The sequence below is a fragment of the Taurulus bubalis genome (assembly GCF_910589615.1).
Source record: "Taurulus bubalis genome assembly, chromosome: 13".
NCBI lineage: Eukaryota > Metazoa > Chordata > Actinopteri > Perciformes > Cottidae > Taurulus > Taurulus bubalis.
This window is the reverse complement of record NC_136601.1, coordinates 14,915,461-14,985,022: the sequence shown is the minus strand read 5'-3', so window position 1 is coordinate 14,985,022 and position 69,562 is coordinate 14,915,461. Positions and strand designations below refer to the sequence as shown.

The window sequence follows — 69,562 nt, the reverse complement described above, 5'->3', positions numbered from 1 at the left end:
GCTGCTCTTTACGCAGAGCGTAGAGTGTCCAGCATCAGCAGCTCATATAGTTCTCAATCTCACTTTGTAATTAAAACTTTAAAAATAACATATGATGCAAAATGCCCAACTTGTGTGTACAACAAGGCGTGTGGATGATTTAACTCACTGGAGAGGTGGAGATGGATGGGAGCCTATGCAGGGTCAACAGAGCCATTGCAGAGTACAGGACTGTCTCCACTAAAGCGGTTGTTGAAGGCAGGCTCAGACGGGCGCTGCAGGTTTCCTCACTCAAAAATGTGCCGTGAGTGTGGCGAATATTGGTATGTTTTTATCTGAAATGAAATGTGGATATTGCGGTTTGATTACTACATATAAATAGGCTTTATATCAGAGACTCCTAAAGAGGAGTCTGAGGAAATTAATTGTCTGCTTCAGGTGAAATAGAAGGAATAGTTTAATAATAGATTCACTGTTGTTAAACCCAGTAGAGCTAGTGTTGGGCAATGTGAGGATATATAGCATGTGATATATGACTTAGTCACATCTCTAGTTGTATAAGGCCACCCTTGTTCAATGACCTTATTGGATTTAAAGCATATGTTTGCATCAATGTGGCATGCTGTGCCTTGATATTTTGGTAATTCACCTGTCTAGATCAGCAGAATTCAGATATTCTTTTATCTGGTTATTTAATCTATCAAATTGTTACTCAATTGAGATTAAAGAAAATGTCATAATAATAACATACAAGGTATACAATTGCATAATACAGTGATGGACAATTTGATCAATCATCAAAAACGCAGTGTAATAACAACCTTTATCCTGGAAAGAAACTGCATTCCTTTAGTGCCACACACATGTATTGTGTACTCAATACAAACAAACAGAATATAAAAATAGCTCAACAAGTTCATTCTTGCCCTTATTAGACAGAGTGTTATCATTGCTGGTTGGACACGTCCTACATATAAGGATGTGCCTCGAGTCATTATACATCTTAATTAAGTTGTAGTATATATGTATCTTCTCCTGAGCCTGTGGTCTGCAGCCCGAGTACCACACAGTGCGGTAACGCCCGCGTTATATGACAGCACAAATGTGACACGGCTTCAGCTCGTTACATGCACACAATACACTAATGTAGCTTATATCCTGGCACTGTTGGTGAGTAAACATAAATAAGTGGTGTGATCCGTGTTATCCGTACCGACGAGCTAAAATAACGTGACTGCGACCGCGAACAAGTAGCTCGTCTGTTCCCCGCGAGCTCACAGCTGACGCGAACATCAGCCGTTGCAAACATGAACGTCTAGAAATTCGCCCAAACGAAGACGTTTTGTTGTCTCACCGCTTCCAGACCGGGACCCCACTCGTATTTCCTGCTTTTAAGTCGACTTGTTTGTTCCTCAAGTATCAAGCGCTTTTCATCCCCGCCCTCTGTCGCCTCATGAGGGTGAAGTCTTCACTATTTACAGCTCGGAGGCTCCTCCGCGGGGCCGCGCGCTCGTGGAGGCGTCGCTGGAGCAGCGCGGGGACGAGCCGAGGACAAGACGTTGCAGGAGCGGATAATGACGTCATACGCAAAGACACTTCGGGTGCACGTCGACACTTGCGGTTGTCACCAAAAAAAACAAAAGCTTATTTGAAAATTATTTTAAATCACGTTTCAATTAAAGTTTCTTGGATTTCTAGCTGGCTTATGTAAAACACACACGCGTACGACGTTGTCCGCTCCCTACTTCATTTACACGATCCCAGGAAGCGAAATTACAGAAGAAACGTAAACTAGTATGTTTGGGCAGAATAACAATTTGCTCCAGGATAAATTAATAACAAATATATAAAACAGCTGAACGATCACAGAGCCAAGCGTTAATAGATTGCCAATGTATTTAGTCTATGCGACTATTTAACATCCTAACAGTCAAGACGACTTTTGTTCTTTTAATCTTTGACATTGAATTGGGCAGTTCATTAGTACTAAAATTAAATACGTCTATAAGAGAAGAAGATTATACAACCACCAGGCACCAGACCACGCATGCGCAGTACAATGAAAGCAAGCACTTCCTGGTGTCTTACGGAGGAAAGTGTAGTTTTCTCACAGTGTTAAGCAAACATTCAAGGTTATAACCTGTCTGGTCTGCCTGACTCCCCTCAGAGTCACACGGTCTTTTGTCCGAAGAGGACATCACTTCATTTCGACCGTTCAATGAGATGCAGAGAGTTGGAGAACTCATGAAAGTGTTCGTGACGAGGCGCATCCCGCAGGAGGGGATGAAGATCCTGTCAGCGGGGGGAGTGTATGCATTTTTTATTTACAATTGGCAAGGCAGCATTTACCTTACTTATTGCTGTCTGCCTTCCATATGTGAAGACAGTCCTCCGTTTTACTTGGATTCGTGTCACACGCCTGTGTAGCTTCTGTAGTCTCACAAACATCAGTCAGCTTCGCTACCATGTACCCCTAAATCCGCTCTGCCTGAATGTCGTGCCCTTATGCATGTGGTCCTTCTCGGTCTCCACGTGAACAGATGTGAGGTGTCTCTGTGGGACTCGGATGAACCCGTGCAGAGAGCAGACCTGCTCAAAGGTGTGCAGGGGGCTCATGGTATTCTCTGTCTGCTGTCAGACCGGATCGATGCAGAAGTTCTGGATGCAGCAGGTACTGTGTGTGTGTGTGTGTGTGTGTGTGTGTGTGTGTGTGTGTGTGTGCGTGCGTGTGCGCGTCCCGGGTCCCGGGTTCATAGTTGAATAATAACCACAATAAGTTTTATTTACACAACGCATTCAAACAACCAGAGTTTCTTTGCATAGTAAAATATTATAAAATGATTCTTGATTATCCAAATTGTTAAAGATGAATTGTCTCATGATCAGTTAATGGATCGATCCACTCAGCTCTAATGAAAAGATAGCAAACAGTAGTTCACTAAGTGTCTGGATTTAAGTGTTTCAACTGGTCCGTCTCTGATTCCAGGGCCAAACCTGAAAGTGATCAGCACCCTGTCCGTGGGATTTGACCACTTGGCACTTGACGAAATCAAAAAACGGTAGCTCATGCTTATAAAAATAACCTTCAACTCGGCGGGTGAAGTGTCAAGTGGCTTCTGAGTTCTATTGGTGTCTATTTTCCACAGTGGTATACGTGTTGGATACACTCCAGATGTCCTGACTGACGCCACAGCAGAACTGACTGTAGCTCTACTGCTGGCCGCTGCTCGCAGATTACCAGAAGGAGTGGAGGAGGTCAAAAAGTCAGTCTCACCAAGTTACACATTTACACTAATCAGTGTCTCATTTGATTGTGAGACACACTGGTCATGTAGTCTTTTCCCTTCTCTCTCAGTGGAGGCTGGAGCTCCTGGAAGCCTCTCTGGCTGTGTGGTTACGGTCTGTCTGGCAGCACAGTAGGAGTCATTGGCTTGGGACGCATTGGTATGGCTTGCTGCTGCTGCTTCCTTTACTTTGGCCCTTAACATTCCCGATAATAGGATACAATGTCACATGACTAGATTATTTAGTCAAATCCAGTGCTGTCATACACTGGTGTCTGTCACCATCGTGTGATGTTATCTTCCCAACAAAGTCTAAAACCGGCTTGTCGGTGAAAATCTGGTTGTGCTTGTGTTCAGGCATGGCCATTGCTCGGAGACTTATGCCGTTTGGAGTGAACAGGCTGCTATATTCTGGGAGAACAGCCAAAGCCTACGCTTCTGAGGTGAATGGAGAGTTTGGTAAGAGAAATATACACAGTGAAAGGGGACAGAAGAAGTGAAAATCCAATAAGATTATAAAACTATGATATAAATAAAGGCTTTTGGTGAGAAGGTCTGCACATTTGATCCGTTTCCTCATTGGTTCCTCCTTCTCTCGTCTGTTGAACAGTTCCCCTGGACACACTTCTGTCTGAGAGCGACTTCATAGTTGTTTCCTGCTCCCTGACACCAGAAACCCAGGGGCTGTGTGACAAGGCCTTTTTCAGCAAGATGAAAAACACAGGAGTCTTCGTCAATTCAAGCAGGTAAACTGCCAAAGCAGCGCAAACATGAGTGTGCAGAGCACACTGAGCATTATGGGAGAAGCATTGGTTTGGAAACATGCTCTCTAATGATAGACTTACTTTTTTATGGGTATAAAATAGGTTCTGTATTTCTGGCACGAGCTGTGTGCGGTTAAAATAAGTAAAGATGTGGTGAATTATTGGTTCTAGGGGAACTGTGGTGAACCAGGAGGATCTGTACGAGGCTTTGAGCAGCGGACAGATAGCTGCAGCTGGACTAGATGTCACAACACCTGAGCCACTCCCAACAAACCACCCTCTTCTGACATTAAAAAACTGTGGTGAGTAGACAAGGGGGTTTTTTGGGCCTCTTTTCCCATTTTACCTCCTCAAGATTATCTTTTTAACTGAATTTGCTGTCCCCTCCTTTCTTGTGCAGTGGTGTTGCCACATATCGGCAGTGCCACCTACTCCACGAGAGGCATCATGGGAGCTTTGTCAGCTCAAAACCTGCTGTCCGGTTTACAAGGCACAGACATGCCAAGTGAACTCACCTTCTAGCCTGCTGCCTCCTCTGGTGCTGCTATAACAGATGAAGTAATGTACTGGTCTAGTCATGAGCTCCTGTGTGAGATCAACATGAAGGAAAGTATACTAATGTAGTTTAGATAATGCTCAGATACATGTTTTCATCTTATCAGTGTGAACTTGATAGTTTCATTTCATCCTGTCACATGTGCTGAGTTTTAATATACACTAAGTTTAGTAAGGAAATGCTCGGTGGAAGGTTTTGTCATCTCATACATGTATATGCAAGTTCTCAAAGAAGGCTAATGAATAGACTAGCAGCACTCCTTAATATTAACTCTTATCAGAACTCACTATACATGCTCAGAATTGCAGTTCCACTGCAAAAAACTTTTCTCATTTGCATTTAAAATGTACCGTAAAGATTAGTGTTATACCTCTTGGTCCGCACTTTATTCAGACGCTAATGCTGTCAATGATGCTATTAACGCTCCAGTTTTGTGTAAAATGTGATTTCTCTGAATAATAAAAAGGTATGGACCAGTTTAAATGGTGTGTGTGTGTGTATGGAAATGTATCATGCGCAAAATAGATTGAAGATCAATAACAAATAAATTATAATAATTTATTATTTTATCACTCAATGTCACTCTTAGCACCAGTCAAGGAGGATATTTTCAGTGCATTCACATCAGTTTGACAACAATTGTATTCATTATGGAACATTTATTAAAAACAACATGGTTGAGAACTTAAAAAATACAAGAATGACATTGGCAAACTGTCTTTGAATTCATGTAATATGTAGTACAAAATTAATCGGAAGTGTGTTGGGTAATAAATAATCTAATTTACAGAGTAAATCTTTTCAAAGAATTGTGTTGAGTTGTGCGACTCAACAAACGTCTATAAGGTGCAGGTCACAACAAAGTATCTGCGAAAGAGTGATCATCTTTCCAGTTTAGACAGGTGTTTTTCGAGTGCTTATACAGATGAGAGGACTGGCTGAAGCGCTTGCCACACTTTGGACAGGGATAGGGCTTCTCTCCTGTGTGGACGCGAATGTGTTTCTTGCAGTCAGTCAGGTTCATGAAGGTCTTGCAGCAGATTTTGCAGGCGTACTTCTTGTCCCCTTCCACCAACAGCACATGGTCTTCAGCAGCTGCTTTCTTGCACTTGGACAGAACATCCTCTGAAGCTCTGGTCAGAGGCGGACGTTCAGCAGCGTCCCCTGACAATGCCGAGGAGCAATCTGTGCCGGCTTCTGATTCAGGCAGCACTTTAGGGGCAATGCGACGGAAGGTTGTTGCCCCTGAGCTTTTCCCGGCCCAGGAGGGTTGGATGAGGGAGGTTTCCAGACCGAGGCCTGGTCTGATGCCACTCAGGAACCCTGCTAAGGAGTTCTGCGTGGGCTGGAGGATGAGTGTGTCACTGAAACCAGGGCCCTGAGTTGGGAGAAGCTGCTGCAAGGGGACAGAGGTTACTGGAAAAACTAGCGAGGAATCAGAAGACTGAGCAGAAGAGACTTCTTCTGAGTTTTGATACAGCTCACCAGTATCTCCAGCAGCTGCAGAAGCATCACTGGCAGTAGCAGCAGCAGTAGCAGCAGCAGTGAGGCTAGCTAGGCTGTCTTCTTCCTCCAGCGCTCCCATTACACTTTCACTGCTGGGATTGAGGAAACAGGAAAAGGCAAGTTCCGACAGGCTGTCTAGGCCTTCACCGTCTACTGACCCCTCACCCAAATTTTCAGCCTCTCTCTGTGCATCAGTTTGAAGATCTGCGCACAGCTGAGATTGTAAAGAGCTAACATCACACTCGGTTGGGCAGACGGTGCCCAGTTGGGCTTCAAAATTGTCTGTGCAGTCTTGCGGTGGCGATAGAGGAGAATTGTTTGCTAGACTTGGGGAGTAGGAGCTCAGATTTTCCTTTTTCACCTCAAACGTTGCCATCGTTGGCTCCTCTCCCTCTTCCTCTCCTTCTTCTCCCACCTTTACTTTGACCACAGTGTCTCCCTCTGTATCTCCCTTCTTCCATGCACCGACACCTCCCGTGCTGCAGTCCGATTGGCTCGGCAGCTGGATCTCATCTGACTCTCCCTTAGTTGCTTCATATTTCTCCTCCACCTCCTCTTCCTCGCCTCGGTTCTCCCAGAGTCCGTTGGTCGTCTTTAGGCAGTCCGGGGACAGCAGCTCCTGTCCACCCTCCTCTGCACTGCCGGTGCTTCGAGTTACAGTCTGTGAACACTTTTTATAGTTTCCCTCAGCCAGCCTACAGGACCTCTTTCTGCCACCGAGCTCGTCCTCGTGAGACTTCCTCTTGAAAAATGGCGCGGCACTCTGCTCCCCAATCATTTCCCCCATCACCCTCTGGTCTTCCAACCCACCAGACTGACTAACCTCCACTCCCACTTCATCCTCATCGATGCACTCCTCCATGACAGACGTGGCTTGTAGCAGCAAGGCTGAGGACGAAGACTGCTGCTGCTTCTGCACTGAGCTCCAACCTTTCGGGGGCGATGCAGGGAAGTTTTTCCTGGACAGGTGGAGCTTGCAGGCCTTGACCACAGTATTGAGATGCAGGTGCGATGCCGCCAACAGTACATCCATCACATTGGAGGCCCCTGGAGAGAGGGTGGAGGTGTAAATCATGTCTAGCAAGGTGGAGAAGGCCTCTGGGGTCACCACCTCTGGATCTAGCTCCATCACAATGGGGCCCCCATCTCCACCTAAGTCAGCTCCTGGTCTACCAACCTCATCCCCACTGTCATTGGAGCTCAGAAGAGCCCTGAAGTGGGAGCTGCATGCGGCCAGGATGGAGCGGTGAGCCTGGAAGCTCTGGCCTCCAACCACCACCACACAGTCACACAGCTGAGCATGGAGGCGCTGGTGGTTGAGCTGGTTGAAAATGTGCTGGAAATGACCTGGGAAGTCCATAATTGGCAGTGGAGTGCGTTGTTATTTAATATCACTGCTGCTATTTTTGTAGCATCCGTTACAATAACACAACGAAGGTCAGGAGCAACGCTGTCAAACGCTTCTTTCCATCCTGCGTTTTATCTCCAACTTTCTCAGGGGCCTACCTCCGATGTGATTAGTGATGTATTGTCTGTTGTAGCGGGTTTCCGACCGATGCTCTGGAGTATGGGCGGGCTTGGTCCAACAATAACACGGAAGGATGCGGCTCGGTCTCAAGCTTCGTCTCCGAGAACAGCCGGATATCTGCACAGCGGTTCTTCTCCTGCTAACTCAAATATAATAGACGAAACCTTTTTTATGGTTATTATTCCTGTTACCGTTTCAGAGCGCTCACACTATCAGCCGGTTTAGCCCGACGCCTCCATCGTTTGTCTCCTCGTTCAGCTTCAGAATAAAGCGACACCGCCCCCAGGTGGTGATCTTGTGGAAGGGCAATCTGAATTTAATGTTGGTACACCTTTTGTCACTTATGGCAAAAACTAGCTAATTAGTAGTACATATTACACTTTTATTTATTTTTTATAAAATGTAAATTGTGAAGGGCGCTTATACCAATTAAGATTCCTCTTAACTGATGTTTTGTATGGGTCCATACTGTAAATACAAAGATTTAGAAGCTTAGTAGACCATCTGCATCACTGGAGTAAATGGCATGGGAAAGCTATACACTATTAATACTCTACTCTAAGAAATTTACATTGAAGACAGAAATCGAAAAAACTGTATATTTGAGCACTATGGCCTACAGTATAAATATTAAGTATGACAGGTAAAAAAAACATAAAGGCCAATCCTAAAGTTGCAATGTACAGGTATCAGAACATTGTTGGTGCTGCTGCAGATGTCAGTTTTAACGTATACAAATAAACAGTGAAACACTTACTATCTTGGTCTGTTTTTATTTTCATGATTACATTAAAACTCATTCATGAAAATGTTCACCCTAGAGTCTACATTTGTAATGCAGTTTGACAGTGTACGTTCAATATGTGCAGGACTGAGCAGATCTGCTATGTAAAAACAAACCAACAAAATAAACATGGTTTCCTTTTAATGTGCGAACACGGCAGACATACACACTCACACTTTGTATTTAACAATAATGACAATATGTTTAACAACAAAGGCAGACTAAAGTTTACAAAAAGGAATAAGAGAGGAGAAATGAGAACACAGGTGTTTCCTCAGGTGCCGTGATGGACAGACTGCTGGTCTCCAACACATTTAGCTGTAATGGCCCCAGTTGCCTGCTGCTGATGAGCCAATGTGTCTCTGATGGGGTAAACTCTCAGTGGAAGAGACCTGATGCTCCCCTCATATGCTATCCAGCTTCTTTAAAACATATGGGGCTGTAAATACACAAAACACAGATATCATTATTTTAAGGATCCATTTATATTCTCTGGGATTAAGGCAAGTGTGGTTGTGAGAGTGTACACCATACACGACACATAACCTATATTTTGTTTTTCCTCGTGCATACATTGATTATCACATGCACGAGGTGACAAAACACTAACGTTATTCCAATTATTAGTCAAGCCTTTTTTATTTTATTTTACACATTTGTTAATTTAACACCAATTACGATTGGGACCAAATACACTCAGAAATAGTGTTACGTTGAACTATTTAAGTGTTACGTTACTGTGTAGTATTCTGCTAAATGTCAATGTCATCTGCCTGTACTCACTGGCTCGGAGAAGGGCGACGTAAATAAGAAAGTTTCGTACAGATGAGACGACATCTTGTCGCATTTTCTTCTTCATCTCCTCTGGGTCCATTTTAGGCCCGAGTCCTTCCAGTTTGAACATTATCGCTGGTTTAACTGGATCTTGTTCTTGGGTCTGCCTTTCGTGTTGAGAATTCACCGTCTCAGGAGCATGGATGAAATGATCTATACCGGAAGTACGTACCAACGGAAGTTGCGAGGATCAACGGCAGCCATGGAGGGACAAATTAAAAAAGCAAAGAAATAAATGTTGCCCCCTAGAAGTGATTTAGTTAAATATGGCATAAATATATGATTTTACTCTTTTTATTTAATTTTGTTCAGTTAAAAATTATTTCTGACTTAATCCCTTTAAAGATTCGTTTTCATGATCAGTCCATATTATGGATGTGTACGTCATGTTAGGGGGTGAGGAAACACAATAATCATATCCACCTAAATATAGTATTACAGGTAGTCCAACTCTGCAAACTAAAGCCTTTTATTATTGAGGAAAATAACTTGTCTTTTGGATGTGGTCAGATTTAATTAAGTAGGGCGTACGTTTGACAAATACATTTAGGAGTATGCAATTTTAAATGTCTCACAAGACATGTAGCAATGTTGGACCCACTTTGATGACCTTATCATTTTAGCTGATATTGTGATCAAGTGGTGCAGAATGACAAACAAATTTGCAATTAATTAAATTGCTACGGACACAGCTGACAAATAATGAATATGGGTACTATGGGGCTTCTGAGGCCCCTGGGGCAGTTTTCCACTTTGTCGGGTGGGTATTAAGCCCTGGTATTGGTTTTGGGATAATTTACGAAGCAATGTGATACAATGGTATAATATAATATGTTGTTAAACTGAATCAATTCCAACTGTATTTATTCCACCACATTATTTTTATTTTTAATTTAATTTAATTTAAATTAATTTTATTTTTTGTATTTAACTCGTTGGATGAACTGACCTTGCAGAGGAGGGTGGGGGTCCTCTGGGCAGACAGCGAGGAGGCAGGGATGAGAGAGACGAACAGAGGGAGGGGGTGGGTTATTTCTGAGCTCAGGGCCGAGGATTAAGCAGAGAGCAGTCCCAGTACGATGACAGCATCCAGCATATAGCCAAACCCCCCCACACCACATCACCACTATCATCCGACCCTGAAGGGAGGACGCCGCGGATATTTTTGAGAATCAAACATCGTTTCCCTTCAAATTCTCCGCATCGCTGCTCTTTTTGGGGGATAACCTGCTCAGACTCTCGGTCCGGCTGTCTCCTCCTCAGACAAACTAGGTGAGTTTTCTCGGTATTTCCCGGTGTTATTGTCTGATGAAGGAGCGCCCGGCTGTCCACGGAGGCGCCTGCACCTTGCATCCATTCCTGCCATTTGGACTGATTTTTATCACATCGAAATGAATAATTTAACTGACGGTCGTTTTCACAACGCCTGCAGGCTACACCCATGCCCCTGTGTGAGGGGGGCGGTGGGTAGATTTAAATCCGATTAAGATTATAAAGGTAACAAAAGACTGACCTTTTTTTTCTTTGTTTAGCCCCCTGGTTTGACCGGCATGGCTGAGCCAGCTGATCAGAGTTATTGTTTGGTCAGTGCAAAGGTAAATATCGATTGTTTATAGGGCATTTATAACGCATTTACAAGCGATAGACACGGTCAATACCATACATAGTCTGGTTAGTTCATTCCACATGCAGGTTATTGGGAGCATACATCGCTAGGATACTATACGGAATCACAGTCACCATTCTGGCCATTTTTGTACCACACTGTACGGCATTCATTTAACATATTCATAAACACACGTCTTATGCAGTGGTAGTGGAGACCCATGCTGCCGTATGCGCAGTGAAATCCCCGTCACCGGCTACAGATTGGGAATGAACGGACTAAATCCTGACGGATCAGGGGGCTGCCAGGAGTCTGAGTAGTAAAACACGCACATCATGAATGGGCGTAGGCGATGTGCAGCCACCCTGGGACAGTCGCCTCTCCTTTTTCTGTGCTCATATATCCTTTGGCCAGTAGCAGCCTCTTTCCTGCGCTTTTCCGTGCCGTGCCAGGCATGACAAGCGCAGCACAACTAGACCGGAACAATGCGTTTTGTTGTTCTGGGGCCTTTAATGCATGACATGATTTAATATGACCGCTGGTTACGGTTCCATTTAAACACGTGTTATACCGCAGCCTTAACTGTGCATATAGAGACATCACTGAAGTTAATCATTGCGCGTTTTTTAACAGCATCGTGTGCAGCTAAACACACACACACACACACACACACACACACACACACACACACACACACACACACACACACACACACACACACACACACACACACACACACACACACACACAGATATGCACACTTAATGAATGAATGAATGCCATTTTGTCCCTGATGAGCAGCCTAGCTGTGGATGCTCAGGGTTTTCAGTGTTTTCCTTTCTCTCTTGGGGTCACTGAGAGTGTTCGACTGTGCTCTGCCACTGCTGCCGGCACTGTGCTATGACTCAGGGATGTATGCTACAACATGTGATGGAAGTTGCTACTCCGAGGTCAGTCTGCCCGAGGAGAAACACGACGGGCAGAACTTGCACATCAGGGGGGCCTTGATGCCTAGCTGCATTAGCCTCGATCTGCCCCACTGACTGCTCCACTGTCCCACTTATATTGAAGCCAGCCAGCCATCCTCTCCCCCTCTCTTCTTCTTTCGTCTTGGCTTCATGTCTCCAGGGCATACTGTGTAGCTGGGCTGGTGTTTGCTGCTCCAGCCCGATCCACAGGCCAACTGATCATTAGATCAAGCAATAATGGGAGCTGTTCAGAAATGGGATTCATATTATTACAGCCATGATCACTGGAAGCTGTTGATCAATCAATATTGGTGTTTAAAGGAATTCAATTATGTGATGGGTCAGGGGTTACATTGGTATATGGTAATGGTAGTGAAAGGATGGATGGATATATTAATGGATGAGTGGATTGATGGATGAATAGTACAGATGAATATACTGTAAATGCAGATTTTTTTCCTTCAAACTGTACCAGTATTACTCCTACAGAGGGAACATGACCTCATTGATGTGACAGCTCCATGGTGATGGCACACTTGACTGGCAGTGGCGCCATAATGTAGGCCAACTCTATTTATTAATATGTCGTGAAACGTTTATAAGATGAAAAGACTAAAAAATCATGAAGCCTTTCAGTAAATAATTAGCTCTATAAAGTGTATTCCCCTTTATTCTGCTTTGTGATATGAAATATTAAAGTTGTACTGTGGCTATATGTAGGTATTATTCCAATGCCTAGAGACTTATTGGAGCAATATTGCAGCTTATTGCTGGCTCACTGGCTCACTGACTGCCCTCATATTACTTTTATTTAAAGATAAGACCTCTATTGTGCAGTTTTTGAAAGATCTCTGAGTTGAAGGAAATTGGCTCGGACAGCAACAGAAGAAGAGAAACAGACAGTTTTCCAGACTTGCAACATCTATCATCCTCGAACATCCAAAGATCTTCCTCTCTCTCTCTCTCTCTCTCTCTCTCTCTCTCTCTCTCTCTCTCTCTCTCTCTCTCTCTCTTTCTCTCTCTCTCTCTCTGTCTGTCTGTCTGTCTGTCTCGCTGTCTGTCTGTCTCTCTCCAGAACCATCAGAACCATCGATAGTCATCTGTAACACAACGCAGCACCCTATTAATCTTCCAAAGACCCATTATTTAATAGTGCACTGGGGAACTCAAGCCTCGCCAGGTCGCAGATGAAAGGGGAAATGAAATGAGCGGCACACAGAGAGCCCTGTCTGCATAATGCTAATGGAATGAGCTGACCGACTGAATGAAGTAAAGGGAGATGTGATTATGTCTGAGGACAGACAATTAACCAGCAAAACACAACAAGCAGCAGTGAAGCAATCAGCGGACTTAAAGCTGTTGTTTGACAGTTGACCATAATAGTTTGCTATTATTTCATTGGTGAACTTCAGTGCGAGATCATTTATTTCAACATGTTGTTTTTACAGGGGCAAGTTAGCTAGTAACCATATAGACAGCATATAAAGCCTAGCTTGTTTACGACATCCTGACATGGCGATTCATACAAACATAACAGCTGATTAGAGTACAGCCTGTGCCTATCCATATAGTGGATTTTAAGAAACTTTATTGGAGAATAAAAAGTTTTGACATCCTGGTGACACAGGAGGAAAAGTCAGGGTATCAATAAAGTTTTTAGACGTTCTGGGGAGCATGCAGGTCAGGACCAAATGGTGAGGAGGAGTGTAATCCTCAGTGATATAACACATCCTCTCTATGGTGAATATGAGTTGTTCCCATCAGGATGGATGCACCTGTTCTCAGAGATGCTTCACACCTTCCAGGAGTGCTCTGTTAATTAAATTATTTGTGATGTGTGTCGTGTCACTTGCCACTTGTCACTTGATTTTTTTGAATGGTGATGTTGTTGTGGGGCACTGTCCTGTCTGATGTCTGTCTTTACCTGAGATGTCTTTTGTTGTATTTGTCAAAAACATTTTTTTGAAAGGATGATAAACGCTAGTACTTACTGAATGTTCAGTCTAACTTAAGTTTCAAATCATTTCAGTCATGATGCATTTTTAGTTTTGTGAATAAGGATTTCCACATATTGATCCTCTCAACTGAAAAATAAATAAAAATGAAAGCACATCTTACAATTCCTTATCAGTGCACCCGGAGTCTCCGCATCAGCTGAATACCTCAGGAGCCTGGTTGTTTAGACATTGAGGATAAGTCTAATGATCAAAGCTTATTATTTAATTTGTTCAAAACATGCATGGTGATATCTTATTGACTTCCTTTTCAAAATTCTGAAAAGCGAACATGAATCTTTGGAGTATTTATTAACTGCTTTACTTGTTGTTCCTCATATTTACAACTAGAATTTAAAAAATCTGAAGCAATCCAGCTGCCCTACATAAATCTCACAACTCATTCAGTTGCTGAGCTCTGTGTCTAACTGTGAGCCAAAATTAATTGTTGCGTTGCTGAACCAGCCCCTGCTGCTTCTACCCAGCACCTCGTGGTGCAGCTGTATCCGGTGTGTCATATTTGGCTGGAGGGGGTGTGTATTTTTTGTGTGTGTGTGTGTGTGTGTGTGTCATATTGAGAACAAGTTGTCAATAACAGCCAACTGGCCCTTTCTAAATAAAAGCTGTCGTTCAGTCAGCGAGCACTGCTTCTACTTCTGTTTACCGATTGTGTAACAATCCACTCACTTGTCATATTAATCCCTATGAGTTGTCTGTATGTGTGTAAGTGCCTGCATGTGGTGTGTGCTTGAGTGTTTGTAACCACAATGAACAGAGTGTCCAAGTGCAGAGTCCATTCATAGTTTATTAATGCGGAGACCTGATTGACACCAATTTAAGTTAGTTCCTGATGAATTCATCCTGTCAGTCAGATTGTCATATCCATTAGCTCGGATTGTGTCATTTAGCGGAAGCAGCTGTATCTGGATCTTCCCCCCCCCCCCCACTTTGTGTCCTAATGCAACTTCACCAGGCCTTGTGCAGGTTGGTCTGACCTGCTGTGGCCCAGTCCAGCCCAGCAGTGCTAATTGGGCTGTTTTCTGTCCAGCTAGCTGCACAGGAGCTGCCAGCTCAGTGCCACCTCTCAACCCCTGAGGAGAGATTGGAGTATGTCTATGAACTGTATGTGTGCTCATACCAGGCGACAGGATTGAGGAACTGACTGACTGGCCGAGACAGGGAGACGCTGTGTGGGCAAATGAGCAGAGAAGGGCGGACATTGTCTCAGAGAAATGAGACAAAGACATTGACACAGAGAGATATACAGAGCACTTTGTACATTTATTCTCCATGTGCAGTAAAGACTGGTGGAGGGGTGAGAAGGTAAAAGGGGGAGAGGAGGGAGAAAGAGTGAAAGGCCGGCAGATGAGCTGTGTTTGTGGGCAGCTCGGGGGCTTAAGGACAGCGGAGGACAGGATTCGCGATTACTATTGATTCAGAACCAGATTAGGAGAAAACTCATCGCTTGGATTTGAAAGCGCTTTTACTTCATTAGAAAGAGGGAACAAGCTCTTAATTTAAGACACCATAAAGTAGGAGGGAAGTATGAAACAACATTCAAAATGTCACAATGCTACAGGTCTGCTGTTATTTATTTAACCATACCGATGTCTGTTGCCCGGCTTTGTTTGCTTTCGGTTGGTGGAGAAATGCTGCATTGATCAGATTTGTTTCCAGAGACTCCTTAACGTCTCACTGTAGATACTTTTGTTCTTTCTTTTCTTATCCTGCAGCTTTACTCTCCTGTTTCTTTGCCTCTGCCCTCTTCACCCTCTTTAAACTGCTCCCCCTGTACTCCCCCTTGCAATATCCTGTCCTTTCTCTTTTTTCTCTGCCTAGACCAATTCTCTTTCTGTATTCCTTCCCCTTTTCTCAGCCCCTCAGAGTCCCCCCCTCTCTGCAACCCCCATATGTTTTTCCTGTGGGTCTCTCTTCTTCTGTGCTTCGCTCTTCTTGTTGCCTGTGTTGGCAAAGAGGTAGAAGAAGGCGGTCGGAGGCTAGCTGCATTAGCTACATGCATTATTCATGTGCCCTGCAGTCTGTGTGGGTCTAGGTCTTCTGCTGGCTTTCACTGGGACACATGGGCCTTGTGAAAGAGCTCTGTGTGTGGGACACAGGGCCTGATGGAAGAGCTGCACAGACGAGACTAACAATTCCTTGAATTCTGATCCCTCTTGTAGATGAAAGCCCCAGGGAGTGAGAGTTTACTTCACAGGTCAACATTTAAGTACAAAATGGTGTGGTTTCCTTAGACGAGATCAAGAATGTTTATTCAGTGTCTCTTCTAATTTAACAGCCAGGCTTTTCATAACAAAGCTTTCCCCAGTTGTGTTTTCCTCCCCAAACCAGAGGCCGGCTAAGGTTTCAGCCATATCTACCCTGATGTTCATATGAAATACTTGTCCTATTTTATCCTAAGCCAAGATCTGTCTCTGGATGCAGCTTTTCTATTTCTACCACATCAGGATTCACAAGCTGTCCTCTTTGCTTTTAGAGTGCACCCAGTAAGAACTGTTAACTGAACTGGGCGGTATGAAATTTTAATTTAGACAACCAGACGGAGATGGAGTGCCTCGTCTCTACATCACCATGTGCTTTTGAGGCTGTGGAGGAGTAGAGAGAGGGAGAGAGAGAGAGAGACAGAGAGAGAGAGAGAGAGAGAGAGAGAGGGAGAGAGAGAGCCTTGAGGATCAGAGGAGGAGCCTCTTGGAAAACCACAACCACATAGCTGGTTTGGACTCACATCTGCTTTGCTTGACATACTTGCGTGTTCTCTTTGAGAACTGGAATACAGTTCTGTTACTTGTGAACGGGTTAAAAAATCAAGGTAGATACAGCTAAGCTGATTTAATCAGACTTGATTACTTTTGGCTTGACGCTCTAATTATAAAAATTAACTTGTCGTGTGGTTATGCATCTTGTTTATGGGTTTTGACAGGTCTCGCTGATGGTGTTGCTCTGCTCTGCACAGGTGGCCGCACCAGATTGGGATTGGCCCTGATGATCACAAGGACCCCCCTTCACCTCTTTTCAGCCAATCCTGGAGGGGCAGCAGAGCTGATGTCTCAGAGGGCGAGAGGGTATTTGTGTTCTGGAGTCCTGAAGAGACAAGCCACATCACGGTGAGTCACACTCTCACAGTCTTCAGTTGAAATGTGCTTCTTTCTTAAAACAAACATGTGGACAAGATTAGAGCTCTTAAAAGGGCAGGTTTCTTGAAGACAGAATATGTCACATCTTTCTCTGCCTTTTCCAGCGGTTTACCACATGTAATTAATGTGAAGTAGGTCTACCTTGTTTTTTTTTTTATAGTATTTCATTTATAAGATGTGCATGTCAAGGGTTGAACCATCTACACTAATACACACTATCTGCTTTAGCAACGTTACAAAGGTGGGCTGTTATTGTGTGAGTGAGGGTAGTAAACCCTCATATCAAGTGCTAAGGATGTGCATGGTTATAAGAAATGGCTGGCTGCTGCTGCCCAGAGAGACTGACATCGGAGATGACTACCTGACTCGGCAAGGACAGGGAGGGTGAGAGAAAGAGAGAGGGAGGGGAGAAAATAAAAGACAGAAGAGAGAAAGAAGTAGAATGACAGCGAAAACTGTCACCTGACTCAGCACTGACTGCAGCACTACAGCACACACATGCACATCCATACACCTGCAAGCATGCTGCACATTCACCACAACGCAAAGAAGTCTCTGTTAGCGGTACAAATATCTTTCATGATCTATATGATGCTTCTCTCAGTGATCGAACGTTGTGTCAATAATCACTATGCACAGCTGCCAGCTACCTAGCCTCGCTCATCCCTTCTCATCCACGTCAATCTGCCTCAATCCAGATCAGCGGGAGGTGCTAAAGTGACACCCTGAACAGTGTGGGCCCGTGCAGAGCGAGGGCCTCTAATCCTCTTAAAGCACAGACCTACACTGCATGCTTTACTAATATTGAGGCAGGCTAGTCATCACTGGCAGAGACGAGCTGAAATCTGTTGGAGATGCTGACTATCTAAAGAAAAGTAAAGATAAGTTAATTTAGTATTCTATCTCATGAATATGACCTAAACTGCTTGAACTCCTCTATTGATTGCAATGCAGGGTGTGTTGTCTTCCCGTTAAGTCAGAACTCAAAGTACAATGAGGTTCTTGCGATGTTTACCTTCCTTCTCACTTGAAATGCCTCATATACGTGTGGCAGATGGCCAGATAGTTGTTGCGCTTCTTTAAGATCTTCACAAAAGTCTTGGCTTGCAAAAGTTACCTGCATTATTTCTCTAAGCTCTCTGCAGCTGTTGGCTGAGGCCAAGGTGCGGATCATTAGGTTTCAGGCCCACATTCATCATCATTAGCTGTATTGATCAGGTCTGGGCTGCTTCTGCCAAAGTTTCCCTTGCATTTCTTTGTCTCGTGGGGTGAAACAGTCCAATGACATGAACAGAAGATGAAGTATATCACAAGACGGCGGCAAAACAATGTTATCACCATGATGCCACAAACAACTACAACAAATACTTTTAATAAACCCTGTCAAGGAATTATCAGAGGCTCCCTCCACAAGCTCAAAGCCAGGATATTCATTGGCTGTTGTTTGACAGAAACAAAACACAGTTGAGGAGAATCATACGTCTTACGGGTTGGTAAGGATTCAATGCTGACCAGCTTTGCCTCCCTGGGGTTTGACTGAGCCCTCAATTCTTCATTATGTCCCGATAACCCTCCTGTTTAAAGGGCAGGCAAAGAAGCAAGCTGCAGATTTGGAGTGAACCTGCAGATTGTAGCATATTTCAATTAACTCTTTGTAAATCCTGTTATTATGTGATGGTGCAGTTGTTGAGAATCAGGTCATAAAAGCGAATGTGTGTGTGACGTGTTGTTGTTCATGCGGACTACCCTCCCACACCCCTCTCTTTTTCTCATTCAGCCTCGCTTGCTCTGTTCAAATATCTGATTATTCATCGCATTCAAGGCCAGCTACATGCTCTGAATATAAAAACAGAGCAGACGAAATGCAAATTTAGCTGAAGCCCAAAGCTGGTGCTGAATGCATAGTCCAACAAGACAGAGCTGAACTCAAAACAGTTTCTAACTTATCTTCTGTCTCCAAATGCTTTCATCTTCTCTCCACGTCTCTTTTTTTCTGTGTTCAGCTTGTTGGGATTATCTCCGTAGATCATGTGCTTTTCTCTTCTTGTGTCTTTAGATAAATGGAGGAGAAGGAGCGATGTCGGAGCAGGTCTCCAGCTCGGAGAACCAGTCGGGTGCAGCAGGTGGTGGGAACAATAATACGACGTACCCGAGAGTCGCTTAGCAGGTACAGAATGAACAGCGTTCAGAGTTCAGGGAAAAGAATCCAATCAAAAATTCAGGAAATGTTTGTAAAAGTAATACATTCAAATTAACAGTACCCCCTGTAAGGTTGCTCCAACTTGAGAAAATAGAGTAGGTTTTGATGAAAAAACAACTGACTATGCAGTAGAAAATGTTGGCACCACACAGCCAGTAGTAGCAGAAAATGCCAACCCGACACAAACCACTGCGGCGGCAACTAAAACAACTGATATAAACAACCAAACAATCAAGTTTGGAGAGTAGACAAAATAGCTCCATCCACTTCTGCTGCCAGATTCTGTAGTGGAGAAGCAGTGTGGGAGGTGTGGTATACATCATTTAAGTTTCAAAAGAAAGTAGCTGTACAGATGGTGTGTTTTTATAGCCGAGAAAATATACTGCTTTCAAAATGTCTCTCTCAAAAGAGAAAACAATAAATACCCCTAAAATCAGAAGAAAATGTAAAAAAGTAGATTTCTTAACCTGTCATGAACACTCACACCATATCATCTCCCCACACCCACACACTCAGACGCATAACACATAGTTGAGTACATATGCAAGACCTGACTGTCCCTCTCTCACACACAAGCACAGCCCACAGTTGACCGCAAATATGCGTTCAAGAGCCCTCTATTCCCTTGTTGTCCATGAAGCCTTTCTCGTCTCAGCCAGTGAAGAGGAAGCCCAGTAACCTCCCTGTTTGTCATTCTTGGGGGAAAGTCTCACCATGTCACCAGCTGGTCAGGACAGCAGGCTGAAGGAAAGGAAGTCACTGGTTTAAACTTATACAGATACTGTGTATTCCCAGGGTGCATTTAAGATGATGATGTATAACAGTTTATATGAATGTGACATCCTGGCTACTGGGCCAGATATTATGTAAAACCCTCAGTGAAGATTGTTCAAATAGTCAGCCAGAAAAAAAAAGATTTTCTGTGATTTTTTTCTCCCCCTTGATTCGCCTGAATGTATCTCTTGATGACTACAGTGTTATAGTCTCCATAAAGGTAACCTGTTACCCTGTTTGACCTCCTCAGAGAGCGGTTGCTCGGCGATGGGAGGTCGCAGCGCTCCAACAGTCTGTCCAATCAGAACTTCCAGGCCAAGCTGACACTGCAGATCACTAGGGACCCGGTCCTGGACAGCAGCACTGGACATGGCTTCATCCTCACCAAAAATGCACCCCTGCTGGTCAGGGACATCGCCGCAGGTACATGGGCAGTGAGCTGGTGACAGCGTGTGTTTAAACTGTGGCATGTTTGTCTTGGTGGAGAACTGGAATTTGTTTTTGTGCTCTCTCTCCAAATGGCCACCTGCTTTATGCTACAGTGCACAAACACACTAACAGACGCACACACACACACACACACACACACACACACACACACACACACACACACACACACACACACACACACACTGACTATTGATTGACTCTCCCCTGGAATTCCAACTGCAGGGCACACTGCCAGAAAAGCCACAGAAACAACAGAGCAACCTGCTCATCCTTTGTAAATTAATTCACTTTCCATTTAAGCAACTTTGATAGGCGAGAGAGAGAGAGCGAGAGAGAGCGAGAGAGAGAGAGAGAGAGAGAGAGAGAGATTGATCCATTACTTTTATGTCTATCCTGTAAGATAAGCTGATAAATTGTCCTACCCTGCCACCAGCTCTGTAATAGCTATCTGCTGCCAAGTGATAACAGAAAACAAGATGTAACAGACAGAGAAGATGCTAGCTGGGAGACCAGTAGGGGGGGAGTTGACACCTTCGGGTGTGAGAGGAGACATCGTGTGAGGAGGTGAATGTGAGAACAAAGTGGTGCGCAAGGAAGAGGGAGAGAAAAAGAAAGAGGAAGGGAGGGGACTTGAAAAACCGCACAGATCAGGATACTGGCAGAGCTACCATGAAAGCTCAATAGAGTGGGGGTTGTGTGGGGTGGGGGGGGCTTGTTTGGCAAGAGAGAGAGAATGTGTGTGCAAGTGTTCTGTGTGTGTGTGTGTGTGTGTGTGTGTGTGTGTGTGTGTGTGTGTGTGTGTGTGTGTGCGTGTGTTTGTGTGTGTGTGTGTGTGTTTGTGTGTGTGTGTGTGTTTGTGTGTGTGTGTGTGTGTGTGTGTGTGTGTGTGTGTGTGTGTGTGTGTGTGTGTGTATATATATAAGCCTGCAAAGCAGTTTGGGATGCCGTCAGTGGGTCAAAAATCAGGGACAGACGGGGCTTTGCCAGTCATTCAGGGTGGGTGAATGTGTTACTAAGTGTATGTATGTGTTTGCACATACATACACTTAGTATGTTTGAGGGTGTGTGTGTGTTAGAGTAAGCTAAAACGGCTGTGCCTCAGCCGTGCTCTCTTGCCTGAAGACAAATGAGTATAAATAACTAGAGAAAGCAGAGCGGAGCCGAGCTGGATGAGACCCAGAATAACTGTAACCCCTCGCATCCTGGAGAGATCAGCTCAACACTGTTGAGTCAGCCATGTAGATTAGCCACATGTGTCATTGTGTGTGAGTGTGTGTGTGTGTATATATCTCCCTTTCTTTTTAACTGAAAGTGCAAGCCCATGTGTGCAGCTTGGTTTTTGTTTCATGCAAGCGCTCACTCTTTTCATTGTGTGTGTGCCTACGTGTAGGGAGTCCTGCAGATGGGATACTGTACCCAGGGGACCATGTGCTACAGATTAATGATACAGTCCTGGAGGACCTGAGCGCTGATCAGGTGGAGGGCCTCTTAAGGTGAGAATAACTGTAGATCTATATATCTATCTATCGTTTGTGGATAATGAGATATCAGTTTTGTCTCTGGGATCAGTGTCATACTGCCAGTGTGTCCGGTCCATCCAGTTACTAAATGCTCGGCCATAGGTGCTTGCTGGAGAGCATTTCTGAGAGTGTGAGTGGAGGATTTGAGTGTGTGTGTGTGTGTGTGTATGTGTGTGTGTGTGTGTGTGTGTGTGTGTGTGTGTGTGTGTGTGTGTGTGTGTAAGAGAAAGGCTTAACAAGTTAAGGGCAAAGGTCAGAAGAGAAAGTGCTTACTTGACAGCTGGAAAGAAAGATAATGATCTCTCTCATTTGCGTGTGTGTGTGTGTTTTTTGCATATGTTTCTGTGTGTGTGTGTGTGTGTGTGTGTGTGTGTGTGTGTGTGTGTGTGTTGTTTCTCCACCCAGAGACTTGGAGGATTGTATCACTGTGACTATCCTGCGGCACATGACAGTGAGTACAGAGAAGACATCGATGCCCTCCCATCAACTCAAAGACACTTTCACAAAGAGTCATAATACCATCCTTCATTACTGTAAAACCTAAGCTATGGTTGTTTCCAAGCATGTGACTGTAAACCCATGTCTTCTGACTGGATTAACTGCCTTCACATTGCTTTTAGATCGTGATGTGCAAATGTGAACATGTGCGTGTCGACCGTTTAATTATGGCTATGTCTCAAATGTTCTTGGTTGCAGAATTAATTGTGTCATTGCACTTGTTTGAGCTTGACAAGTGTGTGTCTCAGTGCCTGCATAATGGCTCTGCCCCATGTCTTTGTGTTGCAGAATCCCAAGTCCTCCATCATGTCGGCAGAGAAGAGAGCTCGTCTGAGGAGTAATCCAGTTAAAGTGCGCTTTGCAGAGGAGGTGGTGGTCAACGGGCACACTCAGGTCTTTCTCCCTTTTCTTATTTTTTTTTCCCTTGTTGGAAATTGATTCCTGTCTAACCACAATGACATCTCTCACTTCTCTCCAACAGGGAAACTCTCTTCTCTTTCTACCCAATGTCCTAAAAGTCTATTTAGAGAATGGGCAGACCAAGGCCTTCAAGTTTGACAACAGCACCACCGTCAAGGTGTGTATTAAACAGGTTTTAGTTATTGAATGTAATGTAACGTTTCCCCAACTTTAATAAGAATGTTATGTACATACTGAAAATGGAAGATCAAAATGTGGCCATATAACTGCTACACTACAGGATCACCTTTGATGAAACTTGAATGGCAGATGGGTTATTGGACCATGCATATCGTTACTGGCCGGCCCAAGTGGTCGCAGCATCATTCTTGGGCGACTGACATGTTTGTCAATACCAGTACGCTCTATGGAAGCCAATGAGAAGCAACTTCCTATTCATATTCATTATACACCCAGCTGAACAAGTCGAATGTATCTATCATACTGTAACTATAGCGATAAGCAACAATTATCCCCAAAATAAAGATTTAAAGAGTATAGATAATTAAATATGTTACGTTGTGCCTGCATCAGTGTCCTCATAAGAAAGTTAATCGGGCCCCTTCAGTTTCTCATCAACATTATGAGACCAAAGAGTGGATCTAGTTGTGAAAGCCGTCTTGGAAACGAGTGGGTGTATTTTTTAATTAGGCCCACCACAAGATATGCTGTGATTCCCCTAAGGGTGCATGGGTATGCTGTTGCTGTTGTAGCTGTTCTTCATGGTGGAATAATAAAACATATATATCTTATAGCTTCTAGAGGAGGAAGTTATGAATCATTTAAAAGTGAGGAGGTGCTGTGATTCAAAACAACACTCCAGAACTGGATTTTGTGAGTAACTCTAGATATTATCTATAAGTCCAGTTGGGCATCATCATGAGAGTAGGTGGATGATTGGGTCAGTAGCTTGCCCTGAGTAGGTCCATATCTATTGTTGTCTTCAAGAGCACATTATTATTATTAATTAACAGGTTTTGTATTTCAGTTTGTATTTCCAGCCAAAGAGAAATTGAGAGGAGGGATTAGATTTGACCATCTGACATCAGCAGACAGGGATGAAGCATGTTTGTCTAAGGAGGTCTGAACTGTTGTTTTTTCACCATTCCAGGACATTGTTCTGACTCTGAAGGATAAACTGTCCATCCGGGCCATTGAGTACTTTGCCCTGGTGCTAGAGCAACAGTACAGCATCACCAAACTGCTGCTGCTGCACGAAGATGAGTTCATACAGAAGGTGAAGGAAACAATGGATGCACAAATCCACACACAAACAATGCTTCTGGATGGCTTTTCCTATTCGTTGGAATTTACCTCTATTTTTTCGTCTTCACTAGGTGGTGCAGAAAAAAGACTCCCATGACTACAGATGTTTGTTCAGGGTTTGCTTCGTCCCGAGAGACCCAATGGACCTGCTGCAGGATGACCCCTCTACCTTTCTCTACCTATTTTTACAGGTCAGAGAAGCTAATTATCCTACAGTATACAACATTATATCTGTCTCCTTTTGTGTCCATGTTAGAGACTTTATGTTGTTCAACGTCATTCAGAAGACCAATTTCTCCTTTCTTACATGTGGAAGTCTAAATCTAAATTAAATGTTCAATAAAAAAAAAGGTTTAAACAGTTTCTGAACCCACTTGCCAAATGAAGCTGTATATCCAATATTTACACTTGCTATAGTGTGCTCTAAACTGGATGTAAAATATTACAAAAATAGAGCCAGACTCAAAGTTGAGAAGATGTTTGATGTTTAACAATATAACACCGTCTGTTACTGTGGCCTTGAACAAAATTTGAGTTCCAAAAAACTCCTGCATTCAATTAAGTATGTGCTGTCATGCAGCTCAACTTTGAGACTATATTTCAATCCTGGATGAAAAGCCTCAAAGCCATAGTTTGTCTTACTTAAATCATGTTGATTTATTGTTCTAGAGGAGTCTTTGCCTCATGCTGCATTTGTATTTGCTGTATGAGTGTTGATTTACTTTAAAAGCTGCTCACAAGCTGTTTAATTGTGCAATGTCTGATTTGAAGTTTATACTGGAATATTAATCAAGTCAATATGAAAATATGATGCTTTTCAGTTGTACATTGGTATGTTTACTGTAATGTACAGGTGTATTTGTAATGTCCTTGTTTCCAGAGTGTTGGGGACGTGCTGCTGGAGCGTTTTGCAGTCGAGATGAAGTGTAACACTGCGCTCCGACTAGCTGCCCTGCACATGCACGAGAGGCTAGATAGTTGTGGACAGACCAGAGCCTCCATCAAGAGTATTACGTGAGTCATATGTGGGTGTGCATGTCTTTTTAGAGACGCACCAGAGGGATAGTACGGTCCTGACTCTGGCAGTCCTCATTATAGATTTTTTTTATCCCAGGCTTAGAGTTTGTTCTGTTACTGCATTCATTGCAATTTGTGTTGGATAAGGGTAAATGCCTAATCTATGTATGTGATTAATGTGATGAATGCTTTGCAGGCTGCACACGGGTTGGCATATTTGCCCTATTTCCAGCGTGTCTTTTGGGGTTTTTAAATTTTCTCTCTTTCTGTCTTTCTTGGTCTCTCTCTTTCACACCGGAAATCTATAAATGCACACACAAGCGCAGATTTATTTCCCAAAAGACAACCTCACTGACTCATAGATGAATATGATTATATACGTCATTGCAGCCATAAATACTCCGCAGATGCAGGCTTTTTTCATTTCAAATTAAACTGATAATGCAGTCACGGTTACAGTGTGGTTCATCTATGGCTGCTTAGTAACACCTAGTGGCAGCTGTGAGATAAAAAAACAAACATCAGCCGATATTTCTACAGCACAAAACTCCACAAATGTCAGTTGCTTTTTTGATTTTTTAGGAAAGTCTGTATTTTGTTTTAATCCAGTGTTAGGTAGGTCATGTTTCTTACCTGCCCTCCAAGTCTACGTTTGCTTTTACTTTGTCTTAGTTCCAGGCTCCTGTCCCAATATTTTCTAAGAAACTCAAGTGATTTGTGTATATGGGATACTGTAGTTCAGTTTCAATTTCAGGAGGCATTGAGGCTCCAGCGTTCTTCATTATAAGTGTGATTTTCATTCCTCTGTGTGTGTGTGTGTGTGTGTGTGTGTGTGGTGATGACAGGAGGGAGTTTGGCATGGACAGCTTCATCTCTCCCACACTGCTGAGCAACATGAGGGAAAAGGACCTGAGGAAAGCCATCAGCTACCACCTCAAAAAGATCCAGTCCCTGCTAGAGCCACGCCAGAAGGTAGATACAGACTGATGGATGAGTGGATAAACACATTGGGAGACGTAAAGGGATAGACGGTGAACGTTTAGGAGTGGCTTCATCATACTTTTTAGTTGACACAGTATTCTTCCTGATGTTTAAAGTAGTGGTCAAATGTTTGGAGCAGGGTGGGAGGATGATTAAAAAGGAATAGTAGGTATGGGGCTGAGGTAATGTTTCTGGGGAAATACGTGGACTATATTTCCCTGTGGAAAATTGTTTTGGTCAGTGAGTCAACCTGGTTTTCTTTCATTCTATCACCTTGCTGTCTGCCTCACTGTTATTCCTCTCTCTTCTTCTTTTTCTTTTGCTCTGTTTTAGGTAATTTCTGCAAGTCAGGCTCGGTTGGCCTACCTCACTCAGCTGGGAGAACTAATTTCATATGGGGGACGCTCCTACACAGCTACGATGATGGTAAGAGTTAGCAGCCGGATATCACCTGGTGGGTCTGTTTGTAAAGAAATGAACTATGTAACAACTTGTTCAGAATTCAGTCTTGCATCTATATTACATGTCAACATTCAAAAGGCTAGACAAATCCGTCTGAGCATAACCCTAAATGTTATCTTCCATATCAAAACAGATTTGCACCCCTCCCTTTTTCATAATTATTCTGCCTCCTCTTTACTGCTCATTTTGTTTTATTATGTAACTTTAGTCACTCTCATTCACACTCAGCTTCAGGATAGGGAGGTGTTGGTCAGCCTGCTGGTGGGAGCCAAATATGGGATGAGTCAGGTCATCAACCACAAGCTCAATATGATCTCTACACTGGTTGAGTTCAGCAGCATCAGCCGAGTGGAGCTGCTATCTGAGTCGGACAAAGTCAGTGTACTGCGCATCTCACTGCACGACATGAAGGTAAGAAAGAATTGCCTTACTATACTCTATTATTCATAAACACTTCGGCCCCATACTTTGACACAGATTTAAAAAAAAAAAATGGATATTCACTCGCCACACCATAATCACACCAAAGCTCATGCTTGAGTAAATATAGGTCAAGCATTTCTCCTCCAATACACAAACATTATACATCCTAAGGGGGTGTGTGGTAGCCATATAAAGCTCATTCACTGGACTCAAAGGTGACTCTCTCTCCCTCTTTGTCCCTCTCCATTGCCTGTTCTCCTTTACCCTTTGGCCCTAATCACTTAACCTTATCTTCTACAATGCCCTCCCCCTTGCAGCCATTTGCCTTACTGATGGACTCTCTGGCAGCCAAAGACTTAGGGTGTCTGCTGGGAGGATACTGCAAACTCCTTGTGGATCCCAGTGTCAATGTCTTCCGTCTGGGGCGCCCAAAAGTGAGGGTGCACCGGATTCCTGCTGAAGAAGGTGTGTGTGGGAAGTTCGCCGTAATAGAGGGCGTGTGCTATGAATCCCTATCAAGTGAGCAAAAACTGTTTCACTTAAAATAATCACTTTCTGGCTTTGGCCATTTGATAGACATTTTTTACATCACATACTGATGTATGTTACCAGCCAGTATGGGTACAGTTAGAAAAGCCAGTCACTCAATATAAAATATTTTTTTAATTGTATCCTGCTCTACTAATTTACTATCCTATTGTTTCTGTATTTTTCTGGTGTTATTAGGTTATGTGTCTCGCTGCTGTAGTGACTCAGATGACTCAACAGATGAGGATGACCCAATGGATTCTCAGAATCACAAACGCCCAGACCCAGCAAGCCAGGACTGGGAAGAAAGGAGGAGAGAGGAGGAAGAGAAGAGGAGGGAGGAGGAAAGGAAAGAGAAAGAGGAGCACAAAGGCAAACAGGAAGTGAAGATAATTGTGACAACAGAAGGTATAGAAAATGAGGGTGAAGAGGAAGGAGGAGCAACAGGAAATGATCTACGTACATTTAGTATCATGGATGAAGAAATGAACCTGGAGACTACCTGGTACCACACTGATCTAAGGGTCACCAGCAGCTTCTCCAGCTTGTCTAGTGGCTCCTTGAGTGCTGCCCTGGAAGAGAGCAGTGCCGCAGCCAAAGCCCCATCTCGTCTGGATGCGCTCCGTGGACCATGCACAAGTGAGGATCTACCAGGCTTGGATGTTCACCACCCATACCTCCTGGAGCCCAAATGCCACCAAGGTCCCTTGCGACCCACCAACCTCAATTACCGTGGCAATGAAAACTCTTGCCTTTGCTTTGCTGAGCTCTCCAAGGATGATTTCCTCCCTAGCCCTCCTGAGGCTACTAGTGATGATGATGATGACGATGATGAGGAAGAAGAGCAAGGATTGGTGGGACTCAGACGCATTTCTAAGATACCCAGTTCAAGAGATTTGAGAATGATTGACAGCATACCCTTTCAAAGATCACCCATTAAAAGAAAGAAAAAGGTCCCTCCCAAAGTCCCAGTGAGGACTAGTTCAATACCTGTGGAGAAAGAAGGACAGGCTGAGCAGCGCCTCTCCAAGGACGAAGATGGTCTATTTCTAACACCTTCACCCAATCCCAAACCAGCTCTTTTGGTAAAAGAGACTGCCTCAGAGTCTGAAGATGAGTTTTTTGATGCACAGGAGAGATTTACTCCTCCAGTTCCGGATCTATCAGGTTTGTTTATAGCACATTTGTTATGACTTTGCAGATGGATAAGACAATTTGTCCATACCACATTTATGTAAAGGTCTTCGTCTATGGCGATATGTCTTTTTTTTGTTCAATGTGATGGCAACGTGTGACACTAATGCGATTAAAAGAAGTGAAGGAAATATTTGTGTAAATCCACTGATGTCTTTCTCCTTCTGTCTTTTCCCTTCTGATTTGTTTCTCTCTCACAGACGCTGAGCTGGCTGACCGACGGAATGCTAATCGGTTAAGTGGAGGCTGGAATGGTCCTTCAGCTGTCTTTGGGAAAGAGCCATCCTCCCCCCTGGCCAATAAAGCCAATTCTTCTAAAATCAAAAGAGAAGTGGAGACGCTTAAAGGCCCCACACATAAACTTACCAACCAACAGACCAGTTTACCAGAGCCATCTCATAAACCTCAAGTTAAGGTCAAACCACTATTAGCACCTAAGCCCCAACTGCCTCCCAAACCTAAGATCGTACCCTCCAAATCCCCCCAGCATGGAAGATCATATGCCCACTGCAATGGTGATGCCTCTGGACGTCTTTCCTCTGAACTTCTGGAAATGGAGCCAGAAACCATGGAGTTCAAGTCTGTCACATCTGGGGCAGGTGGACTACCTCTCTCATCACCCCTGATCAGAGCAGTGCGGTGCAGCAAGCAACCACTACCCATTACAACCCCACGAACTGAGGAAAAGACAAAGAAGCAAGAAAACAGCCCAAAAAAGAACAAAGATTTGACGCATGAGAATGGAGCACATGTTGTTTCCAATGACAAAGCATACATTCTTGAGGAAAAGGAAACTCCTAGAGTTGAGAGAAAAGGCAATGGGACTGCTCTAACGACAAGAAAGCCACCAAACCTACTCCCTATCCCTCGCTCTAATTCAGGTACAAAGTTAGCCATTCCCCCTCCAGTAGCACCCAAACCCACTTCTCCCACCAATTTCCACCCATTATCACTACCTGCTAGCTCCCTAACTGATCCAAGCAAAGGGATCTTCAAGGATAGCGCCAGTACGCCAAATGGAATCCACCCTTGGAGCAGCCGCAATGGCAGCGTCCAGTCAGGGTCCAAGAGGGTCTCTCTGAGTCATGAAAGCCTGTCGCCCAAAAATGCAGATGCTTCTCTCACCCTTACCACCTCCCTCACTTCAACCAACTCCAAAGGCGTTGGGGGCCTTGAAAGCAAAGAGCCTGGAAGATCTGGATCAGGATCAGACCTGAGGACCAGCTCCTCCAGCCTGGGAGGTAGACTGCCAGCTTCTGCCCTGAGAGGGAAGATCCAGGCTCTGCCTTGGTACATGACCCGTTCTCAGGAGATTTTGGGAACTCTGGACTATCCCTCCACTAGCTCCATCAATGGAGACACATCTGGATTTGGCTCTGGCTTGTCTGTAGCCAGCGGTCTATCAGACTTTAACAAAACCCCTGTTAAGGAAAAAGAGACTGTGACCTCAAAATCAGGAGGGAAAGAGAACATTTTAGAGGATGGAGCTGAGGTTGTCATAGCCACCATCAAAGAGGTTAAGGAAGTGACCTCACACATGAAAAAGGCCAATGGGACAAACGGCTCCCACCCGAATCTGACTTTTAAAGAGAATAGTGCACACAGTGGCTGTGTTTCATCCGAGCAGCCTCAGTCACGATCCCATTCAGCAGTGGGGTTGGGAGGTGTGTCCAGCATGCAAATGGGTGACTCACCAACTTCCTCAGTCGCTGACACTACTCCGCCACAACAGCATCGGGAGGCTTGTGGCTGCCGCACCGTTTATGCCAACTGTTTCAGTGGAGACACTGAGGATGGCATAAGCTTTGATGAGGAGCTCACCATTTATGAGTTCTCACGCCGCACACGCCCCAAGCCTGCCCGACCTGCACCTGTCTCTTCTCCTACAACACCTTCTCCAAAACCCAATATTCTGTCACTGCTGAGGGACAACCCCCGTCCACTCTCTACTTTCTCCACTGCATCCTCTGAACTCAGTCCTGTAGTTTCACGTCCGGTTTCCCCCACAAACTCATTTGGTGGTCCTCTTCGTACACTTAGCAACAAGAATTATGGTGGGCTTAAGGGAGGTTTTGCCTCCCTACGTCAAGATATAGAACAACTTTTGCTGGTCTTAGAAAGGGGATCACTTGAGCAAACTCAACAGAAATCATGTCAAGACACAAAGCAGGATATCACAGGTATAAAACTGGGGCCTGACCTAAATCACAATGGAACGCAAGGCAATACTACCCCAGTACCGGACCCACATTGTACTGGGACAAGCATGGCCGCCATGACAGAGGCCGAAAGAAGTCTTCTTCAGGCAGAGGCTCGACGATTGGCATCTGGGTGTCAGCGGGCCACACGTGTAGGCTGGGCTCCTGACGAAGCCCTACGCTCTTTGTCTAACAGCTTCAGTGCCCTGGTGCAGTTGTCTGCAGCCTGCCTGCGAACAAATCCATGCCCTGGTTGTGAAATCTGCCATAATGCGAGTCTGGTCCACGGGGATGAAGACGATGACAGCCAGGAGGCCATGGACAAGCTGAAGGAGATTGTGGGTCTGTATCGAGAGTTTGTTGGGGCTGTTGAGACAGCTGGAACTGGTGCCGGGGTTGGGGGTAAAAGTGTGAGCCTCACTGGGTCTGGACAGGGTCAGGGGGAGAGTGAAGGGGTCAGGCTTCTAGCCAAACGTTGCACTGTGCTCATCTCGTCCGTTTTCGCACTCACACAGCTCTTTCGGACACGCACACCAGACACCGCAGACACGCCTGGCCACGTACCTCTCAACTTTTGACCTGTGAACTTTAGCCACTAATAACCCACTGACTCTAGAGGCGAGACAAGAGGAAACAGCACGGAGCGTTCTGGTGTGTACCCCCTGTGTTCTTGTAGTGCCATGCACACCACTGCACACAAACTTTAACCCATATTACATATACCCACATGGAAAAAAAATACACCAAACAAAACCCTAAATGAAGAGAGGAACTTCATTGCTTGGCCTCTTGGTGGACGCATATGGACTATGCATTTGTACATATGAATTTTATAATTATCTTATAATTCTCTTATTTTATGATACAATATGTGTATGTATGTAAGGATGGATTACCCATGTATGTATTTATGTATTTATTTTTACAATATTTGCACCATTGTCTTTGATGTGCAGGTCTCTGGTGGGGAAAAAAACTATGGATGTCACTGGAATTTTTTTATTTTTCCTTCTCTTTGAGACAGTATTATGTTATCTATTGCTGCTTTAAAAATTCTCAACTCCACAAGGTGTAATCTGTAAATTGTCATTTTTCAAGTTTGGTATAACAGTACGTTTTACTGTTAAAATACAGAAAAAATACTTTATCACACTTACAAAATACAGTTATTAACTGATTTGTTTTATATGTGCACCTTTTTAAGGATTTAGTTTTTCAAAATTACACTCACATAAAAATGGGGAACAAAGTTATACCATTACAAAGCAGGGAGAGCACTTTCGACTGTTACAGATTGCACCTTTTTATGAGACACATACCCTTGTGTAAAGTGTTTTTCTATCCTTTTCCCTAGTCCTGACTGACTCTAAGTGAATGCCTCTTGGAAATACTCCCATTACCCACAAACGTATGCAGTATAGAACATTAATCTAGTTTTCATCCAAAGTACATTACATATATTTTCTGGGAATGTGTGGATGAGGCCCAGGAAGCAAAACAGGGGACCTTTTTTATGTAGTTGAAAAAAGTTTTTTGACGAGGCACAAGGGTGACTGTTGAACTACGTCCACATGTAGCAAAGATCCAAAGTATTGAAACACTGAGCCACAACTGTTCCCCACCATGGTTTTTCTCTTTGGACGCACCACCTTATTAATATCATACTGAGTGACAGATGGACTGACTGCTGTGTGCTGTGGTCAAAACTGTAGATATACATTTATATCAATCATTTTGTCCTATTCTGTCTCAACCTTAGTTTATGGCTATGCAAACATAAACTCCTCATGCCCACCATACTGTATCCTTGTTTTTGTGCTAACATTAAAAACAACAATAGCTGCATTATGTTTGTCTGAATATAATGGCTGCTTTTTTTGTTTGGAATGTTGCCTTTTGTCTTGTTTCGGGAAAACTTAACGCATTATGAATTGCAACGTGGTGCAAAGTTGCACAGCATTAGCATTTGTCAATATAAAGACTCCTGTCTATACTGATGTATGTGAATTGTCAGTAAAAGAGTTACAATGATCAATTAGTTTGCTGGGCTAAACAGCTCGTCTATGTCACATGATGCCAACTCATTTGATGAGCCATCCGCTTTGGAGGATTTACTTGAGCCACCTATGACAACAAGAGGGTAATTACTTGCTTATACAAATATGATGAGGGGATTAGCCAAAATCAAGACAGCTTAAGTGTTCAGAGACAGCCGGTGAGGAAGTAGGTAGTATATTTAATCTTCCAACTAGATGACAGGGAATTTTGTCACGGTGGCTATGCTTAAAAAATAGGAAAGCAGGTCTATTATGTGAGATAACTGAGCTTCCAATTCCTATGGAGGTCCGGTAGGAGGGTCCATCATAGCACTAACATCAAGACATACTGTATGTCTCAGGAGCATCTCTAGTTGTTCATCAAGCAGGCCTAAACAGTGAAGAGTGCCTGTGTCACCTACGTGTTTTGTTTTTGTATGGTAAAACTGTATCAACTGCATTTCATTTTCAAAGAGGACATTGTGTTTCTACATGAGCAGTCACTTTTCCGTACACACGTACAATGAAGTCGATGTACCAAGAAATGTATTGTTTGGTAATAAATTACACATTGACATTAACAATGCTGGACGTCTTGGTGTTTGGGTTTTGTCTATATTCCAGTTATCAACAAATTAAATAGATTTATGTGTACTGCCTAAGTATTGAGTCTAAAAATCTGGTCAGAAGACATTAAATGTACCATTCTGGCATTAAACCCAGGGCTGAATAATGAACAACAGCAGATAGAATGAAGTTACACCTTGGCAGTCTAAACAGCTCTCTATTTATACCACCACTGCACTACTAATACTGTAAATGAGGATTACTGTGGGATTTATATCCCAGTATTTAGTTGTTATTCTTCCATGAAGGCAGTGTTTATCTATGCATGTAGCACTGGGACCAGCTTTCTCTTATTCGGTATGGAGAAAGTATCTAAATTATTCACAGATAGCCGAGATAGAGAGTAACATCTCCCCTCCCATTATTAAAATGCCTTCTTAAATAATGCTAAATGAATGACAAATGTAAATTGTCTCATCTTAGATGATAGTCAGACAGATATTTGTTATGGTGAAATGTAACACTGAAAGAGTTGAGAGGCTTTGTAACCCCAGTAGCTCAAACCTCCCTGATCCAAAGTCCCCATGTCAGATTGCCCTTAATCTGATCATTATCTGCTGTCTGACTTCTTGACACAGTAATCTAGAAAGTCGCAGACGTAAAAAAACAACCCGTAGTCTGACAGTGTTGGGCTTCTGTGAGACATTTCACAGAAACAGCAGATAGTGGTGATTACTTACACAGTCTACTTGATTGTTTGCTCCATCCCTTATTGTGATCCAGTGTTAGGTCTGTTCACCTTGAACACAACACATCTGTGTAACACTGTTGATGTGATGATTATGGTGCTAAAATGGTAAATGGGCTTTTCTAGTCCTTGGACCACTCAAAGCACTTTCATACTACATTCACCCATTCATACACTGATGGCAGGGGCTACCATCAGAACTGTCACACCATTCACATCGACATGGACTAGCGGGGAATGAGGTGCCGATCCTCTGATTGAGGGACGACCGGCTCCATCACTGAGCCATAGTCGACGTAGAAGACACGGTTCCACAATGTACAGGTGCCTCTATTACATAAGCAAAACACAATTTGTCATATTTTTGGTGAATGAAGCTCATTCTCTGAGAAAACATGACAGTTGACACCTGAAAAACACTCACTCAGACTTATTCACTTTCAATATGTTTAATAGATTGATTTTGAAACATTTAATCTGGTTGCAATTATCCATTTGACATTTTAATAGTGATTTGGAGACTTGTGCTTAAGGAAAACGGGAAATTATGAACAGCAGTATTTAATGTAAGCAAGGAGGTCGCTGGAGGTTTCCACTTTCAAAACATAATTTTATTCTTACTTTCAAAAAAGAAACCCTTGAAGATCCTGAAAATATGCTCAGGAAACTTCACGTGGTGGACAATCAAAATGAAAAGAATTGGAGAAATAGGCCAAGAGAGATATTTTCATGGCAGCTTGAGCTTTTTGTGCCACTGAACATTACCCTCTGCCCCCATCTTCTCTCAGCACTATTACTATTCAGTCTCTTTTTATCTCAGTGTGCAGGCAGCATGCCTTTCCTCTTCGGGCTGTCGTACCCAGTAAGAGCTGCTGCTGCGTGGTGACAGTATCTACTCAAGCTTGAAATCTGAGCCCATTATGTCAACAGATGTTACAGACAGACAGGAGAGCAAGCATGAGAGAAGGAGAGCTAAAGTGTGAGTAGAGGGAGAAATACATGTATAAAACAAGTGATATTAAAAGATCATAAAAAGAAAACAAGCATTGAGAAGGACTTAGTTGGACAGAAAAATGAACAAGTGCAGCAATGGTGCATACAATTGATATCAAAATATCTTTTCTTAAATGGCGAAGGTTTTCTTAAAAATAATCTTAAATAAAGAGCAAATGTTTTTTGTGAGATTATTTGTTGCAACTGAAGTCAACACTTAATATGCATGTTCTCTATTCCAATAAATATGTTTTACCGACATTAATGGGCACTTCTTAAACAAAAAAAACACAAAACAAAACTCATGAAACAAATCATTTCAGCTCCAAGTGGAAAAGATGAATCGTGTGAAAGGAGAAACTGTTTAAAATAGCCAGCATTTGTTTGCCAGACAGCATTTCCAAAATCGTCACTGATATTCATTTCAACAATTTCTAAAGTATTGGTGCTGATGGAGCATAAAGAGGAACTCAATTTATTACACTAATTCTCCTTAACATTTTAAATAGTCAACAGTACAAAAGTGTTTCAGTTAAGTGGCAGAATACAGCCTCACAGAGGAAATGCTCTTCGTCAAACAAATAGACGGATGTTGTCTACAAAACACCACAGCACCCAGCACAGACGAAGAAACAGTTAATTCAGTCAAGTAAGCTCTGCTTGAAACTGTGGAAAAAAGCAGAGTTCAGTTTGCGGCAAAACATTTTTGAACAGAGAGCAAACAAGGGCATTTTAATTGGACCCTGGCAAAGGTTTTGTATCAGCTAAAGCGTGTACCTTGTTTATAATATTTTGAACAGTAAATACTCATGGCATGTGGCAGGTGGGTTATCTCACACTGACTGTTGGCCCCTGTCAGAAGTGCAATCTCACTGCTGTCTTTAAGTCATGGAGACTCCGGTGCTCCAAAAAATATTGCCAGACAGCAAGTACATCAGCTTTATTTTACAATGTCCTTTCTCCTCAACAAACTGAATCCATCCCTCTATAGAGGTTTTTCCCTTTAAATGCTTTCTCTCTAGCTCTCTATTATGTTATCCCCAATTCCCATCTTACATCACCTTCAGCAGCAGTTCATAGGTGGCATTGATGATTCCCCAGGAGAGGAGTGAACGGTGGTAGTTAAGGTGGGCCCCTCTGAAGAGCATGGCCACACTGCGACCTCTTTCTCTCCACACTGTCAGCAGCACCTCCTTACAAGGCTGGAAGGCTCCACCGACCTGAGACTGAGCTCGGGACTTAACCACATTCAATGGATAAAACATGATGCCAAGGGCTGCCCCCAGCAACCCCCCACACACAAAATCATTAACCATGTGACCTGCCCGGCTAGAGGCTTTTGGGAGTTGCTCCTTAATGGGCCCGCGTAGCCCAAAGAATAGCACATTGCTGGGGCCATTACGGAGAATTATGGGGACCAGGCCGCGGTAGCACTCTCTGACACCATGCTCAGTCAGAAGTGTCCGGAAGGTGTGGACAGTGTTGTTGAAGCGCCCGTGATGCCGATGGTCTTGTAGGAGAGTCTGCACACGCTCAAATGGCGTCAAGAAAGCCTCTGCTGTTCCTGCCAATGCTGCAGCAAAGCTTCGAGTGACCAGCTCCGGCACACCGCTGCCATCGGCACAGTCTAGTAAGACCCTTGAGAAGTCCTCGTACAGGCCAAACATGATGGCCACTGTAGTGCACTTCTGGAGCAGCGGGGGCAGCAGGCCCCGGTAAAGATTCCTCAGCCCATCCCTCTGGAGCTGCTGCACCGCCTCAGTGGCCAACACACCGTGCAGTTGCTGGCGGAACAGCACTTTCTGGATGGGGAAAGTCACCGCGATGTTGGTGAAAGCTGCAATGGAGCCGCAGACATAGTGCTTCTTTCGAGTACTCAGCATGGCACTTAGAGCTCCAGAAGGCAGCATGGAGTGGCCTCCTTTAGTCAGGGCAGCCTGAGGCTGAGGTGTTCGGGCTGACTCGGAGTCCATGGTGCTAACAGCCATGGGAGGCTCAGTCCTCCGCAGCCTGTTACTCCAGCATCACATCAGCACCTCCCTCTTTTGTAAATGATATACCCTGTGAAAGAAAAAGGACATAATCCTTATTATTTCATTACAATTATTTGTATGGCTTGTGTATGGAAGGACACAAAAAATATAGGGTCGAAATATAGGATAGAAAATAGGGTCATTGTACACACAAACACACATGTCAACATTTAGGAAAAGACCAAAGGTTGTTCAATCATTAATATGAGATATATTGATTGGGGTCCATCTTAAATGGCCCGTTCATGCTACATGTTGCCTTAAACAGATTCAACTGTTGTTACATTGTACAACCAGACTGCCCCAACTGGCCATAGATACACAAATTGACGTATTAAAAAATATATCAACTTAGTCATAAGGCAGGAGGGGACAACAATGAATGGCAGAATAAGACACTAGGTCTGTTCATTTGATGTAATTACAAAGCACTATAGTCCACTTAAACAAAAAATATATAATCTAGTTTTTCCTCTTTTTGAATTAGAAGTTAGTGGCACAACCTACCACAAACAATAGTATTAACAAATCTCTTCAAATGAAAGCAATATCCTCTAAATACCTGTAACACATAAAACAAGTTGTCTAGGAGTTTTCTAAATGTAGACCACGCAGTGGTGTCAAGGTCGTTTGAGGTCACAGCAAGTCAACCAAAATATCTCTCCAGAAATACTGAGACACAGTTTCAGGTCAGCATGAGAAACCCCGCTGCCACATGGCTACTGACCTCTGAGAGACCGTTATGTAATTTAGAAATCCCCCGGGTTTAAAGTGCAGTACATTTGTTCAAGCATTTAAGTTTTGAAGTGTCACTTTAGTTCCACGTTGTAAGACTTTACACAATTACCTCCATGACATTTCACAGGAAACTACTGAACTAGACTGCATTTACCTGATGCATGCAACACATACAATACAAGTTTATTAGATTAGATTTTAAATTCAGAGTGAATTACTTATTGTATTTCCGATAATTGAGTAAAGTTGACTGCTGATGGTATTGTACTTTTGCAGTAAAAAATGTAAAACCTCATCATGAGCTCGATTAGGTAATCATCCGATAATTTTCTATAACTGAATCTTCCGGGAGACACGCCCTCTGTGTAACTTCCTGTTAAGTAGCTTGTCACGTCATGGCTGTTGTCCTAGCATGCTCTCTGTCAGTGGGCTGATACGGACACAAAGGCCTAACACAATTTAACGGCCCCATTATGACAAAGACACGAAGCAAAACTACTTACTGTATAAGTAGCTGGCTGAAAAACAACAAATAATCGACGGGCGAGCCTGCTTTGCACAATAGCCAAACACCCGTCTGCTCGGCTGTTTAATTAACTCAGCCAGCTCAACATTGCTCGTAACTGGGACTCGTCGGCTGTATTAGAATACACCCAATCAGAAGTTTAAGGCAACACGAAAACACGAGAACAGGGTCAGCTATAATAGATGTTTGTTACAGCAAAACACATGTAACGTTAAGCCTAGCATGCTAACGACGTGTCGAGCACAATCAGACTAAACGAACAAGCGTTGGTTAATGATTGGTTGGAGACTTCGTTGACAGCGACTGGATGTCAACAGGCAAACGAGCGGCTCATGAATCAGTCTTTACCTGCCGTTTACGCCAGACGCTGTCCTATCCCTGAACAGGTCGAGGGCTGGAGTTTTTAGCAACGTAATTGGGCCACAGTTGTAGGTCGATCTGCAGCCCGAGCAGCAGCAGGTGACAGAAGCAAAACGCATTTTTAGCGCATGCGCACTACTGAAGACCTGAGAGTATATGGATGGTCTTCTTAGAGCTCATTTCCCCTTTGCTCTATTAACGTCAGTTAGTTGTGTTGTACAATAGTGGATCGATTTGGCTGGTAAATTACGCACAAGATATTTTGATTAAATCAAATAAAATGCTTAAACGAAGGTTTTCTTCGCGTTGTTTTGTTTCGTCGTAAAGCAGGGTGTAACGACATTTTTACGACTATGATGTGACGTCATTATCGTAACGTCGAAGACGGTGTCGGTAAATAAAGGTTTAGCTTTGACTGGTAATTTCAGTACGTTTTTTGTTGTTGTATTTTTTCTTCATATCCAAGGTCGTTAAATGTATACGATTTAATTGAATAACGGGACTGTTGAACAGTTGTATCAAAGAGGTCAGCCGGTAGGCAGCTGTATGTTGCTAGCTGTATTCTTACGTTTTGTACAGATCAGCTCTCTTTAGCCCAACGCTAACGTTGGCTAACGTTAACTTTTACAGTGTGCACTTCACATTTATGTTCTTGTGAGACAACTGTATGCACTAAACTGTTTTCTGAGCTGCGCGTGAGTTCAGCTTGTCGCCTTCGCCACTAAAAGCTAGATGCATGTGAAATGTCAGCGCAAAAAGACTGCGAGTTTTTGGTGAAGAGAGCCCGGGACCTGGTTTCCGATGATCCCTGTGCGGCCAAAGCCTGGCTGATAACAGCCAGAACCCTTTACCCTGCAGATTTCAACATTCAGGTAACATTAAGCATTTGTATCAGCTGCTAATAGTCCAACCACCGGATGCATTTCTCCACATGTATCAGTCAAGCACCATCACGTGTTTGAAGTGTGTGGATCCTGTGTTATGAGTTAATTGTTGTACTTTGGTTGACATATCTTCACAGTATGAAATGTACATCATTGAACGCAATGCAGAGAGGACGGCTTCCGCAGGAAGACTGCTGTACGACATGTGAGTTACAGTGTACTACCCAACGCTATGTGGTACAAGGGTTAATGTTGGTGGCCCTTTACTGACTCTGACCTAACAGATGCTAATCATTTGTCCATTCTTTAGGTTTATTAACTTTCCAGATCAGCCCATTGTTTGGCGAGAGATCAGTGTCATCACAGCTGCACTCCGCAGTGACTCTCAGGACAAACATGCACAGTTTCTACGAGGTGAGAGGAGTTTAACTCACTATCAGGAGGTATCATTACATATCACTATGTTGGTTTTGAAATCTTATATATATTTATACATGTATGTGTTTATCTCCTTCAGGGCTTTTTGAGACTCTGCCTGGCCGTGTGCAGTGTGAGATGCTACTGAAAGCCACAGAACAATGTTTCAACACTTTGGAGAAGGCAGAGATGCTACTCCTTCTTCTTAAGCGATTTCCTGAGTCTGTGGTTCAACACGGAGTATGTAATTATATATATATATATATATATATATATATATATATATATATATATATATATATATATATATATATAATATAGCCCTGATGTGTTGACATTTGAACCTAGACTAAATGATCACTGCTAACTTTCTGCTGTATTTTTAGGTCAATCTAGGAGAAAAATTGTTAGAGGCAGAGGCATCAGAGAATGTGGAGACTCCTGTCAACTGCTTCAGAAAACTTTTTGGTGAGTGAAACACTCACATTAAAACTAGCTTTTCCATAAAAAAATAACATAAAACAATTTCTTTGCAATTATTTTTATTATTCCTTGTTATTACAGTGTGTGATGTCCTACCTTTGGTCATAAACAACATGGACATGCGGTTGCCGGCTAGCCTGATGCAGAAGTACATGCTGAAAGCAGCTGAATTCTACATCGGCTATGTAACTCGTGGACCCTCACCTGATGTACAGATACAGGGTAAAGCAGCGCTGTGTTAATGTTGATATCTTAGTGCTAACTCTGTGTGATACTTTAAACCTAAAGTTTTCTTGTCCTATAGTAGAGATATCTCCATATTTTTTCTGTTCATTGCGTGTCTGACATTTTTTGCTGCTCCTCTTGTTCTTTGTTTCAGGCTCTCAAGAAGGTGTGTCTCTGAAATCACCCACTGTGTCCCGTGGCTCCCAGCGTTATGTGATTGACGGTCTATCGGAAAAATCGTCAGTGGTAGCAGAACCTTGGGAGAGGCTATTGGATATCCTCGCTGTGGTTGGAGCACGTTGCGAGTGGCAGGGAGACAAGGGACAGAGGTAGATTATCTGACTCATGTCACTCAGATTTAACGTTGGTCATTTGGAAGCTAAGTTGTACTGCATTTTACTGAGAGGTGTTTTTGATTTAAAGTCTACTGTCACTGATATAAATAGATTCATAGATTTTGTTTGTCAGACCATATAAAACAACAGACTCAACAGGGGTCAGAAGAGATCACAATGACATGTAGTTGTAAATAATGTTTAATATAATTTAAAGAAAATAAATTGAGCAATTTGGTGTCACAAATATATGTTCAATGATGGTTCAACCATTAAGAGGTCTGTAAAAATGAGAAGCATAGGAAAGAGATTGTTTTCATCACATGAAATACTTACAGACGTTATACACATTTATATATGAGTAACATTGGCTATTTGAATGCGAGTATAAATGTTGTTAAAGGGGGTGTTTATTTGTTTGCGTACCTTGTGCTCTAGGAGTTATGTGGACATGCTGCAGAGAGTAAAGGAGCTGTGTCGCTACCTGCCTGGTCTGGAAGGAGACACATGGTCCCGCTGCTGCAGTCAGGTGGTCATCTGTGCTGCGCTCGTCCTCTTCCGCAGCGCCTTCCTCTATGTCTCAGCTGTGCAGCCTGCACTGTTCCAAGGTTGGCCTCCATCTTTGCTTGTTCATTTAACGCTAGTTCTTCAGGATATGCATCTATGCTGTCTTTTCAATGAAAGGTAAAACGATCAAAAGATGGTTTTATGTTTGGCAGGTTTGAATGCGTTGAGCTCGGGGCCGTGGATCCTTGTAGAGGATTTGAGCTTGGTGTACAACGATTTGGAAGTAGAAAGGGGAGCAGTGAAACATGCACATAAGAAACGCAAACTGGCAGATGGGAGAGAGAAGACAATGGTGAGGACGGATCAGAAATAATTTAAGTGTTTCTAGTCACGAAAAACTCTGCAAGGTTGTGCTTTATGTGTTCTTAAGAAGGTGACTGTGGTCTGTTTCCGTTGTATCTGCTTATTTTTGTGTTATCCTGTGTGTGCGTGTCATTGTAGAGTTCAGATGATGAGGAAGGGTTGGGAAAAGGTCGCAGTCGACACATTTTGGTGAACAAGACTGAGATGCCCAGCTGGTCAGAGACTCTGGAGAGCTTTCGCACAGCAAGGGAAAGCTGGGACCTTCTTCACTCCCATGACGGCCTGGAAACTGGTAAGCACCTCTTCTGTTCATATGTGTTTTTGTTTTCATACCCAGATAGGGTCCAGTCACTCCAACACATTATCATAACAGCTGCAGATGTATTATTATGCCTTATAAAAGTGTTCTCTATATAACTGTCTTTAATTACTCTTTAAAGAGAAAAGGTGTAATCATTTATTTTTTTTTTTTTACATTTTAACAGAATTCAGTAAAATCTGTGCCTCTTGGAAGACGGAAAGCTGGCTGTGGTTCAGAATATTCCTAACCGACACAATCATATACCAGGCAAGCAACGGTTATGAGGATTTATGATACATTTTTTTACATTTGTTTGTGACATTTGTTTTATTGTAGTTTATATATTTTTTAAGTATTTAATCAGTTTTTACTGGATGTAATTTAATTATTGATCTGTGACGACATGTAGTAATTGGACGAGCAGCATAGACAAGACATAGCAATACATATTTATTAATTTATACAATATTTAAAGAATAGGCCAAATAGAGGTCATGGATCAACTAATGGCAACAAGTGGATTGAACTGAAGTAAATTGAATGGAATTGATTCTATCTATAGTTTTCCTAATTGGGTAATATTTATAAATGTTAAAATAAGTCTCTTTCCATGTGCCTCATTAGTTGTTTGTGTCCGTGTCTCCAGGGACAGTACCGCAAGGCGCTCTCTAGCCTGCACCAGATGGCTGCTGTGCAGCAGCCTCAGCCTGGACAGCAGAGCCCCTCAGGGCAGGCCAGTCTGGAACACCACAGGGCCCTCATACAGCAGGCGTCCTGCCATTACGCACTGGGAGAGTACAGGGTACATACACATACACATACACATACACACTCACACTCACACAAACAACAACACCACTCAAGTTTTTGCCTTATTCCATCGTTTGGTCCATTTTTCCATATTGTGAATACATGCCCGGACGAAATATATTGTGTTGTACTATTGTATTTAGCAGTAATTGTTCCTATTCCTATTCAAATGGTTTACAGCCTCTGTTATTTAATGACACTACTGTACATATATTTTGTTCTAATCTTATTCATACTGATATACTATATTGCACTGTAATGCACGAAGGAGATTGTTTTGCTTTCTTTATTCTAACATCTGCTGAAGTTGGTTTTATTAAAACAAATATAATGGTCTGTGGGCCATGCTCCAAGAATGAATCCATAACTCTAACTAGCCTGCAGGTGGCATCATAGTTAATTAAATGTTTGTGTGGCCCAGCAAAAAGATATCCATAACACACGGACAACATGTGCTTACAGCAGGATTTTGACAAAATACATGTAGACAATATATTTAATTGAATTTTTGTACAACATTTTGTGTTATAGCGTTGCCCTGTTCAGACATGTGATGCAGGAGTTGCACTGTGTGTGTTAATCAGATGGCCTGTGAGAAGCTTCTTGATGTTGTCGGGGGTCTGATGGCCCCGAGCCAGGAACCAAGTAAGACTCCAGAGGAACAAAGTCGAGTCAAGGCCAAAATGAGGAAAGGTAAACACTTCATGATTACCACTTGTGAAGAGCTTTTAACTCTTTATGTAAAATTGACATCTACTAATATACATCTTTTGTAGAACAAAATGGTTTCATATCTTTGGCAAAAATGTTGGCATTGTGTGTGTCTGTATGTTGACAGATTGTTATGACCATTAAACTCAATATCAATACAAGGAAACCCCAGGTTACATTTGATGAAATGTACATTTTAACGAGAGAAAACTCTTTAAAAATACTGTTGTCCCTCGATACAAAAATCATCTAAATCGAGAAATATATACTGTAACTGTTGTCAGAACGTTATGCAGTGACTTATTTCTGTCATATCTAGGTAATGACCTGAGATTGCTTCCCTGCACCAGCAAAGCGGTGTTACCTTTCTGTCTCCAGCTGATGTTAGCCTGCTTCAAGGTACTTAAACTAGTTAAGCCTGTGGAAATGCATAATTTGTCACCATTTGTCTCAATCCATTTTTAAAGCCTATTAAGTTAATAAACCTAGCATAACCCACTTTCTCTTTTTCTCATTTTGTGCAATCAGCTCCGTGCCTTCACAGACAATCGTGACGACCTGTCCCTCGGCCACGTGGTGGTGCTCCTGCAGCACGACTGGCCGCAGGGTGAGATGCTGTTTTTAAAGGCATTGGAAAAGATCTGTCAGCAAGGCGGTTTACAGTATGAGAATTTCTTCAACTATGTCACCAGTATCCTTTTTTGTAACTCACACAAGCCTGACAGCAAGGGATTGACAAATAATGTTTAGAGAAAAAAACCTTTGTGGTTACCTTGTCTGTGTTTTCTGATCTTGGACGTTAGTTTCCATAAGCTCATGACTTTTTTCAGACATTGACATGTTAGAGGAGTTTGCTTACCTGCGTACTCCAGAAGGCGGCAGGATTCAACTGGAGTTCCTTCCCAATCAGGGAATGCTGATCAAGTAAGCACGACTCATTCAGAAACGTTTTAGTTGCATCGTGACTCTGCACCCGTTCTGTTGCTGTTTTTAAAGAGAACAGTGATATTGATTGATGAATGATCTAAGTAGACATGGCCTGTGGGTAAAAATGTACTTTGAAATGCTAATGCTGTTAATAAAGCGATATTAGAAAGAAAAGGGGTTTATGCTTAAAATACAACTACTCCATTGATTGCTGCAGAAGTTAAGACACTTAAATGCACCCTCACTGACTGAGAGTTGTTGAATGTTGCTGTCCTTCAGGAACCCTAGTCCCGCCCTGGGGGTGGAGTTAAATACCCTTCTGCTACAAGGGGTGCAGACGATGGACAGGTACCCCAGGCCCCTCCTGCCACAGTCCCATCCCTCCCCCCACACCAGTCACCCTCCCTTCATTCCCAACTTCAAGGCTTGTCATCCCTCCAGTTTTGATTTGGGCCTGTCATTTTACATCCAGAAATAGTTTGATTTCCTGTTGGCGTTTGTTTATTTGAGCTATTGCTCTTCTTTTTGTGGTCATGACTGTTGTTGTTGTTCTTTGAGGATGATGTTGGTCTTGTCGTGCAGTCAATTTAGATGTTAGCCTTTTCATAACACTTGAGCTCATTTCATTTGTAAACATGTTTTGTGTCTTTTTTATTTATGATGATGAAACTTTTGTTGTGTAATCTTGAATGGTTTATTTATTTAAGGAAAAAGTAACATGCGGTTTCTGTGATTTGGTCTTAACTGGAAATTATGTCATAATATAATACATCTCTGACAATATGTATGTTTGTGTTCACTTCATTTTGTATCCTTTTTTTCAGACACCACACCGTGACTCGTGGGATCACCAAGGGAGTGAAGGAAGATTTCCGTCTGGCCATGGAGAGGCAGGTGTCGCGTTGTGGAGAGAACCTGTACAATGTGCTTCACCGGTTCTGCATCAATGAGAAAATCATCATCATCCAGTCTCTTCCTTGACACCTCGACTGTGACTTTTGAACCTTTTCATAGTTGATATTTCAGGCACAGTTTTAGTGCAGCTGGACTGACTTCATGACTCTGACAGAGGACACATTTCTAACTCTCTTGTCTTTATCATCCATCTGTGAACTCTTCAGAAAATATTGGATCTCCTTGCCTTAAAAGTGAATCTCTCTATTTTCAGACAGTTGGTGAGAATACTGGTTTTCTAAATATACAGTGATCATGCAGTTAAAATAGTATGTGTGTAGTTTTCTTCTCGACATGTGCACAACCACATTTTAAGTGGTTTAATCATATTGTGACATTTGTGGGAGTCAGTTATGACAAAAGAATTGAGTGCATTTTTGATATTCTTGATTGAAGTTTATTGTTTTTGTTACAGTGTTTATATAAATGTTTCCATTAAATGGTTTAAAGAATTGCTGAATTATTTATCTTACAAGCTTACAAGAAGTCAGTTTATCTTCAGCTCATTGTGCAAGATTGTGAAAACTAGACATTATGTATGCATTTTAGAATGAATACTGGAAAATGTTCACACTTTTTTTTCTTACTCCAGAGCACCCACGTTTTTACTCCTAAAGTGAAATACGGAACACAGTAAACTAATTCACACATCCTCTTTACACTTCCTTTTCCTTCATCAGTCTGCCTTCTAAACTCACTCTAGTTCTGTCACTGGTGCATTTGGCAGGTCTGCCTGTAGTGCAGCCCTGAGATTAGCCCAAAACAGCCTGTGCTTGGCCCTGTCCTGAGGCCACTCCAAGTATGTGTGTCGGCCCATCATGGACTTCAGCTGGTAGTACTTGGCTGGGATCAGGTATTGAGGCAGAGGCTCGAGCAGTACCAGCACAACGCTGTCCGTGCCCCAAGCCAGGCGTTGGTGGCTGGCAAAGTACAGCTCATAATGGCACCACTCGCTTTTGACGAAGTGAGCAGAGAGCACAAACACGGAGCGTCGGCTCTTCTCCACACAGGCGATGATGTTCTCAATTATTGTTTTTCCCGGCACAAAGTTTTTCTCATGGTGACAGATTCGGAGCCCTCCTGCACTGCCTTCAAGGTTTGGGAGGAGGGAGTTCTGCACCCAGTCTGCGTCATGCTGGCTATAGGACACAAAAGCATGAAACTCAACACCCAACAGATCTTCAGGTCGAACTTGACGCATTCTGGTGCGATGTTTGGCTCTGGTCCACTGCCAGATCATGCCCATATACCAGGGGACATCCAAACGATGGCACAGGGTCACAACTGCGATAATCACTACCACCACTGGGCACAAGATGGCGGTAGCTAGCAGGCCGATATTACAGGAGACCTCTGGGATGGAGATGTATTTCAAGGGGACGTCTTTAACAGCCTCTGGGTAGGTGCAGTTATACTCAAATGGCCAGCTCAATAATTCAATCCCTGTGTGACTTGTTTTCTTTTCAGACTCTATGCCAAGTCTTATGAAACTCTTCAGAGCGCAGGTGCAAGTGAAGGGGTTGCTACTGACATCCAGGGTTTTCAGTTTGGGGCAGCTTTCCAGCTTGTTCACAGATGGTGCATGGAGGGAATTGGACTTGAGCAGAAGCTTATTCAGAATGGGGAAGTCGCTACATACTGGAAGGTCCCGCAGCCTGTTAGCATTTAGATTCAGAGATGAAAGGTGTTCCAGTTTTAAGATGGACGATGGTATCACAGAAACCTGGTTGTTCTGGAGATCCAGTGTCTCTGCTCCTTTGGGGAGACATTTAAAAACGGAAGCTGTTAGACCATTAGAAGACAGAGTCATGTTGGTGATGTTTGGTGGCCAGGCACATTCTCCAAGACCATCATAAACTAGGGAGTTGATGCTGAGGTCCAGATGTTGCAGTGACTTCATGAATTGAAACCGTTTGCTCAGGATCTGAAGGCTCTTGAAATTGTTGCCAACCAGAATCAATTCCCTCACATTATCCAGATTCTCACATTCAAGACTTTCTTGACCTTCCAATCTGGAGAAGATGGAGTCGGATAGGGCGCAATTGGAGAAGTCCAGCTGGAGGATAGGACTGTGCAACTTTGGGCATGTCATGTGTATCATTGAAGTCTCAACGATTGCTAAACTCTCCACCGGCATGTTGATAAAAAAGTTGTAAATGGCTTCCTGTGAAAATAAGAAAGACTTTACCATCGCCCTTCTGGCTGTGAAGGACTTCATTTGAGATGTCTGGGTCACTTCAGTGTCGTTCTGAGGCAGGTCGTACAAGGTCGCATCAGAGGCCGTCAGATGCGTGATTGATGTATGCAGGACCACACTTACAAAGTCAGTCAAGTCTTTCCAGTCAATTGATATGTTGGTGAGATAAAGATGAGATGTGAGGATTTCAACTCTCTCCTTCAACTGCTTTCTCAGGTCTTTGAAGCCACTAGTCAAATCCATCAACTCAACTACAGCAAAGAGTGACAGTGCATCAGAAACCAGATAATGGTTTAATATTTGATAACTAGTGAAGGCGATCTGAAGCTTTTGAGCATGGACATCCTGCAGACTACCTGCTGTATAACCCTGTTGATTCTCCAGGGAAAGGGTAAGTGTACGCAGTTTCACTTCATTAATATTAATGAAATCACTGGTACTGATGTTTTTTGCTCCAAGAGCCAATCTCTGCAGTTTCACCAGGGACCTGAACTCACTGCCAAGTGTCATTGTGAGAAAGTTGTTGCAGACTAAATTTAGCACCAGAAGGTTCTCTGTGTGGAGCAGGTACTGCTGACCCGACAAGTTCCTCAGTCTGTTGTGGGACAGGTCTAGATCTTCCAGAAGTGGCGTGTCGAGGAACGTCTCTGGATCGATGTCCTCCAAACTATTCCACGAAACGTTGAGGAACCTCAGGAGTGTGGTGTTTTTGAAGTCTCCTCGGTGAAGTTGCTGTATGTGGTTGCATGAAAGGTCTAAAAGCTCAGTCGTGTGTGGCAGGTCTCTTGGGACAGAGGCGAGGTTTCTGGATGAGCGGTCTACAATGCTGTCAGGGGATGAAGCACTCGGCTGGAGTCCCATCAACATGGCTGCCGCCAAGAGGACAGCGATCACAGGCCTCATTGTTAGTCTGGATAGAAGTAAGACAATAAACATATCATACATACACTCAGTTGCCAGTTTCTTTGGTACACCTGGCAAAAAACAAATGCAGTCTAATACAACGGTATTGCAATAAACCTTACGAAGGCTATAACTTGTTTTTTATTGAAACTTTGTTAGAGAAGTGTGATTCAACTTCATTGTCAGTTTGGAGTGCTGTCAAACTGTATGGCATGACACACAGAGGTGTGTCTGTTATTTAGCCTACCCTCAGATTTAAATGGTGGTGGACAAAATAACAGAAACGAATAACAATGGAAAAATAGTCGGTGTAAACCTCTCAAAAACAGTGTCAACTATACAGAATGGTAAACCTTCTTAAGGGTAGGATGTAGTTAGATTTGTGTTGTTGTTGTTTTGTTTATTTGATCTACATTGCCTTGTGCTTGGTCATAACATTGAGTCTACATTACGTTTGACAATACATTACCTTTGATCAGTCAGAGGTTTAGGATGCAATGTCTTTTAATCCATAGTCGGATTTTAAGTACTGAATTGACCAAATGCATTCGTTTAGGGCTTAGTTTCAATAATGATTTGACACAGTACATAGACAGAAAAAAGAGTGTACTTACTTAGGTCAGATGAACTTCTTTTGTTCATGGTGAAAAAAAGGCAAAAAGGTTCACCAACAATCAAAAGCTGTCCGAATCAAAACCAATATTCTGCAGTTGGCTTCTTCTGTTGCTGTAGTTTGTCTTTCTGACACAGACTGCTGCTGTCACAGTAAATAACCTCACTTGAGGATACGGAAATGAAAGCAACTGTCAGACCAATCACGTCTTTCTCTCGTACATCCTCTTTTCACTTATTTACTGTAAAGAGCTTTTTACTGAAGGCAACAACTGTTATTAACTCAGTTATTCTGATTTAAATAACTTATTGTTCTTTACATGCTGGTATTTAGTACACTGTGTTTAAAAGCTATTTTACCTCTGCCTTGGTTTTGGATCAAAGCTAATGTTGAGGGGCTTTGTCACAAACCAACCAAACTATTAACAATTGTCTTTACTATGTCAAGTGTATGCATGTTATATGTCCTACTGTGTAAGGGTGTTGCATGAATGTCACATTAGAAAAGCACCTCCGTGTTATCGGGAATCTTTTCTTCGGTATCATAGCGACCACACGGAGGTCAGTCTGGGTGGTAGATGACCATTTCAACTCGATTAACTTATCCCGCTAATGCCTTGAAGCAAAGGGTATCCTGGGCAACTGCCCTGTTTACTCTAGACAGCGAAAGACACCGCCTGTTATGTGGAATGACGAGGAAGGGGCTTTTTTTGTTTTATTGTGATTGTGACGCTTAATTAAGAGGAAGTGTGTGTACAGACGGACAGATGGACAGTCACACAAACATACACTTCCCAACAATGTTTTTAGTCGAGCAGCAGTGCTGTTTACTTTAGTCAGTGACTGTTACTCATGCAGTAAGAGGAGCTAAATTGAATAAGGTGATATGAGCTGGTGTCACTGTTCTCACCTGGTATGGGTTCTGATCAAATCTTGGGAGCAGCTTCTGGCCATAAGACAACAAAAAGAAAACAGCCAGATTTTTTCTTTCTTCAGTTTCAGGCTACACTAGGTTGCATTGTTCTTCCCTGTTTTTCATTATCTGTCCTCAGTATGTGTTGAACGTGTGAATTCATATTGGAAAAATGTAATCCATTTCACTCAAATGTGAGACTTGTTATAATTCACCACTGAAAACCTTGATTTAAGAGGACAACAAATCTTTATGTTTTTGCTGGAAACACGGACTGCAATGTGAACTACTTCTTAGTTGGGGAGCTAAGATCAGAGTACAAGCTAATTATTGACACAAGAACCTTTTTACAGCAATCAACAGCATGTTTAGAGCTGCGTCATCAGGAATAGCTCAGGAATATCCTCTTTAAGTGTTGGCCATTTCTTTTAAATTGTTTTTTACTTAGTGATATAATTGAAGAAGGGTTTCTAAAACTATGGGTAAAAATAATTCACCGGAAGCTTCTCAAAGTATGGTGCGATGATATGAGTCAACCTTTGTGTGGACATTATGTGGTAGGGAGGGGCTGAGTGGGAGCACAAGTACACCGAGGAAGAGATAGGGAAGTCTGACCAGGTTGTCAGATGGCTAGTGCAGCACCTTGAAGCTTCAGACGTTCTCCTGGATGTGATCAATCTCCTCCTTCCGCCATCACAATGGGTTTTTTACTTTTCTCAAGAGGATTTACAATACTTAACAGAGCAATTGCTCTGACTGACACCAGTGCCTACATTCAAGTGGATTTCTGAAACAAGGTAGACTCCTTCAGTATGCTGAACCTCCCTTCTCCCATTCTACAGTGCCTCTTACTCTTCCTCTTGTTGTTGGCGTGTGGTTGGAAAAAGGCAGCCTGTTCTCTTGGAGATGGCAGAAAGATCTGGCAGCAGCCTAGGCCGGACCCCATCATTAAAGACCAGTTTTTCCTTCATGATACCTTCCCTTCAGAATTCCTCTGGGGTTCAGGGACATCTGCCCTCCAGACAGAGGGATCCTGGGATCAGGAGGGAAAAGGCCCATCCATCTGGGACCATTTCACCCACTCCAATGTCAGTGAGAAATTGGCTACCGCGACGGCCAATGTGGCTAGTGACAGCTACATACGCTGGGACGAAGATGTAGAGGCACTGGGGTATCTAGGTGTAAAATCATACTATTTCTCTCTCTCCTGGCCCAGACTCTTTCCTGATGGGAATGCAAAAGGTCGGCCCAATACAGCTGCTGTGGAGCATTACAGCCGTCTCATAGAGAGGCTTCTAGAAAAGAGAATTGAGCCCATTGTCACCCTCTATCATTGGGACCTGCCACAAGTCCTGCAGGAGCGCTATGGAGGCTGGACAAATGAAACACTGGTGGGACTGTTTGAAGAGTACGCTGCCTTTTGTTTCAACACGTTTGGGAGCCGTGTTAGGTACTGGCTCACAATGCATAATCCATACCTGGTGGCTGTACAGGGCTATGGGACAGGTGTGCACGCTCCTGGAGAAACAGGGGGTCCTGCTGGCTTTCTCATTGCGGCCCACAACCTGATCAGGGTAAGTAAAACAAGTCTAAATTAAAACAGACTGTACTCATAGTGTGCTTTATCTGCCTTGGTCGTAGACTGCAGCACAGGAAGAATTTCTCTAATCATGTTGACTGTCTGTAAACTTTGAACCTCTTCTGCAGTTATATCAGTTTATGATGGCCAATGAATGTTTGCATCCACAAGACAACAGAAAGGGACCCAAGCACAGACTGCACCAGTGCTCAGATATAATGTTGCAATAGAATTAAATCAATGAAGACAATATAGTTTGATGTATGGCCTTTAAACATACAACTGGTGCAGCCAAGTGCAAAGCCTTGATGCACACTTTTTATTTTATCTTTGATATGACCAGTTGATCATATTTCATTTTGACAGGTTTGTGATCGGTAAACAGAACACGTAAAGAGACATTACGGTCAAGGTCCACCACATCAGCACTTCTGTGCTGGAGCGTAACAGTGTGTGGCAGGAAGTAATGGAGATATGCCTCATTAATAACCACTCACATTTTTGTATTCTACCACCGATAGTATGTGGACAGCTAACACCACGCAGATAGTCTGAGCAAATAGTGATTCTCAGGTGCCTAAAAGATTGTTTTCATGATTCCACTATAACTTCCACTAAGTAAGTTATGTCTCTGGTGCCATTTGTTTTGTGCTTATTCATTTGTTACACAATATAACAAGTAACTATAAACAACTTTGAATAAAATGTTGTGTTAAGAGTAAATAAGTCCAAATCAAGGCAGACAACTCATTATCTTATCTACTACTGCATTTACAGTACTTATATTAAATGAATACAATCTATTACATCATTTAACGCAAATCTGGATCCAGAGGTATAGGTTCTGGTTTTCTGTCATTGAAATAACAAATTCAGCTGATGGTGCAGCTGTGGGGGAGATGTATGTGCTCTCTGTGTGCTTTTTAACAAGCATGAAAGATATTTTTCACAGCAGACATTCTGAGTTATCATAGCAGGAAAAGCACACCAATACTGACACTATGAATATGAATGATGGCCCAGTTCTGTTCAAGTGACAGTGAGTCAGCAAACTGAAGCCAAATGTAATTTAGCCATCATGTATTCAATTATTTACAAATGTATGCCCTGTATATAGGTCCTAATATAGCATATGTATTCCATTAAAAAAATATTTATAACTAAATATAGCTGCAGCACAATACATCATAATACTGTGTCTGCTGTGATTTCCAGGCACACGTCAAAGCATGGCACACCTACAACACCCACTTCCGTGCAGCTCAGAAGGGTAAAGTATCCATTGTTTTGGGGTCCCACTGGGTTGAGCCTCAAAGAGGCCAAGCCACTGCTGCTAATGTTGAGCTTTGCCAGCAGTCAATAGAAGCGGCCCTTGGCTGGTTTGCCAACCCCATCTTTGGTGACGGGGACTACCCAGTCTCTTTAAAAATGAAGCACGGGGAGCTCTTGCCCACATTCTCCCCTGAGGAGAAGCTCTGGGTGCAGAAAACAGCTGACTTTTTTGCTCTGTCCTTCGGGCCTAACAACCTCCGTCTGGGCCGGGGCTTGGTCCAGTATGGGCAGACTGTGACCCCAAACCTGAGGCGCGTATTGGGCTGGATAAAGCTGGAGTATGGGGACCCGAAAGTGCTTGTGACTGAGGGAAGCTGGTTTTCTGAAGCCAGTGTGGGAAAGGAGGACACAGTGGCCATTTACCTGATGAAGAGGTTTATCAACCAGGTCCTGCAAGGTAAGAGAAAAAGTGAAAAGAACAAAAACAAATAGACATTGTAAATAAGTCAGCACATTTTTATTTTTCCCCTTTTTAATGCCGTTTTTTCTTTCAAAGCCTTCAAGTTTGATGGGGTGCAAGTGTTTGGCTATTCTGCCTGGTCACTGGTAGATGGATTTGAGTGGAATTATGGCTTCACTGTTAGGCGGGGCCTATTCTACATTGATTTTAGCCAACCAAACCGAACCAGGACCCCCAAGACCACTGCTCAGTACTACAGGCGTGTTGTCGCTAACAATGGTTTCCCTAGTGATGAAACCTCCAGAGAGATTAAAGGTCGTTTCCCCTGTGAATTTCACTGGGGTATTGCTGACTCCACTTTACCGGTGAGAAGAGAGATAAACTGAGAAGAAAATACGGCAAAGACATGCTAAATCAATGTCTGTATTTACCCTGATGTCTTTTTTGTTGTTATTGTAGGTCCACTTCTACCCTTTCTCACCACAGTTTACTGACCACCATCTGTACAGCTGGAACCTGACAGGAGACGGATTGCTGCGTCCAGTCCCAGGGGTGAAGATGCAAACCAAACGAGCACAGTGCACCGACTACTTGGCCATTCGTGGTCATCTTCGCCTGTTCGCGTCCACTGGGGCATCTCACTACCGCTTTGCTCTAAACTGGTCTCTGATTTTACACCAGGGAGACCTCTCTAATGTGAACACTGAAGCTCTGAGGTAGAAATACACAAACACACTAACATGGACGGTTTTCCCAAATTCAGCACAATTTGATTCATTTCAATTCCTTTCAAAATTCCCACCATAGTTGTGTAGCCCAATTCAATACATTTAAAGATGATATATGACTCTGCCTCACTGCTGATTCTGTAATCTTGTTTCACATTCTAAAAGGTACTACCGCTGTTTTCTGTATGAGCTCAAGAAGCTGGACCTAGAGGCTGTCGTTATTCTCTACCATCCCACACACAAAGCTCCAAATCTAGGTTTGCCTGGTCCACTGCAAGCCTCTGGTGGTTGGCTCAACCACAGCACAGTGGCGGCCTTTCAGGAATATGCAGCACTGTGCTACCAACAGCTGGGGTCCTGGGTTCCATACTGGATCACCATCAATGAGCCAAACAGGCTGATAGACGTTTATTCCAGTTGGAAAGAGAAACATCAGGCAGCTCATAACCTTCTTCTGGCCCACGGCAAAGCCTGGAGGCTGTACGAGAGGGAACACTCGGGTCATCAGAGAGCACTGGTGTCACTTGCATTACATGCCGACTGGGTTAAACCTGCAAACCCCTTCCTTGACTCACATAAGGCAGCAGCACAGAGATTCCTTTTGTTTGAGCTTGGTCGGTTCCTAGACCCGTTGCTTGGGACTAGATATGAGGAGAAGCATAGCAAGGTGGACTATCCAGAAGAAATGAAGGCATACCTGGAGGAGAGCGCTCGAGTAATGGGCCTCCCTGGATCCCCTCTTCCTAGCTTTACTGAGACTGAGAGGGAGGAGCTCAGAGGGACATTGAGTTTTATCGCTCTCAACCATTTTACTACCCGTTTGGTCTCTCCGTATCTCCATACACAGGGACATTTTCAGCAGAAACAGCCTCCTGATCACGGCTGTCTGATCCTTTCTGATCCCACCTGGCCTTCCTCCAGCCTTGGGCAGGCTCTTGTACCCCAGGGACTGCGGAAGATCCTGAACTGGGTGAGCCAGAGATATGGAAGAGCTCTGCCTATCATTGTCACAGCCAGTGGGGTTGACGATCAGGCTCCTGTGGAGGACAAACTCAGGCAACACTTTCTCAGGAGTTATCTGCAGGAGGCCTTAAAAGGTGACATGCATTTCAGATCCTACAACTCCATCAGTAATGGCCCTCATTGAACCAGAATGTATTGTGTAATCATTTTTCGGTAGTCATGATGTTGAGACAGAAGTGCAGACCCACAGGCAATGCAGGTTTTATGATCATATTGCTTCCTACTATAAAAACGTGATTTAATGAGAAACCATGAAGATCATAAAAAGAGAGAGGAGGGAAGTGGACAGCAACAATATTGAGGTCACACTTTGCTATTTATTCGGTCACCTGTATTGCACACGTTGTTTTCTAACACGTGTTACCCATTTTCTCATGTATTCTAAACATTTGGTTGGTTCATTAGTAGTAAAATAAAGTGTATCTTGTTTATTCATATTCCTTGAAATGTAGAGTGGATGAGTGATTCTTATCTTACTTTTCTACTATATTCTTTTTGTCTCTAGCTCGCCAATTAGATAGAGTCAACCTGCAGGGCTTCTACATGTGGAAACTGCAAGATCGACATGCCCCCCAGTTTGGCCTCTTCACCTCAACCCACCATCAATCCAAAGCCAAAGCCTCCATCGCTGTCTACAGAAAAATCATCCTTCATGGCGGTTTCCCTGAGGATAACACCATGAAGACCTGCAGGTTTATTGAGCTGCGTAAACCTTGCTCTGTTTGTGCATGGATGTTCAAGAACAAAGCGATGGTGGTCTTCGCAGGGTGCCTCATAATAACAGCCTTAATGTTGGCAGCACTTATCATATTTGTCCTCATTACCAAGAGAAACCAAACAAGAGGCAGAGGGAGGGAGGTGAACAGGTGGAGAAGAAGGGAAGGAGTCGCTGTATGCTCATGTCCACCTGTTAAGTGCTAACTAGAGACATTGACTGTAATGTTTAGCAGCCAAACTGTGTGTGGCTCATTGACAGAGAAGAGCAATGATATATTGTGTTTGGTCCAATGATGTATGTATCTGTGCCTGTAACAAATGTGTGATCAGTTTACTAACAATTACTGTAAAAAAGTGTCTTCATCCATTTTATTGTAATAATGGGTTGTATAGATGCCTGGAGGGTAAACATTGGAAAAGCTATTTGGTTAGTTAAATGACTAGGAGGTCAACAGATTTACTGAATGCCAAAGATTGGCCGGCTCACATGTGCTCTTACACTTATGTGATAAAGAAGGATAACTGCTTCACTTAATTGCTGACCTTACCTATGACCTCCATTGTGTAGAAATATGCCAGTGCCATGATTCTATTATTTAAAATAGGGATGATTATATTGTGTAGATCAGACTAAAATGTGACTAAATATATTTGAAACACAGCTCAGATTTAATTGTGTATTGCACACATCTTTGTGAGTAAGGTACAATAATATATTTACAAGTGGTATCCACGTAATTCAAACACCTGACATGATGCTTGACTCTAAATGGGTGAAGCTCCACGGGACAATGACGCCCCCTAGCGTCACAGTGGGAAACAACGTGAGACGTGAGGATCAGTCTTTCGTTAAAAAAATGGAGAAAATACCAAAACGTACAGTGTGTGCTCATGGGTTAATAAGTGTCCGTGAATGTTTGTGACCGTGGACCTCTGGGCAAACGTTGTATTTCAGACGTTGACATGATTCATAGTCTTCAAAAGCATATCTTGATTTGTATGAAGTGTATAATGTGAGACAGGTTTAACTGGGATCATCGGATGAAAACAAGAGCTGCTCGCTGCATTGAGGGAATGCAACTGAGTCTTCATGTGATACTTTCGACCTGCTCATCAAAACAGAGTTGCCTAACTTCATTTTTGAGCATTTTTGTCTCAACGTATCTCGCGTTAAATAATTACACGGAAATGTAATCTGATTGTCTGATGTATGACACCCTGTTAACCTGTTCTGAGATCACTTCTATTTTGCATTAAAAGGTGGTCTAAATAGCACACTAACCATGTTATCCCCAATATAAACCACCTCGATGAGCATCATATGGTTTTAGAGATCCAACGTTAAAATAATAATAATAACAATAATAATGATAAATTACTCATCAACGGATCAACCAATGGGAGAAGCTGTTCAGGATGGCAATACAGATCACATGACCCTCTCTCCTCCAGACTGCATGCAGTTTGGTATTAAAATGTTTTCAGTACAACCGACCATTGTGTTGTGACACATTTGAGATGATAGATGCACGTTCAGCTATTTTAACGAATCGTAACACCAGATTGATAACCGGGACTGACGGCGCTCGCGGCGAACAACGTTGCAGCTGTTAATTTGGAAGGTTGTATCCCCCAAAAAAAGTGCAGGACGAGCTAGCTCGCGTTAGTCAGGTCGGACGGCGGCGAGGCCCCAACCGGACGGGAACACGGGGGAACCATGGCCAACATCGCAGTTCAGAGGATAAAACGGGAATTCAAGGAGGTGCTCAAGAGTGAAGAGGTTGGTTGTCACGTTTGCCAGTTAATGTGACAGCTTTCCTCGTTTATTTCTTCAACTAAGAGGCTGAGCGCGAGTGACGCGTCGCTGGCTGTCAGCTTTCTAATCGCCCGAGCAGCTAGCTGGAGCTAACGGTCTACGACACGGCTGTTTATCCGCCTTCACACAAGCACACTAACGCCGGCTGTTCGTGTGCCTCCGCGGGGCGGTCAAAGCTGAAGGCGTTACTGTTCAGGGCGGGTGTTCACCCGGGTTGTGGAGGCATTAATATATCGAGAGTTCACGATGCTAACGTAGCTGGCTAGCTTACTACTGTTACCCAAGCTAGCTGTGTGAGCGGAGGTGGACTCATCCGCGTGTCCAACCAAAGGTTTGCTCACACGCATGTCAGCCTGCTTCTGCTTAGATGCATCCCAACCTGCGCGAGAGGGCCTGTTATATGTAGATCCGCAAGATGAGTGCAACAAGTTGAGGTCAACTTTGGCTAATGCTGCGGGGGGTGTCAACTTCTGCTGCATGGGCAGGTTTGAGTTTGACAGCGAGCTAGCTTAACACTTTGCAGTCTGCTGAAGTTCTAATGCTTTTTTGCCTTTTCACTCTTTCAGACGAGCAAAAACCAGATAAAGGTGGATCTGGTGGATGAGAACTTCACAGAACTTAAAGGGGAGATAGCAGGGCCACCTGACACACCATATGAAGGTGAGGGGCTCATTTTAACACGCTGTAAGCTGCATGCATGGTACACATTTGTTATGTGGCATCACTGATAATAACTTCATTTTTGAGAAGGCCTCAGCAACTAACTATTTCAAGAGGCTTTTAATAATATATCATATAAACTAAAGCATTTTGCTTTTAACAGTTACACTTTTATTTCATGTTGGAAATAGTCACAATTGTTGAATAATTGTGATGCTTCTCATTTCCTCCAGGAGGTAGATATCAACTAGAAATTAAAATTCCAGAGACGTATCCATTCAATCCACCAAAGGTAGGGATTCCTTACTGTCATTGTTACAGTTAAACATCTCTTTATTTGAGGAAATTTTTCCATTAACTGTACTAATACACAAATTATTTCCCTTGTCTCTCAGGTGCGGTTTATCACGAAGATCTGGCATCCCAACATCAGCTCAGTCACAGGTGCAATATGTCTGGACATTCTCAAAGACCAATGGTGAGTGAATGTGCTCCAGCATTCCTAACATGATTCATCCATTACACGTCCATCATGACATACTCTTCTAGTCATGTAAGACAGTGTTTCCCCTGCGAATGCCATTGCTGTTTCTAATCCCCACGAATTTGTCAAATAATTTTAAACTATGCAACTAGCTCCAATATGCATTGATCCAAACATACTTATTATGATGTATTGATACAATATATGATCCATTGATACAATATAATCAATACGTACTTAGATACGACAAAGTTGTGAGCCTGATAGAAAGCATTAGTTATTATTAATCCCAATAAGTGGTCACTTCAATAAAAGAGATGTCAACTATATGCCCATTATTATGTTGAGTATTGCACATGTTCCACTCCCATGCAGTAATGGAAACATTTGGGTTCACACTCAAGCCAATGAAGATAGTTGACCTTACTTTGGTGGTGCACTAAACGGTCTCCTGTATGTTGTTTCAGGGCAGCAGCTATGACACTGAGGACAGTCCTCCTGTCGCTACAAGCCTTATTGGCAGCTGCAGAACCAGATGATCCACAAGACGCAGTCGTAGCCAATCAGGTGAGTCTGCATGGTTATTTATGTTTTTACTTTTGGAAATGCATTTCAAATTTTTCAAGCAGAGCAACATGTGTATGCTATTGTACTCCATCAGGCACGAGATATCTTCTAGTAATCTGGTTATTGTGGTATAGTTCAAATGCAAATATTTTTTTCTGAACTGATTACACCAATTGTTCAAAGCTTATTATGACATTATACAAGGTTCATTACGTTTCATAACTTTAGCATTTAGAGAGTTGTCCTGTTGGTACTCCTGGTATGGTTTGCTACCTCTGTATCAGACTGTTCAGTGAGTTCCTTGACCTGCTTCTTTGACATCATGTCTACACTGCTAATGATTATTACTCAACATTTATAATTGTGGTAATACTTTATGGGGTAGTTGATCGACTACTGTAGAGCTGCAAATAATTATTTGATTATGTCATTTGTTTATCAACAGATAATTAATTGGCAACAATTTTGATCATCTTATCATTTAAAGTATTAAGAAATGTGGATAGTTACAGTTTCTAAAATGTGAGATTTTGCTGCTATATTCTTGGTCTTACATTATAGTATATTGGATATTATTGGGGGCCCAACGATATTGTGATGTGGATGACAGGTTTAATTTTTTTTAAAGACAAAACATTACTTGTGAAAACAGTCGCAAGATTAACTGACAAGTTGCAGCCTGAGACTGCTGAGAGAGACCGGTGTTTTGAACCTCTTTTACATTCTTGCCTTAAATTGTCAATAGGAAGTGAAGAGATACAGGAAGGATTGACTGGGAAAGATTTGTGCAGGGCAGGTTTCTAATCCAGGACATTGCTCATGATAAGCACCTCACACATCTGCCTCTGTCAGCAGGACATATCAAAATCTTATCGACAGGTTCCCATGAAAATTATTTAGACATTAAATGCTAAAGGAACAATTGCCTATTTTTTGTGGTGTTTTGTATCCTGACTTCAATAAATCAGGTTGACAATTATATTTTTTGACACATGACTGTTGAGAAGATCGCATCATCTACATGGCACACAGTTGTTTACAATATATGTACTAAATGTTATTATGTATTTCAAAATCTTAAACTATGATCATAAATATAATGTCCCTGGGAAATATGGGAAAATATGGAGGTGCCCGTTAATCTATTGTGTTTTGCAATTTACACCCCCACACTCTAATGTTGACTAAATATCACTGGATCATCACAGATGCTAGCAAAAATAATAGTTTTGAGGAAATGGTCTTGATTACCGTTCTGATGTTAACGGTCAAGGAGATGTGTTTGTTCAGATATTTATGTCATCATCAGATTAACCTCTGTAAGACTTCGGGTTGATGTATTATGCTTCTTTTTGGGCTGTACAGCAGTTAATTGTTACATATTAAGGAATATTCAGTGCAGTGCTAGTAAAGTGAAAGTTGTATGTGTATGCAGTGAGCTGTTTGCCTCTGCCTGCTTTCCTTATTGAAAAGATGATCCCACTTTATTAAACACACCATTACACCTACATCCTTGGGTCCTGTAGAAACTGTCATCTATCGCTTAGCAACCGACATCCCAGTGACGCAAGCGCACATGAAGAAACAAAATTAACTTTGATACGATTTAGTGTAGAATAAGATGTTCTTTTGCTTTGTAGATGTTTGTGTTTTTCAACACGGTTTACAGCTGGTCAGAGGTAATAATATTTGGTTATTTCTAAAAAATAAAACGACTGCTGAGCAACACTGGGCAGAAATGAGAGAATTATTTTATTGGCAATCTAATGGGGAGCCACACGTATACAATATTATTGATGGATCAAAAGTGTACTCCTACTCATACGCTAGGGGATCTGTACTAAGTAGAACAGCACCATGTGTCAGTAGTTGTCGGCGGTGTGCTGACGAGTCCCTTGCTAACAAACTTACTATTGTTTTTCACCTTTTTTTGATCATGCAGTACAAGCAGAACCCAGAGATGTTCAAACAGACAGCGAGGCTCTGGTCTCATGTCTACGCAGGCGCTCCTGTCTCAAGTCTGGAGTACACACGCAAAATAAACAAACTCTGTGCCATGGGCTTTGAAAAAGTAAGTATCTCTCAACTATTATAATGCCCTGCTGTGCATTACTCTGCTGAAGAATAACACTGTTTCTGAATGTTTTTCTTCCCAGAATGCAGTAATAGTGGCATTGTCGTCGAAATCCTGGGACGTGGAGACAGCGACAGAGTTACTGCTCAGTAACTGAATCTTGACACCCTCTTCATCTTCCTCTTGATCCCCTCTCACACATACACACCTCTCTTCTGAATTCCTGCTGTTTAAGGCATCTTTTCCCCAGTACCCCCCCCCCCCCCCCCCCCCCCCAATCCCCTCTGTGTGGCATCTCTCTCCCTGATCATCACCTCTGCTGTACTACACTCCAATCAGTCGCTCTGTGAGCACGTATCTCTGGTTTCTTTAAGTTCATTCAACATTCCACTCATTGCTACATTCAGAACTTCAACCACATCTCCAACCCCTTTTGAAGCAAATGTCAGACGTAAGACCCGCCCACGCCCGACATTCCCCAGCTTTTCTGGCTGTGTCCAAGAAGCGTCCGTCAGCGGCTTGTCCTTGCCTATGCAGTGCATTTACTTTCATTCGGGAAAACCTTTGTAGGAGCAAGTCAAGCATTTCAAGGAGGCTCTTTGGGACCTGATCATGATTTTTACACTTTTTCCGCCCGTTTTCTAAACGGAGATTGAGCAGTGTCAAAACACATTTTTTGTAATTCTATTGCGCGGTATCCAACATCACTTGATCGCTCATCTCAATCAACGTTCTGAGGGTACTCTAAATTGACTAATAAAACTTACATTTTGGGACCCTTCTGAATCATTATCTTGTGCCATTACTGGGAGTTTTTGAGGGCACTGGAATGTTTTTCAGGTAAAATGTGGAAAATTCAAAAGAAATTGGTAAAGAAAATATAGTGCACTGGGTAGCAAATGTGGAGTTATACAGACACCGTGTAGGAAGAGGCTTATTCCCTGTTCAGGAGCCAGCTCGTTAAGCGTCACCGAGGTGTTCACATAGTAGCCATGCTCCTTTTCATGCCATGTGTCCCCACTTCAACTGTCTGACGAACCCAAAGCCCTTGCGGCAAACCCCAGCTGCAATCCCCTCACCTGCTCTTGACATGGCTTACTTCACCTGTCCCTTTCCCCCACATTTTTTTAAATTTTTATTTGCTTTTGGCCTCCTGCAGGAATACATTTGGATTCTTGTTTTTTAACTGAAAGAAAACAAACAAAGAAAAACATGTTCGGAAGTAATACAACCTGTCACGATGTCTGGATGGAAAAATAATTCAAAATGAGTTTGAAAAAAATATTGCATCATCTTAACTACGCCAACAGATAAATATGTCAAAAATGATTAATCTGTAAATAAAGATATTAAAGTCTGTGTAAATTAAATCACCCGCTGTCCTCTCTGACTTTTCTCAACTGGAATACTTTTCCTCCTACGAGCAACAACAAGAAGAAACTACCTGGCAACTATATAATGTTCAATTGATATTTTACAGTCAGTTTCTTTTAAGTGAAACCCCAGTCACAATATTGATAAATATCAAAAATACTTTTATGCTCTTTGATGTTTCAGATCCAACACATGTTAATAAGCATGTTTGGCTGTGCATAGTTTTGAATAACAGGGAATTACATCGCTTGTGAAAATGGAGCAAGCGAGCCAATTTATGACGAAGGTGCACCGGGGGATGGATTATGTGCCTTTTTGTATGTTAGTACTTTGGACTTGTACAGTAGTACTGCACTGCAGTTGTGTATTAATTCTGGTTTGTAGTGCATTTGGAGCTTCAATAGGGAAGTGATACAGGCACTTATCATAATGTTCAGACAACTTTGCTTATAGTGAGGCGTGCTGAGCATGAACACAATAACAGATGGCCTGCCTGGTGGCATGTTGTTCCATGGGGAACCTCTCCAAGAATATCTGGCAATAATCTGAACACTGCAAACAGAACGCCTGCTATTGATGTGTTTATGTCTACTATTAAACAGAAGTATGTAGTGTAGTTTCATCGAAGGACCTCTGGGAGAATATTACAGTGGATTTAACTGTACAGCACGAAAGCTCAATTTGTATTCTTCCCCTGGATGCTGGCATATCTCCAACCATTTTGAGCCCTCCCCTAAAAAAGAGATCATGCTTCTGGCTCATCCATTGGCACTCAGATAATCACTCTGTGCTATTTTTAAAAGCACACCTAATGCGAAACCTGTTGCATTGTTAGTGTTGAAGGTTTCATAGAACTGATTTCACTTCACCACAGCACACCTCACTGAACTCTCCCAGACTCCCAGCCACAACTACAGTTTTGATGTTTGCACATTAGAAAATAAAACTCCCACATTATAGATGTACTGACCTTTTACTTCCTTCAACAAAAAAGCTATTTGCAACTTTGAATGCATAAAAGACAACTTTATCACATCAAAAAAAACAGCCATAATATTAATCAAGCACCACTTGATTGATTGTTTCCCCCGTCTTTCCCCTTCCATAATACTTTCCTGGGTTTAGCTGTCTGTTGAAGGAGCAGGCCAGCAGCTCACCTAGTTGCAGCCGTTTGATTGACAGCTGAATAGCCCAGTGTGTGGTGTGGCGATGATTCGTGGGCATCCTGTTTCTCACGGTCGGCTGCTGCTATGTGATAGCTGGAGTTTTATTCCGTGTCTCAGGAAGCAGACAGACATGCTGCCTCCCCCGCCAAGCAGTAAGAAGACCATGTAGGCCTGTAAGGGGATGAAGCCAACGGGCTGCTAGATCGCTGGTTGCACTTACCTTCTTCTTCTTCTTGGAGGTGTTAATAAATGCTCATCATGATTCCAATAATTTGTCTGGTGATGCTGCTTCCTGAAGGTGAGTCAGACGATCCTGCTTGCAGAAAAATGATCTCTATGCTGTTTTTAATTAGTTAGATGGATTGTGCTGCTTTGGACACGGAGGCTTAAAGAGCGCACAATGTTTATCAATTGTTAAATGTATGAACGTGTGCGTAATAATTATGCACAAATTGAGACATTGAATTTTTCATGTGGATTTCAAACTATTTAACCAAACAATTTAAGAAGCTTATGAAAGGGATTTTTGTAATTTTATTATAAAGGCCTAAACCCCATTTAAATCAGTTTCCACATCGCTTGTGTGGTTTTCTCTTAAGGATTCACTAAGGGGGATTGAAATGGCCCTACAAAAACGAAATATTCGTAGTACAACACTTTATCATAAAAAATAATGTAAAAGTATGTATCATTTATGGCCTAAATATGAATGGCATTGAGAAAAGAGCAATAATTAACAATCACAAGTTTTTAGATTAATTGAAAGGCACAATTGGAACAATGTGAAGGAAAGTACTGATTAAACTAAGTGGTCTCCATCGGGAAGCACCGGTACAAAATACTACATTAAAAAGCGAGAGGGTTGTTTTGTTGAAGACTTGTAAAAGACTGATGACCACATCTCTCCCCCTCCAGTGGCTCACTCGGCTCAGGGTCACTACGCCCACAAGCTTCTAAATGATTTGATGGAGAATTATTCCAGTGCACTGCGGCCTGTTGAGGACACAGACAGAGCCCTCAACGTCACCTTACAGATCACCCTCTCGCAGATCAAAGACATGGTGGGTATAGTTCACCGGCAAGATCCTCAAATCGAATTACTAAAGGCTCATTTTATGTCTTATTTTTATTTAACCATTATTTATGATTGTATGGTAGCATATGAATGATTAATTTATCTCAAAACCAGAAAACATGTCTGTCCACAACAACATTATTTAACTGAAGAATTGTAAAATGATACATTTTTATCATGAAGATAGTGGTTACAGAGGATGAATTGTAGATGTGTATGAAGGACAGGCAGACGTGTTGTACGGGCCGGGCCTACTGTTACTCAGCTGGCTCACGTTTCTGGTCAGGTCCGTTGCTGTGTTTGGATGTGTGTGCTTGAAGAGAGAAAACAGCCCTCCAACTGAATGTTACGTCTCTGTGGTGCCTGGTGTTAGTTTGTCATGTTTGAGAAGACATGAGTGAGGGGCCAGAAAGCAAATATGTGTTTGTGTTTCCTATTACACAAAGCCTTTATGTTTTCATTGGCTCGCTCTAGCAGCGATACCAAAACCACCCATACTCCCCCCGTCAACCAGCAACTCTGCTCATCCACCTGATATTGACAGACAGGTCTGGATTTCAGCTGTTGTGATGATCTAAACCCCATGTAATTCTCATAGAGAGCTAATGAGCAACAGAGAAATTAGGAGACCAAGAGGATCTCTCTTTAAGCTGCTGTATCCATTGTGTGTTTGTATGTCTGTTCTCATTCTGGACTGTGTGTGTGTGTGTGTGTGTGTGTGTGTGTGTGTGTGTGTGTGTGCGTGTGCGTGTGTGTGTGAAAGGATGAGAGGAACCAGGTGCTGATAGCCTACCTGTGGATCAGGCAGACGTGGCATGATGCGTACCTGAAGTGGGACAAAGAGGAGTATGACGGACTGGATGTGATCCACATCCCCAGCAGCCTTGTGTGGAGGCCCGACGTCGTCCTCTATAACAAGTACGGCCGTACGTCACACTAACACACACTCATTTTCTGATCATTTTCTGATCATTTTATTTTATGATCTTTCATCAAATTCTCATTTTTAAATGTTATGAACACTGTGTTACTGCGACATCATTTTAGTAATTCCAACAAGAGGCAATATTACGCACATTCACTCTTGGAAGCTGATCATTTCCACATACACACTAACATTCCTCAAGATGGTTCATTAACAATTTCAAACATTTTAAGATTAATTAACTAATAATCTTCTGAAATGATACGACTGTAGAGTAACACATTTCAAGTCAACAAAATAGAATTTGAAAAGATTAAAACTGAGTCAATGCTTACAATAAAAGTAAATCAGCCAAAACAGAAGAAATAATAATATGCATTACATTATATATAGGAATATATTTGTTCACAAGCATTTTTTCAATGTTATAAATAGACTTTATGTTGTGTTTTGTAGCTTAGTACATCAGTTATGTATATTATGTCACAGAATATATAATATTGTAATTAATCCATATTAAAGTGGCTATAGTCATGTTGCAATGCACAAACTGTCTATGTCCATACGTACTCAGTTACTAGTTTATCAGGAGCTAATGGATTCCAGTACATAAAATCTTGCAATAAATGTATCAGAGATCAAAGTGTGTAATCAACTCTAATTTTTGAGTCTGCAGTCCGAGTATTACACACTTCTTAAATGTAGGTCTTATTGCAGGACTGTTGCATTGGCTTGTATTAGAGTGTAACAGTGTGTTTGATACACAGGTAACTCAGTGTTGAAAGAATACAACATATAGTACACATCGTTTAACCAAATAACACATGACCTGTCAATTTGTGTCGACTTTTCTCCTCCTCCAGAGCTGACGATGACTTCTCAGGGCCGATGGACACCAACGTGAGACTGCGCTACAATGGAGAGATAACCTGGGATGCACCTGCCATCACCAAGAGCTCCTGTGTGGTGGACGTCTCCTACTTCCCCTTTGACAGCCAGGAATGTAACCTGACTTTTGGTTCATGGACCTACAATGGCAACCAGGTTTGTAGAAAAACCTGGACACATACTCACTTGTTATCCACAAGGATACTGATGATCTGTGTCAAAGTTATCAGATCAGTTTTAGATGCGGGTAATTTGAACTGGCCAGCTTGAACATGAGATGAGACACAAATTACCTATTTCCTCTTTCTATGTGTGTAGATCAATTTGCAGAATATGCCATTTATTGGAAAACTTCAATGGGTGGAGCTGGCTGTGTGGCCCCTCTACAACCTACTTATCCGTTACCTTAATTCCAGGTTGACATCTTTATGGGCATGGACAGTGGTGAACTGTCAGATTTTGTGGAAAATGTGGAGTGGGAGTGCCACGGGATGCCGGCCACCAAGAACGTCATCATGTACGGCTGTTGCTCTGACCCGTACCCAGACATCACCTATACAGTGCTGCTGCAGCGCCGCTCCTCCTTTTACATCTTCAACCTCCTCCTCCCCTGCTTCCTCATCTCCTTCTTGGCTCCGCTGGGTTTCTACCTGCCTGCAGACTCTGGGGAGAAGGTTTCCCTCGGAGTGACCGTTCTTCTGGCTCTCACTGTGTTCCAGCTGATGGTGGCAGAGAGCATGCCTCCATCCGAGAGTGTGCCCCTTATAGGTAAGAGCCTGTTTGTTTAGGATTGTGTTAAAGCAGGTATGTATGGCATCTTTATAATCATTATAGTGGCTTACATTCCTACATACAGCCTACATACTGTGTATAGATATGCAGTCCATGATACAGCCTCAAAGAGCTGTGAGCACAGCTTTATATTTAAGTAAAATCTCCACAGACCACAAAATATTTTTTTTTTGTTTTAAAAGCAAACTTAGCTCCTGCCTGTTCTTGTTCCTATCTGTTACACAGGGAAGTACTATATTGCCACTATGACCATGGTCACAGCCTCCACATCTCTCACCATCTTCATCATGAACATCCACTTCTGTGGTGCAGAGGCCAAACCAGTCCCCCACTGGGCAAAAGTCCTCATCATTGACTACATGTCCAAAATGTGTTTTGTTTATGAGGTGGGCGAGAACTGTGCTTCTGCCTCCTCCTCTTCTTCTTCGTCTTCTCACTTCCCTCAGGAAGACATACGTCACCAGAACATCAACTCCCAAATTCATGCCAATGGCAAACCAGCAAGCCACAGTAGCCGACAGGACTGGCAGGGTCACAAATACCCCAGACCTCAGACCCCCAAGCCACAACACCATCCCAGAGTCAAAGCCCAGCACCACATCACCAGAGAAGAGAGGAGTGAATTCTCCAGCTTTGAGAAATATGAAGACTCTAATGGGAAAATCCCTACAGGTGACTGCTGCAAGGAAGACCAGAAGGTCCCCTGCTACCCAGAACACCAGAAGCCTCCCTGCTGCCCTGAAGACAAAAAGGCTCCACCTGTAGGCCCCACGGTTACCTTTGGCCCCTGTGTGTTCTGCAGCGGTTTCCCTGGTGTGGACACCAAGCTGGTGCGCAATGTTGAATATATCGCCAACTGTTTCCGAGAGCAGAGGGCCACATGCGCCAAAGGGGCAGAATGGAAGAAGATTGCTAAGGTGATGGACAGGTTCTTCATGTGGATCTTCTTCATCATGGTCTTCCTCATGAGCATCCTCATCATTGGCAAGGCGCCGTGATAATGAAAACATGTTTTTTTGACTCAGTGAACTCTTTTTGGTCAAATAAAAAAGTCAAAGGGACTATTACGTTTTTTTTTTATGAACAGGTACAGTATGTTGACAAGTATATGATAATACCAGTATAGATTACAGTGATGTGAAAATAAACACATTTTACCTGTTTTGGCCATGTCCATACAGCACAGGCTGTGTTCTTGAATATGAACATGTTAAAACCCATTAATTTATTGCACATACTACTTCTGTGTCTTATACACAGCAACATTAATAACTCATAATGAAAGGCACATTGTTTGTTTTAATAGTTTTCTGCTGCCTGCAACACACCACTGTCCAAGTACTTCATCATCTGGCCATTGAATACATGTAAGGGGATCTTCTATTAAGTTAAAATATAACCAGTGGTGACAGCACATGTCTTATTCACAACTGTGAAATCAGACTCTTGGGGCTAAGAGTCCGAACCCGCAGTTTAAAATCATCCAGTGAATAG

General features: G+C 42.8%; 10 protein-coding genes across 11 annotated transcripts; 6 read left to right on the top strand and 4 right to left on the bottom strand.

The window, feature by feature from the left end:
* Positions 1-2,484: 2,484 nt before the first annotated feature.
* grhpra (glyoxylate reductase/hydroxypyruvate reductase a) lies at positions 2,485-5,053 on the top strand (the record flags this gene model as incomplete). Its single annotated transcript, XM_079228832.1, has 8 exons — positions 2,485-2,650; positions 2,966-3,038; positions 3,126-3,242; positions 3,335-3,423; positions 3,621-3,722; positions 3,874-4,009; positions 4,199-4,329; positions 4,428-5,053. 8 exons carry the CDS (start codon positions 2,485-2,487, stop codon positions 4,547-4,549), a joined length of 936 nt encoding a protein of 311 aa, XP_079084958.1. The 3' UTR covers positions 4,550-5,053.
* Positions 5,054-5,436: 383 nt separating this feature from the next.
* On the bottom strand, positions 5,437-7,449 carry LOC306745847 (zinc finger and BTB domain-containing protein 5-like; the record flags this gene model as incomplete). The annotated part of the gene is made up of 1 exon (XM_079228697.1): positions 5,437-7,449. The coding sequence occupies one exon, from the start codon at positions 7,447-7,449 to the stop codon at positions 5,437-5,439; it is 2,013 nt and encodes a 670-aa protein (XP_079084823.1).
* Positions 7,450-8,258: 809 nt separating this feature from the next.
* tomm5 (translocase of outer mitochondrial membrane 5 homolog (yeast)) lies at positions 8,259-9,357 on the bottom strand. The gene is made up of 2 exons (XM_079229069.1): positions 9,185-9,357; positions 8,259-8,840 (listed from the first exon to the last, which is right to left on the bottom strand). The coding sequence occupies exons 1-2, from the start codon at positions 9,303-9,305 to the stop codon at positions 8,806-8,808; spliced, it is 156 nt and encodes a 51-aa protein (XP_079085195.1). The 5' UTR covers positions 9,306-9,357; the 3' UTR covers positions 8,259-8,805.
* Positions 9,358-19,015: 9,658 nt separating this feature from the next.
* On the top strand, positions 19,016-31,706 carry frmpd1b (FERM and PDZ domain containing 1b; the record flags this gene model as incomplete). Its single annotated transcript, XM_079228994.1, has 15 exons — positions 19,016-19,122; positions 20,180-20,352; positions 21,770-21,872; positions 22,305-22,350; positions 22,686-22,790; positions 22,879-22,974; positions 23,968-24,093; positions 24,194-24,313; positions 25,003-25,136; positions 25,985-26,111; positions 26,454-26,546; positions 26,811-26,993; positions 27,323-27,524; positions 27,732-28,700; positions 28,928-31,706. 15 exons carry the CDS (start codon positions 19,016-19,018, stop codon positions 31,501-31,503), a joined length of 5,160 nt encoding a protein of 1,719 aa, XP_079085120.1. The 3' UTR covers positions 31,504-31,706.
* Positions 31,707-34,758: 3,052 nt separating this feature from the next.
* Positions 34,759-37,257, bottom strand: LOC306745556 (mitochondrial nicotinamide adenine dinucleotide transporter SLC25A51-like; the record flags this gene model as incomplete). Its single annotated transcript, XM_079228368.1, has 1 exon — positions 34,759-37,257. One exon carries the CDS (start codon positions 37,255-37,257, stop codon positions 36,322-36,324), a length of 936 nt encoding a protein of 311 aa, XP_079084494.1. The 3' UTR covers positions 34,759-36,321.
* Positions 37,258-39,669: 2,412 nt separating this feature from the next.
* ints10 (integrator complex subunit 10) lies at positions 39,670-46,486 on the top strand (the record flags this gene model as incomplete). Its single annotated transcript, XM_079229002.1, has 18 exons — positions 39,670-39,798; positions 39,948-40,015; positions 40,121-40,224; positions 40,328-40,467; positions 40,614-40,695; positions 40,792-40,932; positions 41,090-41,264; positions 41,709-41,878; positions 41,990-42,129; positions 42,279-42,432; positions 42,626-42,708; positions 43,088-43,243; positions 43,836-43,944; positions 44,282-44,361; positions 44,491-44,653; positions 44,793-44,886; positions 45,169-45,237; positions 45,714-46,486. The coding sequence occupies 18 exons, from the start codon at positions 39,670-39,672 to the stop codon at positions 45,868-45,870; spliced, it is 2,214 nt and encodes a 737-aa protein (XP_079085128.1). The 3' UTR covers positions 45,871-46,486.
* A 51-nt stretch (positions 46,487-46,537) lies between these two features.
* tlr1 (toll-like receptor 1) lies at positions 46,538-48,943 on the bottom strand (the record flags this gene model as incomplete). Its single annotated transcript, XM_079228376.1, has 1 exon — positions 46,538-48,943. One exon carries the CDS (start codon positions 48,941-48,943, stop codon positions 46,538-46,540), a length of 2,406 nt encoding a protein of 801 aa, XP_079084502.1.
* Positions 48,944-51,280: 2,337 nt separating this feature from the next.
* Positions 51,281-56,451, top strand: klb (klotho beta; the record flags this gene model as incomplete). Its single annotated transcript, XM_079228937.1, has 6 exons — positions 51,281-52,042; positions 53,263-53,776; positions 53,876-54,144; positions 54,239-54,495; positions 54,673-55,604; positions 56,036-56,451. The coding sequence occupies 6 exons, from the start codon at positions 51,281-51,283 to the stop codon at positions 56,449-56,451; spliced, it is 3,150 nt and encodes a 1,049-aa protein (XP_079085063.1).
* A 1,389-nt stretch (positions 56,452-57,840) lies between these two features.
* On the top strand, positions 57,841-62,197 carry ube2ka (ubiquitin-conjugating enzyme E2Ka). 2 transcript variants are annotated; one of them, XM_079228922.1, is made up of 7 exons: positions 57,841-58,027; positions 58,630-58,723; positions 58,957-59,015; positions 59,119-59,201; positions 59,675-59,774; positions 61,717-61,845; positions 61,931-62,197. In XM_079228922.1, exons 1-7 carry the CDS (start codon positions 57,965-57,967, stop codon positions 62,003-62,005), a joined length of 603 nt encoding a protein of 200 aa, XP_079085048.1. In that variant the 5' UTR covers positions 57,841-57,964; the 3' UTR covers positions 62,006-62,197. The 2 variants fall into 2 exon arrangements, with proteins under 2 accessions (XP_079085048.1, XP_079085049.1); XM_079228923.1 differs by lacking the exon at positions 61,717-61,845.
* A 2,440-nt stretch (positions 62,198-64,637) lies between these two features.
* Positions 64,638-69,066, top strand: LOC306746125 (neuronal acetylcholine receptor subunit alpha-9-II; the record flags this gene model as incomplete). Its single annotated transcript, XM_079228995.1, has 6 exons — positions 64,638-64,686; positions 65,304-65,449; positions 66,227-66,381; positions 67,252-67,432; positions 67,693-68,044; positions 68,294-69,066. 6 exons carry the CDS (start codon positions 64,638-64,640, stop codon positions 69,064-69,066), a joined length of 1,656 nt encoding a protein of 551 aa, XP_079085121.1.
* Positions 69,067-69,562: the final 496 nt, after the last annotated feature.

Bases quoted from the DNA above. Each gene is read 5' to 3' on its own strand.
- tomm5 (XM_079229069.1), bottom strand. From the start codon at position 9,305: ATGTTCAAACTGGAAGGACTCGGGCCTAAAATGGACCCAGAGGAGATG. The intron at 8,841-9,184 runs GTGAGTACAGGC...GTGTATTTACAG, and splicing joins CGTCGCCCTTCTCCGAGCCA to CCCCATATGTTTTAAAGAAG.
- ube2ka (XM_079228922.1), top strand. From the start codon at position 57,965: ATGGCCAACATCGCAGTTCAGAGGATAAAACGGGAATTCAAGGAGGTG. The intron at 58,028-58,629 runs GTTGGTTGTCAC...TCACTCTTTCAG, and splicing joins AGGTGCTCAAGAGTGAAGAG to ACGAGCAAAAACCAGATAAA. The intron at 59,775-61,716 runs GTGAGTCTGCAT...TTGATCATGCAG, and splicing joins ACGCAGTCGTAGCCAATCAG to TACAAGCAGAACCCAGAGAT.